General features: G+C 42.9%; 1 protein-coding gene across 1 annotated transcript; it reads left to right on the forward strand.

Annotated features, from left to right (window-relative positions):
• The first annotated feature begins 17,785 nt into the window (after positions 1-17,785).
• Positions 17,786-43,989, forward strand: LOC123403152 (nuclear pore complex protein NUP205). The gene is made up of 44 exons (XM_045097116.1): positions 17,786-18,025; positions 18,122-18,217; positions 18,799-18,873; positions 18,983-19,087; positions 19,176-19,286; positions 20,604-20,763; positions 21,003-21,085; positions 21,200-21,322; positions 21,428-21,655; positions 24,167-24,256; positions 24,434-24,589; positions 25,542-25,658; positions 25,732-25,938; positions 28,139-28,240; positions 28,328-28,459; positions 30,205-30,335; positions 30,418-30,537; positions 30,809-30,926; positions 31,654-31,851; positions 31,937-32,055; positions 32,267-32,417; positions 32,506-32,618; positions 32,690-32,771; positions 32,862-32,948; positions 33,036-33,113; positions 33,687-33,881; positions 36,658-36,750; positions 37,077-37,190; positions 37,265-37,423; positions 37,502-37,557; positions 37,639-37,711; positions 37,813-38,003; positions 38,108-38,318; positions 39,097-39,261; positions 40,112-40,282; positions 40,364-40,498; positions 41,194-41,337; positions 41,412-41,534; positions 41,613-41,705; positions 42,214-42,342; positions 42,561-42,661; positions 43,050-43,169; positions 43,261-43,336; positions 43,621-43,989. Exons 1-44 carry the CDS (start codon positions 17,879-17,881, stop codon positions 43,702-43,704), a joined length of 5,562 nt encoding a protein of 1,853 aa, XP_044953051.1. The 5' UTR covers positions 17,786-17,878; the 3' UTR covers positions 43,705-43,989.
• Positions 43,990-72,089: the final 28,100 nt, after the last annotated feature.

Raw genomic sequence — 72,089 nt, forward strand, 5'->3', positions numbered from 1 at the left:
TTGTTGAAACTCCCTCCATCTATGATTAGGCGAACATAACATTCCTTCACTACTCCCTTTGTATGGAACAAGTTGTGCCTCTAATTTTGCTCAGCCTATGTTACCTGCACACTTAAAACATGTTGAGCAACTAAACTTTTATACCTGTCGGCGTAGTCGGCAGCCATGTAGTGTGTCCCTTGTACAGTCTCATCGACACCTTGTTCTTCACTTGCAATAAGAGTCACAGTCTCCTCATCATAATCACTAATAGAGTCATATGCACCATCCTCAGTAACAATCATGACACGGTTGGACGGGCAGTCTCTCGCATAGTGACCTCCACCCTAGCAACGGCGACACATAACCTCATGTGTTCGCCGTGTTGATGCAATGGATGAAGAAGAGCTATTTGCAGACCCGGAAGTGTGCTCTTGGCGGAGGGTGGGACACGTGCTTGTTTCTTGGTATCTCGGTTGGAGTTGGTGGCTGAAGTAGGTGGTGCTGCAGCAGGACGTGTAGAAGTAGATGAAGTACGTGGCGTCCATGATGAAGTGCGACCTGTAGAAAAAAAAAGTTATGGCCAATGCTTGTTGATCATGCATGGAATAAATGAGTGATAGTGTTATACTCCTTATATTTCCTACTTATAAAGGTTGGAGTTGGTGGTGAGTTTACATGTGGGACCAACAACCTTCACCAATAAACAAATGCACCCCTCTTCACATTGAGAATAGCAACCTTCCATGAACATAGATAAACAAACGTACTTGTACTCACATGTAGGATCAAACACAAATAAATAATACACTACTATTTATGAGAGACTAACACTTAGACACAAATAAAAAAATGCAGAAATGGGACTCCAACTCAATATAATGCAATTGTTTTTGTTTTTCTTTCTTTCCCAGCCAAGTTATTTTAGTTTTATATCACATAACAAGAGAGTGAACAGATTGTAATTCCAAAATGATGATAGACCTTATCCTCCTACCTGATCCATGACCTTGTGCAACCAACTTACCAATGTTTATTCTCATATGTTTCAACAAACAAAATATTGTGTCTGCAAAGGACCATGGTCACTTAAGATTCTCCAATGCCTGACGCATGATATTTTGTGGTATTTTTGTTAACCGCAAGCAAATTCCACATGGCGCCAATGTATTTTGATAATTTCCTAAGCCAGTGACCTAACTCCTTGTATTTTATAGTTTCATAGCAACGCACGGGCATTGTGCTAGTACTCTAAAATAGTCTGAATATCTCTATCTAATCCACCCATAAAACGTGCAAGCATAGATTCATTGTCCTCAACAATACCACATCTAATCATGCCACTTTGTAATTCCTGATGATATTCTTCTACGGAATACTTTCCTTGTCTTAAACGTTGCAATTTTTGAAGTAATTCACGTTGATAATATGGAGGAACCCAACGAGTATGCATATCAGTTTCAAAGCAGCCCAAGTAGTTGGAATATTAGCACGATGTATTCTACAATGTTTAGACCACCAAACACAAGCAAAACTAGTGAATGAACAAACAGGAGGAGCAACATGTCTATCCTCGGGAAATTGTAAGCATGTAAAACATTGCTCTGTTTCTAACTCCCAAGTAAGATATATACCAGGAACATATCTACCATAAAATGTAGGAATACTTAATTTAAATTTAGGAAGATGGTCATGATCCCGTACCTGAGGGGGTGGTGCAGCCCTACCATTGCGATTGTATCCATGTGGACGACCCGATGCTTGTGGCGGTGGTTGTTGTCCCTGGTGCTGATTTGGAGCAACTTCTCCCTCATCATCGTAATCGCCATCATAATCCTCATTCTGCTCAGCCACAAAAACCTCAGTAGTAGCAGTAGGAGCAACGTCAGGAGCAACAACACCATAATTCTAGCCTTGGTCGGAAGGTACACGTTGCGCTCATCCCACCAAATTCGGGCCTCATTGTTGTCGTCATTGTTGTTGTTGGAGAGGGACGGAAGGCGCGGCTGGTAGTGGTAGACGGGCAAGCACATCATTGAACTTGGCGTCCATCGTGGTGTCAAATGTTTTCTCCAAACCATCTAGCTTCTCCATGGCCTCTCTGTTGGGGAACGTCGCATGGGAAACAAAAAATTTCCTACGCGCACGAAGACCTATCATGGTGATGTCCATCTACGAGAGGGGATGTGTGATCTACGTACCCTTGTAGACCGTACAGCAGAAGCGTTAGTGAACACGGTTGATGTAGTGGAACGTCCTCACGTCCCTCGATCCGCCCCGTGAACCGTCCCGCGATCAGTCCCACGATCTAGTGCCGAACGGACGGCACCTCCACGTTCAGCACACGTACAGCTCGATGATGATCTCGGCCTTCTTGATCCAGCAAGAGATACGGAGAGGTAGAAGAGTTCTCCGGCAGCGTGACGGCGCTCCGGAGGTTGGTGATGATCTTGTCTCGGCAGGGCTCCGCCCGAGCTCCGCAGAAACGCGATCTAGAGGCAAAACCGTGGAGATATGTGGTCGGGCTGCCGTGGCAAAGTTGTGTCAAATCAGCCCTAAAACCTCCGTATATATAGGGGGAAGAGGGGGAGCCTTGCCTTGGGGTCCAAGGACCCCTAAGGACTTCGGCCGAGCCAAGGGGGGGAGTTCTCCCCTTCCAAACCGAGTCCAACTAGGTTTGGAAGGAGGAGTCCTTCCCCCTTTTCCCACCTCCTCTTTTTTCCCTCTTTTCTCTTTGATTTTTCTTCCTATGGCGCATAGGGCTCTTTTGGGTTGTCCCACCAGGCCACTAAGGGCTGGTGTGCCACCCCCAATGCCTATGGGCTTCCCCGGGGTGGGTTGCCCCCCCCGGTGAATTCCCGGAACCCATTCGTCATTCCGGGTACATTCCCGGTAACTCCGAAAACCTTCCGGTAATCAAATGAGGTCATCCTATGTATCAATCTTCGTTTCCGGACCATTCCGGAAACCCTCGTAATGTCTGTGATCTCATCCGGGAGTCCGAACAACATTCGGTAACCAACCATATAACTCACATACGCATAAAACAACGTCGAACCTTAAGTGTGCAGACCGTGCTGGTTCGAGAACTATGTAGACATGACCCAAGAGACTCCTCGGTCAATATCCAATAGCGGGACCTGGATGCCCATATTGGATCCTACATATTCTACGAAGATCTTATCGTTTGAACCTCAGTGCCAAGGATTCATATAATCCCGTATGTCATTCCCTTTGTCCTTCGGTATGTTACTTGCCCGAGATTTGATCGTCGGTATCCGTATACCTATTTCAATCTCGTTTACCGGCAAGTCTCTTTACTCGTTCCGTAATACAAGATCCCGCAACTTGCACTAAGTCACATTGCTTGCAAGGCTTGTGTGTGATGTTGTATTACCGAGTGGGCCCCGAGATACCTCTCCGTCACACGGAGTGACAAATCCTAGTCTCGATCCATACTAACTTAACGAACACCTTCGGAGATACCTGTAGAGCATCTTTATAGTCACCCAGTTACGTTGCGACGTTTGATACACACAAAGTATTCCTCTGGTGTTAGTAAGTTATATGATCTCATGGTCATAGGAACAAATACTTGACACGCAGAAAACAGTAGCAATAAAATGACACGATCAGCATGCTACGTCTATTAGTTTGGGTCTAGTCCATCACGTGATTCTCCTAATGACGTGATCCAGTTATCAAGGAACGACACTTTGTTCATAATCAGAAGACACTGACTATCTTTGACCAACTGGCTAGCCAACTAGAGGCTTGCTAGGGACAGTGTTTTGTCTATGTATTCATACATGTATATAAGTCTTCATTCAATACAATTATAACATGGATAATAAACGATTATCTTGATACAGGAATTATAATAATAACTATATTTATTATTGCCTCTAGGGCATAATTCCAACAGTCTCCCACTTGCACTAGAGTCAATAATCTAGCCCTCACATCATCATGCGAATTACATTGTAATAAATCTAACACCCATACAGTTCTGGTGTTGATCATGCTTTGTCGGTGGAAGAGGTTTAGTCAGCGGGTCTGCTACATTCAGATCCGTGTGCACTTTGCATATATTTACGTCCTCCCCTTCGACGTAGTCGCGAATGAGGTTGAAGCGTCGTTTGATGTGTGTGGACTTCTTGTGAAACCGTGGTTCCTTTGCTAGGGCAATGGCACCCGTGTTGTCACGGAACAAGGTTATTGGATTCAGTGCGCTTGGCACCACTCCAAGATCCGTCATGAACTGCTTCATCCAGACACCCTCCTTAGCCGCCTCCGAGGCAGCCATGTACTCTGCTTCACATGTAGAATCTGCTACGACGCTCTGCTTGGAACTGCACCAGCTTACCGCACCCCCATTAAGAATAAATACGTATCCGGTTTGCGACTTAGAGCCGTCCGGATCTGTGTCAAAGCTTGCATCGACGTAACCTTTTACGGCGAGCTCTTCGTCACCTCCATACACGAGAAACATCTCCTTAGTCCTTTTCAGGTACTTCAGGATATTCTTGACCGCCGTCCGGTGATCCACTCCTGGATTACTCTGGAACCTGCCTGCCATACTTATGGCCAGGCTAACGTCCGGTCTAGTGCACAACATTGCATACATGATAGATCCTATGGCTGAAGCATAGGGGATGGTGCTCATATGCTCTCTATCTTTATCAGTTGCTGGGCACTGAGTCTTACTCAATCTCGTACCTTGTAAAACCGGCAAGAACCCTTTCTTGGACTGTTCCATTTTGAACCTCTTCAAAACTTTATCAAGGTATGTGCTTTGTGAAAGTCCTATCAAGCGTTTCGATCTATCCCTGTAGATCTTAATGCCTACAATGTAAGCAGCTTCTCCTAGGTCCTTCATAGTGAAACTTTTATTCAAGTAATCCTTTATGCTCTCCAAAAACTCTACGTTTTTTCCAATCAGCAATATGTCATCCACATATAATATTAGAAACGCCACAGAGCTCCCACTCACTTTCTTGTAAATACAAGATTCTCCAACCACTTGTATAAACCCAAATGCTTTGATCACGTCATCAAAGCGTTTGTTCCAACTCCGAGATGCTTGCACCAGTCCATAAATGGATCGCTCGAGCTTGCACACCTTGTTAGCATTCTTAGGATTGACAAAACCTTCGGGTTGCATCATATACAACTCTTCCTTAAGGAAACCGTTAAGGAACGCCGTTTTGACATCCATCTGCCAGATTTCACAATCGTAAAATGCAGCTATTGCTAACATGATTCTGACGGACTTAAGCATCGCTACGGGTGAGAATGTCTCATCGTAGTCAACTCCTTGAACTTGTGAAAAAACCCTTTGCCACAAGTCGAGCTTTATAAACGGTCACATCATCGTCAGCGGCCGTCTTCCTCTTAAAGATCCATTTGTTCTGAATAGCCTTGCGGCCCTCAGGCAGTACTTCCAAAGTCCACACTTTGTTCTCATACATGGATCCTATCTCGGACTTCATGGCTTCTAGCCATTTGTTGGAATCTGGGCCCACCATTGCCTCTTCATGATTTGCAGGTTCATTGTTGTCTAACAACATGATTGATAAGACGGGATTACCGTACCACTCTGGAGCAGCACGTGGTCTCGTCGACCTGCGTGGTTCGACAGAAACTTGAACCGGAGTTTCATGATCATCATCATTAACTTCCTCCTCAACCGGCGTCGCAACGACAGAGGTTTCCCCTTGCCCTGCGCCACCATCGAGAGGGATGAGAGGTTCGACAACCTCGTCAAGTTCTATCTTCCTCCCACTCAATTCTCTCGAGAGAAACTCCTTCTCGAGAAAAGCTCCGTTTTTAGCAACAAACACTTTGCCCTCGGATTTGAGATAGAAGGTGTACCCAACTGTCTCTTTTGGGTAACCTATGAAGATGCACTTTTCCGCTTTGGGTTCTAGCTTTCCAGGCTGAAGCTTTTTGACATAAGCATCACATCCCCAAACTTTAAGAAACGACAACTTTGGCCTTTTGCCATACCACAGTTCGTATGGTGTCGTCTCAACGGATTTTGATGGTGCCCTATTTAAAGTGAATGCAGCTGTTTCTAATGCATAACCCCAAAATGATAATGGCAAATCGGTAAGAGACATCATAGATCGCACCATCTCTAATAAAGTACGATTACGACGTTCGGACACACCATTACGTTGTGGTGTTCCAGGCGGTGTCAACTGTGAAACAATTCCACATTGTCTTAAGTGAGCACCAAACTCGAAACTCAGATATTCACCCCCACGATCAGACCGTAGGAACTTGAACTTCTTGTTACGATGATTTTCAACTTCACTCTGAAATTGCTTGAACTTTTCAAATGTTTCAGACTTATGCTTCATTAAGTAGACATAACCATATCTACTCAAATCGTCAGTGAAGGTGAGAAAATAACGATATCCGCCGCGTGCCTCTACGCTCATCGGACCACACACATCGGTATGTATGATTTCCAGCAAGTCACTTGCACGCTCCATTGTTCCGGAGAACGGAGTTTTAGTCATCTTGCCCATGAGGCATGGTTCGCACGTGTCAAGTGAATCAAAGTCAAGTGACTCCAAAAGTCCATCGGCATGGAGTTTCTTCATGCGCTTTACACCAATATGACCTAAGCGGCAGTGCCACAAAAATATGGCGCTATCATTGTTAACTCTAACTCTTTTGGTCTCAATGTTATGTATGTGTGTATCACTATCAAGATTCAATATGAACAATCCTCGCACATTGGGTGCATGACCATAAAAGATGTTACTCATAGAAATAGAACAATCATTATTCTCTGACTTAAAAGAGTAACCGTCTCGCAATAAACAAAATCCAGATATAATGTTCATGCTCAACGCAGGCACTAAATAACAATGATTCAAGTTCATAACTAATCCTGATGGTAACTGAAGTGAAACTGTGCCGACGGCGATTGCATCAACCTTGGAACCATTTCCTACGCGCATCGTCACTTCATCTTTCGCCAGCCTTCGTCTATTCCGCAGTTCCTGTTTCGAGTTGCAAATATGAGCAACAGAACCGGTATCGAATACCCACGCACTACTACGAGAGCCGGTTAAGTACACATCAATAACATGTATATCAAATATACCTGATTTTTCTTTGGCTGCCTTCTTATCAGCCAGATACTTGGGGCAATTGCGCTTCCAGTGACCCATACCCTTGCAATAGTAACACTCTGTTTCAGGCTTAGGTCCAGCTTTGGGTTTCTTCGTCGGATTGGCAACACGCTTGCCGCTCTTCTTTGAATTACCCTTCTTGCCTTTGCCGTTTCTCTTGAAACCAGTGGTCTTATTCACCATCAACACTTGATGCTCTTTACGGAGTTCAGACTCTGCGACTTTCAGCATCGCAAACAACTCGCCGGGAGACTTGTTCATCCCTTGCATGTTGTAGTTCAACACAAAGCCTTTATAGCTTGACGGCAGTGATTGAAGGATTCTGTCAGTGATAGCTTCTTGCGGGAGTTCAATCCCCAGCTCAGCTAGACGGTTTGAGTACCCATACATTTTGAGCACATGTTCACTGACAGACGAGTTCTCCTCCATCTTGCAAGCATAGAATTTATCGGAGGTCTCATACCTCTCGATCCGGGCGTTCTTCTGAAAGATAAACTTCAATTCCTGGAACATCTCAAATGCTCCATGACGCTCAAAGCGACGTTGAAGTCCCGGTTCTAAGCCATACAAGACTGCACATTGAACTACTGAGTAGTCCTCCTTACGTGCTAACCAAGCGTTCTTAACATCCTGATCAGCCGTAGCGGGTGGTTCATCTCTTAGCGCATCATTAAGGACATAATCCTTCTTCCCAGCTTGTAAGATTAGCTTAAGATTACGAGCCCATTCTACAAAGTTGCTTCCATCATCTTTCAACTTAGCTTTCTCTAGGAACGTATTAAAATTCAGGGTGACTGTCGCGTGAGCCATGATCTACAACACAAATATATTCAAAGTGGACTTAGACTATGTTCAAGATAATTAGAGTTTAACTTAATCAAATTATTCGCTAAACTCCCACTCAAAAAGTACATCTCTCTAGTCATTTGAGTGGTTCATGATCCACTTACACTAGCTCAAGTCCGATCATCACGTGAGTTGAGCATAGTTTCAGTGGTAAGCATCCCCATGCTAATCATATCATCTATATGATTCATGATCGACCTTTCGGTCTCATGTGTTCCGAGGCCATGTCTGCACATGCTAGGCTCGTCAAGCTTAACCCGAGTGTTCCATGTGCGCAACTATTTTGCACCCGTTGTATATGAACGTTGAGTCTATCACACCCGATCATCACGTGGTGTCTCGAAACAACGAACTGTAGCAACGGTGCACAGTTGGGGAGAACACAATTTCGTCTTGAAATTTTAGTGAGAGATCACCTCATAATGCTACCGTCGTTCTAATCAAAATAAGGTGCATAAAAGGATTAACATCACATGCAATTCATAAGTGACATGATATGGCCATCATCATGTGCTCCTTGATCTCCATCACCAAAGCACCGGCACGATCTTCTTGTCACCGGCGCCACACCATGATCTCCATCAACGTGTCACCATCGGGGCTGTCGTGCTACTCATGCTATTACTACTAAAGCTACATCCTAGCAAAATAGTAAACACATCTACGAGCACAAACGTTAGTTATAAAGACAACCCTATGGCTCGTGCCGGTTGCCGTACCATCGACGTGCAAGTCGATGTTATCTATTACAACATGATCATCTCATACATCCAATATATCACATCACATCGTTGGCCATATCACATCACAAGCATACCCTGCAAAAACAAGTTAGATGTCCTCTAATTTTGTTGTTGCATGTTTTACGTGGTGACCATGGGTATCTAGTAGGATCGCATCTTACTTACGCAAACACCACAACGGAGATATATGATTTGCTATTTAACCTCATTCAAGGACCTAATCGGTCAAATCCGATTCAACTAAAGTTGGAGAAACTGACACCCGACAGTCATCTTTGAGCAACAGAGTTACTCGTAGCGATGAAACCAGTCTCTCGTAAGCGTACGAGTAATGTCGGTCCGAGCCGCTTTGATCCAACAATACCGCGGAATCAAGAAAAGACTAAGGAGGGCAGCAAAATGCACATCACCGCCCACAAAAACTTTTGTGTTATACTCGAGAAGACATCTACGCATGAACCTAGCTCATGATGCCACTGTTGGGGAACGTCGCATGGGAAACCAAAAATTTCCTACGCGCACGAAGACCTATCATGGTGATGTCCATCTACGAGAGGGGATGTGTGATCTACGTACCCTTGTAGACCGTACAGCAGAAGCGTTAGTGAACGCGGTTGATGTAGTGGAACGTCCTCACGTCCCTCGATCCACCCCGCGAACCGTACCGCGATCAGTCCCACGATCTAGTGCCGAACGGACGACACCTCCGCGTTCAGCACACGTACAGCTCGACGATGATCTCGGCCTTCTTGATCCAGCAAGAGGGACGGAGAGGTAGAAGAGTTCTCCGGCAGCGTGATGGCGCTCCGGAGGTTGGTGATGATCTTGTCCCGAGCTCCGCAGAAACGCGATCTAGAGGCAAAACCGTGGAGATATGTGGTCGGGCTGCCGTGGCAAAGTTGTGTCAAATCAGCCCTAAAACCTCTGTATATATAGGGGGAAGAGGGGGAGCCTTGCCTTGGGGTCCAAGGACCCCTAAGGACTTCGGCCGAGCCAAGGGGGGGGGGAGTTCTCCCCTTCCAAACCGAGTCCAACTAGGTTTGGAAGGAGGAGTCCTTCCCCTTTTCCCACCTCCTCTTTTTTCCCTCTTTTCTCTTTGATTTTTCTTCCTATGGCGCATAGGGCTCTTTTGGGTTGTCCCACCAGGCCACTAAGGGCTGGTGCGCCACCCCCAATGCCTATGGGCTTCCCCGGGGTGGGTTGCCCCCCCGGTGAACTCCCGGAACCCATTCGTCATTCCGGGTACATTCCCGGTAACTCTGAAAACCTTCCGGTAATCAAATGAGGTCATCCTATGTATCAATCTTCGTTTCCGGACCATTCCGGAAACCCTCATAACGTCTGTGATCTCATTCGGGAGTCCGAACAACATTCGGTAACCAACCATATAACTCAAATACGCATAAAACAACGTCGAACCTTAAGTGTGCAGACCCTGCGGGTTCGAGAACTATGTAGACATGACCCGAGAGACTCCTCGGTCAATATCGAATAGCGGGACCTGGATGCCCATATTGGATCCTACATATTCTACGAAGATCTTATCGTTTGAACCTCAGTGCCAAGGATTCATATAATCCCGTATGTCATTCCCTTTGTCCTTCGGTATGTTACTTGCCCGAGATTCGATCGTCGGTATCCGTATACCTATTTCAATCTCGTTTACCGGCAAGTCTCTTTACTCGTTCCGTAATACAAGATCCCGCAACTTACACTAAGTCACATTGCTTGCAAGGCTTGTGTGTGATGTTGTATTACCGAGTGGGCCCCGAGATACCTCTCCGTCACACGGAGTGACAAATCCCAGTCTCGATCCATACTAACTTAACGAACACCTTCGGAGATACCTGTAGAGCATCTTTATAGTCACCCAGTTACGTTGCGACGTTTGATACACACAAAGTATTCCTCCGGTGTTAGTAAGTTATATGATCTCATGGTCATAGGAACAAATACTTGACACGCAGAAAACAGTAGCAATAAAATGACACGATCAGCATGCTACGTCTATTAGTTTGGGTCTAGTCCATCACGTGATTCTCCTAATGACGTGATCCATTTATCAAGCAACAACACCTTGTTCATAATCAGAAGACACTGACTAACTTTGACCAACTGGCTAGCCAACTAGAGGCTTGCTAGGGACAGTGTTTTGTCTATGTATCCACACATGTATATAAGTCTTCATTCAATACAATTATAGCATGGATAATAAACGATTATCTTGATACAGGAATTATAATAATAACTATATTTATTATTGCTTCTAGGGCATAATTCCAACACTCTCCAAGCCTGATCATAAAGTCTTGTACCTGGTCAGCCATCATTTGCTGAAATTTATCATGGAGCTCCTGGTTGGTCAGGCTCTCCGAGTCGATCTCGTTGGCTTGTGATCCTGGCATGGTTAACAACAATAGGAACACAGAAGAATATGAACCTACAGACTACTAGGATGTGGCGGTGGTGGTCGTGGTGGTGTGTCACAAATTCGTCAAGCAAATCTCAAATTCTTACCAGTTCTTACCCAACAACAGGTGGTGATCGGTAACCGGTGTAGTCAAAACTCTCAAAGCTTGGATAGAGCGGTTGCTAGGTGGTGACAAACACACGATGTAGATGTACGTGGAGCTGGGAAGGCTTATACTATGCTAGCAAAAAAGGGTCAACAATAATCAGTTCAGAGATGCAAAGTTGAAAGGACGCTCAATGACAGTACCGTCCGTGCTGGTCCTAGGCTAGACCGTACTAGAGACGCGAGCCTACAACACCAACAAAATCACGACACTACACGTAATAAAGGGAAGAGCCACTCTGATTGCTTTCTGCTCTTTTTCTTGATTTCTTTGCGCTTTTTTTCTTCAGAAAATCACTATAACGACGATGTTAGAGCATATATCTCCATATGTGGTTTTGCTAATTGATGACAATTCCTATGGACTAATGGTTGCCTTAAGTTACATTTATAGGATTTGTCCATAGGCACTTCTTGAAGTCCATGTGTTGGGTTCAAGGAGTTTATATGATGACCAAGATGGTATTCAAGGTATTATCCAAAGAATGGTCATAGAGACAGATGGTTGATCAAGATCTCAGACAAAGAGTAAATCAAGATGATCAACACACAAAGCGTACAAGATGTACCGAGAGGGATCAAGTGATCCCATGGTATGGTAAGCATTGTCCATTACGTGTTTGTGTACTAACCCATGGTCTTTGTGAGAGTTCTATGTGGGGGTTAGGTGTCTTTCCATGGGCTTGCGTCTAGAGGAAGATCTCATACAACCCATGAAGGATGAAGTCAAGTGGTGATCGTCATCAAGATGGCGGTGTGCAAGTTCAAGTGGATCAACACGAAGATATCTTGCTTGAAGCTTGCTGTTCATTGTGGTGGCAATGGACTTGTGAAGATATGTTGAAGAGTGGCTCACCCATAGTGAGTATGGGGGAGCAATCAACTAGTCTTCGTCAAGCCAACGCAATCAAGAAAGGTGGTCCATCTTGAGGAAGCCAAGATCATCATCATCTAGTTCAAGAGGACGAGGTGCAAGGTATAGGTTTGCCCTTGATAGGTTTTCTGTTTAGGATAGATTGTTGTACTATCAAGGGGGCTCTCAAGTGAGTAGCTTGATCGTATCATTCGTTGAGAGCTCAAACCATTTGCATCCTTGCATCATACTTCTTGGTTCTTGTTTGGTGTTTCTCTTTGTGAGTTTTAGAGCTTATGGTCATCTTAGTGACAAGCTCGAGTTCATCGAAAACGGAGTCCATATGCATCTACTATGATGTTTTCGATGTTGGAGTTTTTGCCGGTTCTTCATTCATAGAGGACTCATATATCTATATCTCTGTTTGGATAGCCCTTGTCGTCCTGAATCCAAAAAGCTTGGGTTTACTCGATTCGGAGCTCGTATGCGAAAGTTATGGCTGTTTCAGTGGCGAGCGGTAGTACCGTTGGACCTAGCGGTAGTACCGCTAGAGTTGGCGGTAGTACCGCTGGCCCTAGCGGTAGTACCGCTGGTTGGCGGTAGTACCGCCCCTGGTCAGAGGTAGTACCGCTCCAGGAGCTTAGTACCGCCTGCCTAGCGGTTGTTCGTGGACGGACCTTTTTGCGAAGACTTTCTTGGCAGTAGTAGTGTCGTTGCACTACCAGGGGCCCAGCGGTAGTACCGCTGCAGCCAACGGTAGTACCGCTATCTGGCGGTAGTACTGCTAGAGTGCCAGCGGTAGTACCGCTGGAGCTCGGGCAGAAAGTGGGGGTAACGGTCTGATTCCTTCCCCCACTATATAAAGGGGGTCTTCTTCCCCCTTGATATTATCCATCCGTTGAGCTCTTGTTCTATCTCCATTGTTGACATTCTTAGAGCTTGATTACTCTCTATCCCTCCAATGATTCTTGCTTGTTCTTGAGGGAAAAGAGAGAGGAGATCTAGATCCACATCTCCACCAATCACTTTCTCCTCTATGTGAGGGGAACCCCTTGGATCTTGATCTTGGAGTTCTTTGTGAGCTCCTTGTTCTTCCTCTCATATTTCTCCATAGCTTTTGTTGTTGTGGAGGGATTTGAGTGTGAGGGACTTGACCACTTCGTGTGTTCTTGCCATTGCATTAGTTGCATCGGTTTGAGTTCTCCACGGTGATACATGGAAGTGAGAAGTTGAGAAGCTTACTACCTTTGGTACTTAGTACCCTTGATATTGTTCTTCGTGGATGCTTTGGCGTCCTAGAAGCTTGGTGGTGTCTCGGAGCTCAATCATTGTGGTGTGAAGCTCCGGGAAGCGTCGGGGTCTCCAATTAGGTTGTGGAGATTGCCCCGAGCAATTTGTACGGGTACCGGTAACCGCCCCCAAGGGTTGCCACGTGTACGGGTTCGGTGACCGCCCCCAAGGGTTGCCATTTGTACGGGTTCGGTGACCGCCCTCAAGGGTCCCTTAGTGGAATCACAGCATCTTGCATTGTGCGAGGGCGTGAGGAGATTACGGTGGCCTTAGTGGCATCTTGGGGAGCATTGTGCCTCCACACCGCTCTAACGGAGATTAGCATCCGCAAGGGTGTGAACTTCGGGATACATCATCGTCTCCCCGTGCCTCGGTTATCTCTTACCCGAACCCTTTACTTATGCACTTTACTTTGTGATAGACATATTGTTTATTGTAATATATCTTGCTATCACTTAGTTGTTTATCTTGCTTAGCATAAGTTGTTGGTGCACATAGGTGAGCCTAGTTGTTTGTAGGTTTTGTGCTTGACATATTAAACGATAGTTTTATTCCACATTTGTTCAAGCCTAAACCTTAATTATTTAAAAGCGCCTATTCACCCCCCCTCTAGGCGATATCCACGTCTTTTTCAAACGAGTGTCTCAAAACTCTTCCAAAGGACTAAAAGCAGGATAGGCACGATTTTTTTGGGACTATTTTTTTCGGGAGTGATTCGAGGCTGCTACGACCAAAAATTGAGACAAAAAAATCGCTATGATGACGAGTGTCTCAAAATGCTCTGAAAAACCTAAAAACAGGATGGGGAAAAATATTTTCACCCCTTGAAATTTTGGCATAAAGACTGCTCTGAAAACTGTGTGAGTCTTTTTTTCCTGAAACCAACTCAGGCAAGGAAATGTGAAACCGAAAACAAAGGAATCTCGAAACTACACCTAATATGTAAAGGACTCAGATTGGTGGCGGGTATGTGGTGGGATATTGGTGGCGGGTATGTGGTGGGATATATGGTAATGATGACGATAATAATGGGTGATGCTATATGGGAGCGGTGATGATTGTGCTGGGTAGCAACGAAATCGAATATGGGGCGGCGGCGGCGTGACAACTTGTGAATAGAACTCAAAACTCTAAAGGACTAGACTCTAAGACCAACAACTCGACACGATGATGCAACCGCAAGTTCAACAAAGAAAAATACCGAACGGAAAATTGCAAAAGGCTCAGATTGGTTTGGATAGGATGAACTAACCCTATTCTATTTTTTGGCTTTTTCGTGGACTATAGGTATGGAGAACAAATGCGATCTAAACTACGAAAAACTAGTAAAATCTCATCGAGCAACCTGGAAATCTGATACCACTTGATAGATGCGAAGTTATCCCTGTATTTCGATGAGATGGTGGCTATAGTTTTTGGTGGAGTAGACTTCAACGATCCAACTACGAACGTGCGAAGACGTCGCGCCTTAGCAATCGCTATACCAACTCCGGGAGGTTATTGACCACGCCGGAGCACGATCAACCTGATCATGAGGGTCTGTTTCCTGCTCGCAAACGGAGAACAAGCAAGAAACTGAAATTGCAATCCGGATATTGCGAATATAAGAGGAAAGCTTTATTGATGAAAGTGGGGTTCTGTGATGTCTCGGTCTGGTCATAGAACACAAACAAAGAACACGAAGTTGCAGCTATGGCTAACTTGTAATCTAAACAAAACCCAAGTCTAAACGGTGTCCTGAGGGTTGTATATATGAGGGAATAGAGAGGGATTTTTGTGACCCTTGGAGGAGGGGTCCGAAAACGACCCTAAACTCGGTTTCCTCACACATACGGGCTCTAAAAACAACCTATGGGGTAGTATTTCGAAATTACATGGGCCTGGCCCAAAAATAAGGTGGACAACACCTATAATAGCTTATGGGCGAAATTTATGAAGTGACATCTTGTATATTTCGTCCAAGCCTTCATGCTTTCCTTATGGTGGTTTCAAAGTCCAAAAACCAGCACTCAAAGCTCCCTTGTTCTTTCCCGCGTGTGCACCTTCCCCTCCATGCTTGATCCCGCTCCAATGGCCATCCTCCTTGTCCATGCTAAGTCCTTCATTCATAAGCAAAACGAAAGTATCTAATTTAGGCGTCATCATATGTTCATGAACATTAGAAGGATTTCCAAGAAACGAAAGTAACTCGTAATTCAATTGGCGCGCGCGAGCTCTAGTAACTGGTCCAGTAGGTATAACAATGGTATCGGTGTCCTCATCAAGAAGTCGAAGGGAGAAAGCTTCAACATGAGGGAGGACGAGTTGTTCTGCGATGCGTGGTTGGCCACTAGCATCTGTCCTATCCATGGCACGGAGCAAAAGGACTCAACATTTTGGGCCAACATTCACACTTGGTTCTGTGAGCACAAGCATTTTGAACCCTACGTCGATGAACTCATCCGCGACCGTGGGGTGAAGTCTCTCAATTGTCGATGCTACTTCATCCAAGAGGTCGTGTCCAACTATTGCGACCACTTGAAGCAACTCATCAAATGGTGGCCAAGTGGTGCACAAGTATCCGAGCAAGTTGTTATACATGTTGATCATTTGGTCGGATATGCTCTATGTGTTGGTCATTTGGCCGGATCGAATATGCAACTTGTTGGCAATGTTTTACTTTGTAGCCTCCCCGTGCATGCAATTTGTTCTTGAAGTTGGGGAAGAAGAACTTCGCCGTCATGCATTCTTGGTACAAGTTGTATGGGCAACCCAAGTGGAATGTATTTATTGCCAACTCCGTCAAGAGCGCCGGTATGGGCACCGATGAAGAAACAGGTGATCCAACAAACCTAACAAAATAGCCGCACACGAAGATTAGAAGAGGGTTCTAGAGAAAGAAGTGGAAGGAGGAGAAGGCGAAGCAATAAAGGGCGGCAACCAAGATGACAAAGAGATTCGAGGACATCTTGACGAAGGAGGAGGATGCATGTGTCAAGTGCTCTGACATCTAGGAGGCATGTAAGGTCAAGGGATTTAACATGCTGATGGCGGTGACCGAGAGGAAGCTCAAGATTGAAGAGAAGAAGACCATGCTCAAAGAGCAGAAGGTTGATATCACAACCGCTTCGAAGGAGGCAAAAATTTGACGTCGAAGATGAAGGATTTGGATGGCGATGCAAGGATAATCGTGCGAGTGTTCGTCTTAAGATGTTGAAGTGCATGGAGAATCACGTGGAGAGGCAGCGAGGGAGGTGACCGAGAAGAAGGCGACGACATAGTGAGTGTGGAGGCTCGTATTGCTCGTCCAACACGGCATAAAACCCATTTTTTGCACGAACTACCGGACTGGTATATTTTTGTGACCAAACATGTAAGAAAATATGCATACTTGTCATTTTTTCAGTGATTGGGCGCATTTAAACTTCAAATTAATCGGATCTGAACAGACATTTAAAAGATAATTTTGATGACTCATTACTGCATCACTATTTATGAGTTGGTCCTTACCAAATCACCTTAAACGAATACGGATGGAGGGTCGAAGTTGGAGATGTTTTAAAAAGCAACGACACGACGATGCGCGCCTACCCCCTCTAGTAGGGCCTCCTTTGATTTGTAGGGTAGAAAAATCATAGAAATGAGAGAGTCATAGAAAATGAGATGACATGTATTTTAAATCAAATCTTATGAATACAAATAGAAAAAGAGATGCCCTTTAATTTACACCATATATTTTTCTCATTGGATCTAAGGCTCTGTTTGGAATCACAATAGATTATAATAATTTGGATTATGAAGATATATTATATAATCTGGTTTATAAAAATAATCTAGGTGGACATGTTTCAAGGTCAGATTATATAAACTGTAATTCAGATTTTACATTGCATAATAACCTGCTTGTCCTTTGTTTTTTGAAGAAAAAAGAGGGTGGTGGTGAGAGAAATGTAATTATCTCCAACTTTACAAGGATAATGGGTCATTAGCAATCCATAATCTGATTTTAGCTGGGGTAGAGTAGATTGTGAGTTTTTAATAATCTGTCCATCAAAATTTATAATCTACACCATAATCTGTTTTGTTTAGAGACATAATAGATTATAAAAATCGGATTATATAATCTGATTGATTCTAAACAGGGCCTAACATGATTTTATTTTCCTATGAAATGTGAAGGATATGAAAATTTCCTTCATAAAAATAAGATTTCATTCCTGCAAATTAAATGACTCTAAATGATTTTTTCTATAAAAACCCTATCTTATGAAAATCCTACTACAAAATTTCTCCAAACAAAGAGAGTTTTTTTTTCAGTTGTCGGAGATGCTCTAATAAGCAGCCCGAAACTCCCGACTCCAAAACCCAGAAGCCCGCCTCGAGCTCGCCTAGGGTTTAATCTGTCACCTCCCATTCCGGCGGCCACCGCCGACTTATAGGGTTACGACGGGAGAGCTCACCGGCCATGGCGCCGCCACCGCCGCGCGAGCTCCTGGCCGTCGTCGAGGCGGCGCTGCTCGGTCCCGCCCCGGCATCGCCGGCGCAGCGCGTGGAGCTCCTCCACGCCGTCCGCGATGCCGCCTCCGCATTCCGCGCGCTCCTCTCTTACCCGGTTCGTTCCGTGCCCTCCTCGTTGTATAATTAGGTTGGTGTGAGCTCGGTTTGATTCGGCTTGGTTTTGGTGTCTCTGCCGTCTGCCCGCGTGCAGGTGCCAAAGGCGTCCGATCGAACTCAGGTGGAGGCCAAGGAGGTTCGGCTCTCGGACATGCCACCAATCACGCTCGATGACACCGACGTGCACACTGTAAGTTTTCCCCCTCAGTCCCGATATATTGGTTTGAGACACGTTAGGAACGCTTGCAAATTGCATAATATGGTATATATGCTCCTTAAGTTGATCACTGTGTGACATGTTGTGCTGTTAATTGAAGCTCAAGAATAGAGATGACACCTTACCATAGGTAGCTCTTGATTACTGGAGTAAACTTGTAACTTTGATTGGTCTGCGTTTGCAAATGAACGAACTTTGTTGGGATTTTGTAAGGATGGGCTGGATTGATGTTTTCTCGGGTGGTGATTGTGGTGCTAAGTAGCTTATTCAACAATGTTGCATGAACAAACGGGTCTACTTTTGGTAGGCCATGCACAATTTTTTAAACCTATGAGTTCCGAATTTGGCCTATGGCACTCAATTGAGATCGTGTACAATAATCTCAGGCAGCTCAAGGTGCCTATTGAACCATGGAAAACTGTTGTTCACGTGTCCTGTAATTTCATACCTTCTGGTTAAACTTATGATTCTTTACAATCAGTTTGTAGTATGGCTCCTGGCATCCTTTTTGGTAGCTTCGTTGATGCTAAGATTTGCATCTATGATTTTTTCAGGCCCTTAAGCTGAGTGATGAACTCAATCTTAATGAAATTGAGTGTGTTCGCTTGCTAGTTTCTGCCAACAGAGAGGTATAATTTACAGAACTAAAGTTTGCTTTATGTCCACATGTTATCTACTCCGTATGTTCGAATTTGCATTTGACCATTTACCTTACATGCACGCCTTGTGATTTTGTAGTGGGTTCTATATGGTCGGGAGCCACTGGAAATATATAGGCTTGCAGCTGGCCTTTGGTACATGGAGAGGAGAGATCTGATAACTTCTCTGTACATTTTGTTGCGGGTAGTCTACCAATCAAGTTTATCCTAGCTACATCCGAATTTGAGATTAAAGGGCGCTTTCATTGGTTTTCTTTATTTATCTTCTGTAGTCTGCTGTACTCGACCAAGGGCTTGATGCTGATCTGATGTATGAAATCCAAAATCAAATGGAGGCTCTTTTTAGCGATGGTCTCCGACAGAGGATAATCACCCTTGTAAAGGTTGGACTTTATGGAACTTGAATATGCCACATGCTGCATCCTTCACATTTTCATTTACCGAGCAATATTGACATATATTATATTACAATCATGGGAGTTAAGAGTGACGATTTGGCTCGTAAGTCTTTGCCCTGAGTTAAAAAAAATGCAATATTAGATTTTAGAAAATTCTGAAAGAAAACACACATACAAATGCTTGAGTACTTGATGCATAGCAACTGAATTCGGTCGCAAAGTTGCTAGCTTTTCTGCCTTTTTATGCACAGGGCACACAAATTTTTTCATGAAAATTTTAGACAACATAAAGTACACACACATCTACAGTTTTTTTCGTTTTTGAAACACACTTATGTTTCCAGTGGCAACAAGTGAACACAGCCTCCATCTATTGATTTTGAGTACCTCCCCCCTCCTCCTCGTATAAGGAGTTGGAGTTTGCTCTCTCTGAGCTCAAGCTTCAAGATTAATTTAAAATCAACTAAAATAGTGGACAATAAGAGAGGGCTTATGCATCAACTTCACCATAACCTTGGCCCCGTTGTTGTTGTTGGCATTGCCCCTTCAAATTATATTTGTAGTTGTTCCTAGTCAGACCATAAAAGTCATGTCTTAGTGTCTACTCTGTAAGGAATATATATTATACATTCAAAAATCTGTAGCCAATTTTCTCATACCATGACCAAAAATAAAGAGCCATCTAATTTGACACTGTGGACTAGTGCCATTTAATTTACCATCAGAAGTACTTCAATACTATAGATATTTACATCATTTTGTCAATACATTACTATTACAGAAAGTGATAGTCTTAATATATCATGGACTGCCATATTCAAAGTGTTAAGCTTCATGCACTAGCCAACGCAACCAAAAGTCCGAACTGATGGAAAGGGCTAGGCAATCCACATATACACTTCAACACCCCCTCTCATGTGTGACGCGGAAAGTCGACACGTGGACAGACTCAGAGGTATGGTTCGGCCTATACGTGGACACATAGGGGGCGGCAGCAATTTTTGAATAAACTGCAAAAGCCAGGACTTGAACTCAAGAACTTAGGCTCTGATACCATGTTAAGCTTCATGCACTAGCCTACGTAACCAAAAGTCCGAACTGATGGAAAGGGCTAGGCAATCCACAAATACACTTCAACACATATATCTTTGAAGTTTGAATAATAGGGGTAGCATATTCGAACAATTCATTCCAGGATGATGCATTAGTACAGGTGTCATTTCTTTTTAATTTCTATGATGCATCTCTCTTCCACTCTATTGAAAAATGACCACTGACATTTCTATCTATTTCCTCATACAGGAGCTTAACCGGGAAGAACCATCTGGTATTGGCCGACCAAGCTCTGAGCGCTATGTGCTTGATTTCAGAGGAGCTCTTGTCGAGAGGCGCGCCATTGTCTCCCGAGAGAGATTAAGTTTGAGTCACTGCCTTGCTCTTTCTGCACTTATCAAACTAATGGGTGAGTTAAATGCAATATGAATTTGAATTTGCCATATCACCTGCTATATGAATTTGAATTTGCCATATCACCTGCTATGATCTTCTGATATGCTTGCTAGATGACTTAAGTTGTTATTTTTTATGAGGGAAATGAATCATTTTTATTCATTAGCCTTCCTGGACTGGAAATGTAGGTGTATCCTTCTGTTCACTTCAAGTTAAAGCGAACCACCACTAATGATCTGCAACTTCATGTAGGTCCCAAGGAGGTTAAGGATACATTTTCAATATTAAAAGACTGCGCAGCTGAAGTAAATGAAAATTCTACTGTCGAGCTTCAGGTTTGAAGTTTGAATTAGTTACTTTGACATTCGTAGACATGGTATTTGTGCAATTTTGAATTGTCCGTGTTCTCAACTTGTGATGCAATGCATAACTATCATTTACCTTTGCAGATCACCTATGGCGTTCTATTCTCTCTTGTAATAACTTTTGTTTCTGACGCCCTAAGTAATTCCCATGAGAAAACATCTTTGCCATCGTCTGATTCCTCGTTCAGACATGAATTCCATGAACTAGTAAGCTTTTAAAAAATGTGCTTAAATTTACATATTGAACTAATATGTGTTGGAACATGTAGCAAAATTTATGCTCATTGCAAGCTGGGATTGTTGTAATGCCAGGTGATGAAGACATGTAACGATACCACCGCTGAAGGATTTGTTGGTGTTGTGCGGCTTGCATGGGCTGTTCTTTTGATGTTAACACAAGATCGAAATAGTGGAAGAGACTCAGTCATTAATGCTTCCTCCAGAGCTTTGACTGATATTTGGTCATGTCTGGATACTATCTGTCGCCTGAATGCTTTTAAATTTTTACGGGAGCGAGTTATGCAAGCAGCTGCTTACCAGGTATGGCAACTCTGCACTCTGAGACCATCTGGTATTCTGATTTGGTAATGGTATACCCAATTAACCATGACGACCACCACTGGTTGAGCACTGCCAGCTTGTTTTGTACATAAGAATATAAATGTTTCTCATTCAGTATTTTTATTTGTACAACCGTGTCACTTAGGGTCATTTAGAATGTTAGACATGTGAAACACATGACTTAGAAAACACATGGCCTGTTCGGATCCTCTCTGGCTCTGCGCTTAGCCAAATCTGCGCGGTGGAGCTGGCCCGAACGCTGCAGCTCTGCGAAGCCCATGCCTCCTGCAGTGTAATTTTGCGGAGCTGCGTTTGCCCAGCTTTGTCAAAAGAGGAAGCATGGAGTTGCTCGAAATTACATGTGAATGCTCTCCTGAAGTTGTACGTATCATCTCATCTTGCTAGAAGGTACCCTCGACCTCGCCCAGTCAGACTGATGCCAACGCCTCTCCTCTTGCGCTAACCCTAGGCAGCGGCCACCCCCATTGCCGGCCGTCGCTCTCCTCTCCCCCAAGCTCACCTGAAGTCGTTGTCCTAGGCTGTCCGAATCCCAGTCTCCTTCCTCTACTATGGGAAGAGGAGTGCTGTAGAGCATGCCGCCGACACACATTTGGAGGAACCATAGAAGCCCCATGTCAGTGAACGGGGGTGGAAGAAGATGTAGTAGCCGCTGCATATGGCGAGGTGGACGCATCACAACCATCCACGCCTTCCACCCCAAATTGGGCCTGTAGCCCATGTCACCACCTGCCTTCCCTAACTGGCTATCTGCCTGCAGCCTATCCACAGCCCATGCAGCGTGGGGAGAAGCTGACCACATCCTCCTGAACGGACGCAGCTCCTCGCGGGAAGCTGGAAGTTGGCGCATGAAGCCGAAGTCTTGGATTTGATGAAGCTAAGAGACATCCGAATGGGGCCTTAGTGTCATGCTGTCCAGTTCATTTGTACTGTTCTGCAGAAACCGGCATTAAAGAAAATATGAAAATATTCAAAATATGTGTTTGATACACCACTAAAAATGCAGAAATTTTGAAGAATATGTGATGGAAGTAGAGATAGAGAGGAGAGAGATTTTGCACTTGCCCTTACAAGTTACACCCCATATGTACACTGGAATTGAGCTGAGGATTTGGCAACTGGAGTTGTATGACAGCAATATCTGCTGTTTGGATGGGCAGGTCCAGGACCGATTTCGAGCCCAGTTTGACATGCTTTGCTGAACAACTAGGACCAATAGCGAGCTTGGCACTCAGTATCGTTTGGAAACAGCCACCCCTCATTTCCTTCAATAACTCATGTGGACCCGCCACCACTGCTGCCAAGCTCCTGTGACACACCGCCGCCACTAGATCCTCTTCCTCCCCATTGCTGGCCCACAACCTCTTCTTTCTCATTGTTGGTGCTCCCTCTTCTTCCACGTCACAGGTGCCACCTCATCCTCTTTTCTTTGCCGATTAAGCAGATGGGTGCAGAGTCTGTCATAATCTGAATCTGAGTCTCCTGCGTGTTATCTTGTGAGCTCAATATCTGCACCTCCCCGTCTCCATCTCTTGAGTTTACATCTGGAGGAAGAAGTTCTCAATCTCTATTGTGTGCAGGGTGAGTTTACCGGAGTTCTGTCATGTTGCTAGAGTCGCAACTCAGGATGCTAGGGAAGCAATGGGCCATGGATGGAATTAGGAAGAGCGATAGGGGGAAGATGATAAGAGGAAGAGTGGCATGAGTTAGCGGTTTCTAGGCGTATATATGGATAGCCAGCAACAAAACAACCAGGCTGTGATTTCATTTCCATGATAATATTCCTGAACCATAATAAAATAATATCAAAGCATGGGATGCTCCCATTTTCACATGAATCGAACTGGTACTCTGGTTTCACTAGACCAATTCAATTTCAACATCCAAACGGACACTTACGGTTTTCACCTGCGCACACAGAGCCACGGCATGATGAGAAAGAGCTCAACACCATGGTAGTTAAGGGCGCATTGCTACCTTGATCTCGATGACAGTCATTCTCTCTAACCCTCCTGCACTCGAGTCCCCTTAGCTAGTTGGCCACCTAGGTGTGCTGGGCGCTAGTTAACCCTCTGCTGCCCGACCAGCACCTAGCACCATTTAGAACTTTGAGCTGATTAGGCACTGCTCTGTCGCATAGAGCCTTGGTGAACAAATTATCTATATTATTTGCTGCTATATTGTTCATGAATACTTATAATATGGACAGCTGAGGTTATCATTAGATGCCAAGTAATGGTTAATATTTTGTCGATACAATGCTACTACCATTTTCATATCAAAATTTGGCCAAATCTGACCACAACACATGCGGAAGTACGTAGATTTGGGCCATTGTGCACATCAAATTGAGATCAATATCTCTTTTGTCCCATCTTGATTCTTTTGATGTTATTGGTCAAATTTGTTGTGTAAGAATAGTAGTTTTTGATATGGAGGCAGTATATAACTGTTTCTTCCCATTTGACGCAGAATGATGATGATGACATTGTTTACATGTACACTGGCTATGCGCACAAGTTGATGATGTGCTTTCTCTCCCATCCGACTTCTAGAGATAAGGTTAGAATAGTTTCCTCAAAGTATGTTGACACTTGCCACAACATGATTTCTAATTTCTTTGTTAGAACCAAATGTGATCATTCTTTAGTAACTGTTATACAATGCTTATAACTAAGCACCTTTAGTCACTCTTGTTACAGAAAAAAAAAGAAAACAATAATATATATTCTTTAACAGATAAAAGAAATCAAGGAAAAAGCAATGAATGCTCTCAGCCCATACTCTCTACCACGAGATCATAGAGAAGATCCTAATATAAGTGGGGAACAGATTGGTCAGCCTACTAACCAGCCTTTTGTATCCCTACTTGAACTAGTTGGAGAAATCTATCAGGTATTGCTTCATTTATTTATATGTTCTTCCAGTCAAATGTATGGACCTGAAAATGTACATGAGATAGCATGATGTCATGGTGTTTAACTTTCTTCTTGGTTTTATGATAATTTGTATAATTACCTATAGTACTTTAGTGTTTCGTAAAGACACAGGAGTCATTAACTATCCTGTGCACCATACGATATGATGTGTGATTTTGGTTTCTTTGCTAAAGCTACGAAACTATTTATGTATGATGTGCGTGTTTTTGGGATTTTTTTGCACAGATTTGACATACTATTTAAATCACAGATAATGGTTCTGTCAATATTTCCATCCACTCTAGCAATACTGACTCAAACCACAGTTTGCTTTCCTAGTTAGATGCAACCTTTATTTTTATTGGTTAGGAAACTGTATCTACAAATATGAAGTGTTTGGTGCACCTAGATTCCTAGGCATCCAATTCAATACCTGCTGGTGTATATTGATGTCTGCAATGGTCAAAGATCTGCAATTTGTTTTTTTTATTGCCAATTGCAGTAATTTGATCAGGATTTAGTGTGGTTAAGCTAGTTTACACACTGCTTGTAGTGACTGAATTAATCAATGTTTCTCTAAGTTGAGTTTAGGTTTAGGCTTCAGCAAACCTCTTCTTGACCAGTTTCATCTAGCAACTGCCACCAGCCATTGCCTTTGTGACAATCGAATGAATGTTTTTGTATCAATTTTCTGTAACTAAGACAATTGCTTGGCCTTAACATAGAATTCCTGTTTTACATTAAAGAAACTTTAATGCCTTTGTCATCTCTTTCTATGTACTTTTTAATTGTTGTCAATAAAAGGACCTCCAAGTATCCTCATATTTATGCTATTTTTTTTGCTCACATGATAATTTTTGTTGCTTTATTAAGCTGTAGTTTTGATAACTTGTTTCTATGATTACTCTATCCCTTTGTGTTCTCATCAGAAAGAGCCTGAGCTAGTGCATGGAAACGAGGAACTGTGGACCTTTGTGGTATATGCAGGTGAAGATCACACCAATACACAAACCCTCGTGGCCTTCCTTGGACTTCTAAGTACTTTGGTATGCACAAGATGTTTACTGATCTGTTGAATATTCCATCTTTTGCTCCGACTGAAGTATTTGGACTTGTCAGGCTTCCAGTGATGTTGGTGCTGCCAAGGTATACGAATTGCTCCAGGGAAAAATTTATCGCTCAGTTGGATGGAACACTTTGTTTGATTGCTTATCTATTTACGAAGAGAAGTTTAAGAAATCCCTTCAATCTCCCACAAGCATGTTGCCTGATTTTCCAGAGGCAGATGCACAGGCACTTGTTGCATATTTAGCTGTCCTTCAGAAGGTTTGCAATTTCATCTGCTCTTATTCTTGTGCCTTCTATCTGTTAGGAAAGCAACTTATCTGTATTGAAGGCCCAAGGGGCATATATATATTACACATGACTTGAGGTGCAAGGAAAGTAAACATAGACTAATAAGGACTCCTAGACTAATACTAACAGACTAATAAGGACTCCTAGACTAATACTAATACTTCCTAACACCCCCCCTCAAATGCAAAGCGTATGCAATAGCATTGCATTTGAAGAAGTGTAATACTAAAAAAAAATTGATAATCCAAATCTGCGTCTTGAGAGTGTCGTCGTAGCATGAAGAGTCTTCAAAACTTGTCGAGTCGCCGAAGGAGAGAACGAAGAGATGGCACATCAGAGGTAGACACCACATCACTTGAAGATACAACATAAGTATCAAGAGAAGATGGGTTGTCAAAAGAAGATGGCACATCAGAGAATAAAGCATTGTGCAGAAAATCATAGTCCACGACAACCGTCGGTGAAAGAAGCTCGGCGGATAAGGCACGATGGACGTAGATCGACAATGCAAAAAAAAAAGTCCAGAAAGTCCTATAGAAAACAACAAGGGCAAATAGGCCACAAAAGTTGCATAGAAAGGATCAGGACCGGAGAAAAGGCCGACGGACAAAGGTATGGTGGACTCGCATGGCATGAGAAAACACAAAATATGAACGGATTTTGTGGACGCAGCGGAAAACAAAGAAAACTAAAAAACTAGGAACAACGGGGACATAAGCACCACGTAGTAGCAGGAAACATCACCACGTATAGGAGGAAGCAGCTAGCAGCAGCACGTATAGGAGGAAGCAGCTAGCAGCAGCATGCCAGTAGCAGCAGAACGCAGCAGGAGAGTAACAGTGAGCAGCCACAGTAGGCTGGAGGTGCAGGAGCTGTCTGGGCCAGCAGCAGGGAGGTTGAGCAGCGTGGAGGTGGATGGCAGGCACGGCCATGTTAGGAAAGCAACAACACCCGTACTAGATGCTTGTCCGTTGCCTATAATCCTGTTGGAGACGAGACACTGCGATCTGCTGCAAGATCCGGCTGGAAGCGGTGGAACACGGCGGCCGGCGACGGAATCCGACTGAAGATCACGAGAGACGGCGGCCGGCGACGGGATCCGTCTGGAGGACAGCAGATCGAGCCCAACGGCCAGATCGCGAGCACGGCTGACGGGACGCCTGCGAATCTGAACAAAGCAGCCAGGGAGTCAACGGAGCAAAAGCACGGCTGACGGGAAGGAGCCTGCCGCGATCTGGAGCAGGAAGACGGGATCCAATCGGGGCGATGGATTCAGCAGGGCGAGATGGGATCCAACGAAGGGAACGGGATCCAGCGGGGGGCTGAGACGGGATCCAGCGACGGGAACGGAAAAAAAAATTGGATCGTGAGGACGAGTTGCGCCGTCCGGAGACCTAAACCTAGGCTCTAATACCATGTTAGGAAAGCAACTTATCTGTATTGAAGGCCCAAGGGGCATATATATATTACACATGACTTGAGGTGCAAGGAAAGTAAACATAGACTAATAAGGACTCCTAGACTAATACTAACAGACTAATAAGGACTCCTAGACTAATACTAATACTTCCTAACACTATCATCTTTCATAGTTCAAAATTTTCAAATTTATATGTTTTCAGTATTAGCTCCCCCTGACATATCATACATGCATCTCTAGTTCTGGACAAATGTCGTCAAGTGTATATTTTTCTAGTAAAGTTGAGAAATGGTAGCAAGATTATATGTTAGCAAATTCAATCTGTTCTTACCTTTTAACTACTTTCCTTGTTTATGTTATTACCGGCATTCCAAAACAGTAGGAGTTTCAACAAGGCTAATAACTTTTGTCTTAGTTCTAAGTTATCTCACCGGTCCCTGCTGCCTATCATGGTCCAAGTTGTCCCTCACCTGATGTTCCTCTCTGTATATGTTGTATTTAAGCTAGACTGTCTTTTCTATAGGCTTGTTTATTTTTGCCAATGATGTATTAATATTGAAATTCATGCTGCTTTTGTTACTTGTGCACCTGCATCTGTTTCTCAATTAATCTGTTTCTGTTCTCAGTTTGCTTCTTAGATATGTTCTTTCTGAAGCAAGGAGCTATTTGTGGCTTGCCTGAAAAAAATGTTTTTTGGTCACGAAGGAATACTCACTTACGTTTTGTTTGCAAATTATCAACATACTGTAGGTAGTGGAAAATGGAAATCCATCTGAAAGAAGGAAATGGTTCCCTGACATTGAACCTTTGTTTAAGCTTCTAAGCTATGAAAATGTGCCTCCGTATTTGAAGGTACATGTTTTTTTATGCCTACATGTATACTTTTGGTATCTTTTTTTTTTGTCTTGCTTTTCATAATTTGTGTTAATTCATTTCCAGGGGGCTTTGCGGAATTCAATCACTGCATTTGTCAAAGTTTCACCCCAGTTGAAAGATGCTGTTTGGAGTTATCTTGAACAATATGATCTTCCAGTGGTTACGGTGCCACCTGGGCAGCATGCGGCAACACAGGTACCCCCAAAGTTCACTTCGACATTACTCATGTTTACCTCACATGGGTTATATTTGCTACTCAGCGACTTGAGTTCTAACTTGTCGTAAAGCAATACAAAGTGAAGGAAAATATTTTTTTCCTATTCGCTGTCCTGTATGTTAAGAACATAAGATATACTATACTTAAATGGACTGTAGTTCTTGGTAATTACTCCCTCCGTCCGGAATTACTTGTTGCAAAAATGGATAGAAATGGATGTATCTAGAACTAAAATACATCTAGATACATCCATTCCTTGGACAAGTATTTCCAGACGGAGGGAGTACATTTTTGCTTGTTCATATTGCTGTTGTTTAGCGTGCTAGTGCATATTTTTGGTTCTTTTGAGGTATATTTGCGTCCTTTGACTACCCTTGCTACTTGTAAGTGGGCAATGCAATCACTGTTAGTGGAGGTGATCAATTTGTTTCTTCCTCAAAAGGAAGGAATTAAGGAAGTCCTACCTCACTTTGCCAAAAGCAAAGATTACAAGTCGTAAAGTCAAGTGGAGTGGTCGGGGTACCGACTTGTGGATTAGTCGAGTCTTGCTAAGCTTAATCATGACTGATCGTTTACTAGTCGTTGACTACTATATCCTACAAATACCATACATAACAACTATAGATACGGAAAATAGGAAGAAGATGACCCTTAGTTGTTGGGCCAGCCCAGCTAGTGCCATTTCATCTCCCATTGTCATGAGCCACTGGATGCTACAACTATAATCTCCACCGTCAATTCAATTCAAGCCCCTATCTTTCTCTGCTCTAACTCCATGAGAAACTGTGAGTCTGTGACCAAGCCGCCACTGCTCAGTCCTCATTTCCACACGATGGACCTCTTCACGTCTCAACTCCCCTGCAGCAGCTCTCTTGCCACCGCCCCCCCCCCCCCCCTCTTGCTGCTGCAGCGGGGGATGCGGCAGGGGCGCAGCAGCATGATGGCGTGGGTTCCTCCAGATTCAACTCCGCCCTAAGTGGGACAATCAGGAATGTCCGCTTAATCGCGCATAATCGATGGTTAGTCACCCAATTGCGTGACCAGGACCACAAGCGGAGTCGAGGCTGCTTTTCTGACCGGTGGATCACTCAACGATTAGTCGTCTAATTTTTTCCTTTTGCCAAAAGTAAAGGTCGGCAAAGGAACCACACATGTATCCGTTACCTCCATTGGCTCTTGTTGTGGCCGTGAGCATGCTCACCTCCTTCTGTACATATGCGCCGGGGGGGGGGGGGATAATGGCCTATGTGTACCCCCTTTCTTCCCCTCCCCCCTTGCATTTCATCTTTCTTCATTTCATTTCACTCCCCCTCACCTTCCTCTCTTCTCCAAGCCAAGTCGACAACTTGGAGTTAAACTTGCTCAGCTAGCTAATCTAGCCAAGTCGTTGAGTCTACCACGCCGGTCTGATACAGAAAGTGAGGTGGCACTTCTCTGGTCACTGGCGAGCCCAAATTGGTGAATATAAGAGGTACACTGAAGGAGAGGAGCTCAGCAAATACCAGTTGTGTGGCTACCAACATGGCAATGACCAGCTACGAGTGATTTTGCAGCAGTTTTGACAAGTCTTAGGGTGTCGAACGCCTGGTTTCTGTTCTGGATTGTTGGGCATGAATTGAGAACTTGAGGGGATCAAATGGACTTCTTCCTAATTTCCTATATAATACTAGGTGTAAGTAGCTTGGTTAATGTTTTTCATTGTTGACGGAAGTATTTTTCATAGGTCTATGACATGAGGTTTGAGTTGAATGAAGTTGAAGCAAGGAGGGAGAGTTATCCATCAACCATATCATTTCTCAACTTGGTCAATGCTCTGATTGCAGAAGAAAGAAACATAAGTGACAAAGGCCGGAGGTAGTTATCATCATCATCATCATCTATTCTGTACTTATGCTCAATATTAAACATTTTGAATAGTAATATCTTTTCCTTCTAGGTTCATGGGTATCTTTAAATTTGTATATGAGGATGTCTTTGGGCCTTTTCCCCAAAGAGCCTATGCTGACCCTCGGGAAAAGTGGGAATTAGCACTGGCCTGCTTGGAGCACTTCCATATGTGAGTATAATAATTTATCTCTCTCTCTTTATCTATAATTTGTTTACCTGCGAACAGTCGGGAGAGGCGTATTTATATTGTATTGGAAGACCAACTATATGCAAGCAGGAAATAACTCCTCTATGTTATCCTAGCCAGTGGGAAAAATCTTCCTTAGTGAGAGAATTCAGCAGTTTCATTGTTGATGGAAGTTTCTATTATACTGAAGTTATTCTGCTACACAATGCAATTATTATGCTCTTCAAATAAGTTGGCTATTGTTCGGATCCAGGGTTTTGCGCATGTATGACATAAAGGATGATGATATTTATGCTGCTTTTAACACGTCTGGGCCTTCAACATCAAATGCCTCAGTCGAGAAACAGCTCCCGGTGCTAGAACTTGTGAAGGTATGTCCATTTTTTTGCCATAATTTACATGTCAGTATTTTACCTGGGAGTTCATCACAACTTTTCCGCCATTTGGATCCCTTGTGAACGGTACATAACTTTCGTCCTTACCCATTGTCCAATGCATTGATCCACAGTAGTATGTCCTATTATATTTCTGTAGTAGCCTTTCGCTTTATTTTGGACAAGGGTCATCTGGCACTATGCTGTATATGTTTGTTTTAGTTTTCTTGATTATAGTGGCTGATAATTTTCTTGATTTCTTGAGCACCCTACTAAAAGTAAAAAAAACAAAGATCTTCCTCTAATGTATTTGGAAATTGAAGGCTGCAAGATATTCTTTGGCACTTGTCATCAGGCGTGCTGTCAGCTTTCTTTCCGTATGTCGTACATTTTAGCAATATAATGAGCCCAGAGAAAACTCTTTTCAGGAATTACTACCTGATTTAATTTGTTAATTCTCATGCTTATCAATGTCAAGTACAGTGTACAGACTTATTTTCTTGACTGCATATTTCTCAACGAAACAAAAGTTTAAAGCAGATGAATATATATCCTGTGCTCTTGAATTTATATAATATACTCATGTTCTTTGCTCCTGTAGCTGATTGCTTGTTTATGCTTTATGGTGTATTTCCAATGTCATAAATATATGTTTGATCTAGACATTGTTTCAAGATCTGAAGATTTTTCATGAACTTGTACACAACAACCTCCATATGTGCAGGATTTCATGTGTGGGAAGGTTGCATTCCGCAATATTATGAACATCATACTAATGGGTGTTGACACTCTTATTAATGAACGGACTACCCAAACTTACGGAATTCTTCTGGAGAAAGCTGTCCATCTTTCACTTGAAATATTTATTCTCGTAATGGAGAGAGATCTGGTTCTTGCTGATGTTTTCCGTCCAATCTACCAGGTTTTTATTCTTTATTATGCCATTTTCTTGTTTTTGTTTGTCATTCCTCTCTCTATCTGATTATTTTTTCCTTTGAATTATGCAGCCCTTGGAGATTATATTATCTCAAAATCATAGACAAATTATATCTTTGCTAGAGTTTGTTCGATATGATTATCTTCCTCAAATTCAGCAGTGTTCAATAAAAATTATGGGTATCCTGAGGTATGGATTTTCTCTAATATTTTGATAGAAGTATTTTCTGGAAATTTTCACTTGGGAATCCATATATTACTTGCATTTTTTTTTGCTCCCGGCTGCCTGTTTCAGCTTGCTATATGTTGGAGACTACATTTCATTCTCTATCAACATTTGCAATTTACTGAAGAGAAATATGCAAATTGCGAATGTGCTTACTAGTTTCTTTCCATGACAGTTCTAGAATAGTTGGGCTTGTACAGTTGCTTCTGAAAGAAGATGTTGCTAAATCTGTAATTGAGGATTACGCTGCTTGCTTGGAGTTCCGTTTTGACGATTTCCAGGTCATAGAGAACACAAAAGATGACGTCGGTGTTCTAATACTGCAGGTTGCTATTTGTAGCTTTCTTTGAGTTTCTCTTAAGGACTACTTAATATACCTGTCATTTTTAACTCTGCTAGACGTGTTCCATGCAGCTACTTATTGACAATATTTGTCGTCCAGCTCCCAACATTACACATTTACTCCTAAGATTTGATGTCAATGGACCTATAGAACGAACTGTTCTAAAACCAAAATCCCACTACAGGTTAAATTCATGCCGCGTGCTTACATATAGTGATGTATTTTCTTGATGAACTGACTGTCATTGTACTACAGTTGTTTAAAGATAATCCTTGACAATCTCGAAAAGGTGACAAAGCCAGATATAAATGCTTTACTTCACGAGTTCAGTTTTCAGGTTTGTTTTCTGAGCTGACAGAAATCAGATAATCTTATTTTACATATTTTTTCTTTTTGCACAAAAAATCATTTGCCTTGTCTGAATCAGCTGATGTACGAGTCATGTCTTGATCCTTTAACTTGTGGACCTGTCATGGATCTCCTGAGTACAACGAAGTACCAGTTCTTTTCAAAGGTTCCCGTTTCTTGTTTTCTACTGTTGAATCAACATAGCTAAATGCTTAAATTGAAACTCATAGTTTTCTGTGCCTACTGATTCCAGCATGTTGGGACTATCGGTGTTTCACCACTTCCCAAAAGGAACAACAATCAAGCTCTTCGCATCAGCATGCTCCATGAGGTATAAATCTCTATACATCGATCTTTCTTGATATCTTTGTAGAGAAAATCTTTCTCGATCATCAATCTTTAGAAGTCTTTCTTGAATAGTTAAAAAAACTGAGAGCCAATCTAGGTAAAAGTTTGATGTCAATCTATTGAGTGATTAAATCTTCCATTGAATTTTCTTTATATATCGAATTATAGTTTGTCATGAAATGTAGGGAAGCACAACCTGAAACTGTAATTTAGGGACATGCTAGGTAGTCTAATAGCAACCTTCAGGTATTCTCCATTTCAGGTAATTTGTTGCATTTGTGCAACTACTTGGGTACTACCGAATTGCTAATACTTTGCAATAACTGAAAAGTGCTAGCGAGTTGACAGCACAATTCTTTTATCTGATGGGACATGGGAAAACAACTGGATTTTTGGAGATCTTGTTTTGCTACTTAGCAATCATATATGAGATGTGAAACCAAATGGCTGATTTTCAGGATATTATTGGTTTTGGTGGTTGACTGCTATTTTAGTCTTGTTGGTATTTTTGTTCTGTTATTAAACTATAGTTTAAACTAAAGTTTGTTGGTTTCAGAGGGCGTGGTTGCTAAAGATACAAGCATTGGCACTACATGTATCTGATATATCATCATCTGTGTATCGGGAAGCTTGTCTGGCTATTCTTAATGATACTTTTGGTCACTGTGCTGAGAACATGAAGAATGCAAGCATGTTCCAGTCTCCTGGTACTGCCATTTGCACTAGCAATGTGCTGATGAATAGAAATAAGGTAATGCTTGATGTCTGCTATTTCTGACTTGCTTATTTTTTGAATGAAGAAATAGTTCTGTGTGGTAGTGTGTAAATCTGCGATCTAGTGTGTGTTGGATTATTGTCAGTATATTTTCATACTAAATTCAGCTTCTGAGAAGATGATCTGGTTATGAGAGTTGAACTTGATTTCTGCCTCCAAGTGTACGGATTATACACGAACTACAAACTGTTCAGGGAGTTGATGTCACCATTAGCATTCAGTTGGACATGTATACTTACATAAGTATGATGTTATCTCTGTTGTGATGAAATGTTTTTTTGGGCAGGACCTGTTGTTTACCTCACTGTAGCTCGGCCTAATTATTGCGAGCCCTTAGTTTCTCAGTGAAAGAGCCTCGAAATCTGTTGGTACCATTAAGGATGTTAACCTGAACCTCCCTTCTTTCTTTCTTTCTGGACACACACACACACGAATTTTCTTTTTCTGGGCAACAGATGCCCTTGCTCTTTCACTTAGCAACCAATGCTTATTTTTACATCCATGGGGTGCATGTCCTTATATAGGACTTTACTGAAACCAACCTAGATAGACTACTCTTATACAGCTAGCACATGATCAGTATCTTCTACCAAAACAAGAGTACAACTCTGACACCTAAGGTAAATTCCAACTTCGCTTTTACAACTGCTTGCTGCAGCCCTTTCTTACTCACTACCAAGGCAACTAGCTAGCTGTTGCTGGCAGTTTCTGGCGCAAACCCAACTTGGACTTGCCTTCTTTAAAATACGATGGCTACTGTTTTACGTGTTGATCATCGTCCCAGATATAATTCTTGCTGCTGCCTTTAATAGTCCAACTCGATTTAGCTGCTTGCCTGCTTTTTTGCTAGTTCCTTTTAGTAACCATAAGCTACTATCAGACCTAAGGTGCGTTTGGCTGGAGAATGTACTGGATTGTAATGGGTTGGTTCCAGATTTAGGGCCATCCGGCTGTTTGGTTGGAGGAGTGGAATGCAATGAGATGGTTCCACACAGAGGAATATTCCCCTCAGATGCGGAGGTAACGTCAAATCAGCCGGACTGTCTTGTTCTTGCTAGAATCTCATGTTCTGTGCTCTCATGTGACTTCCCAATCTCACCGCTCCATCCTCTCACCCAGTAACCTCTCACATACTCACCTCCTCTCTCTTGTGGGCACACCTTAAGCATCGATCGATGTGCAAATGTTGCGGAAGGGGGAGGCAGGGAGCGAGGGCTGGTTTTGGCCAGCGGTGGCCACACCTGGGTGGCAGCCCGGCAAGGTGAGCACACACAAGATCCATCGGGAAGTCAATGACGGCGCTGTGGAATCTCTGCAGGTGCTCTTGCGCCAGGAGACACACAGGTAGCAGGTGCCACACTGCATCAATGGTGAGCCTGCCTAAGGGCAAGTGTATCAAGCTCACCATCATTGAGTAACAGAGTTAGAGGAATGCGGCTGCCCGCCTCGCAGGCTGCTGCTAAGGCTTGATTCTGATGCGTCAATTTGTTTTGCTATCGAGCCATCTGCAAGGATATAGAACCATGTTCCCAGAACTTCCGTTTCTAAGTTTTGCCTGTTTTTCTTGATTTGTGAACCCGAGGTTGCTAGATGTAATGTGACAGTTTACATTATTTAAGTGCTATATTCGAGGCATCCCTGGTTTTCTTGCATGTTCCAGTGATCAAGTTTCGGCATTCTCTATCGAGATGCTTCGAAAGTTTGGATCATAGGTTCAAAAAAGTGGGCTGGGACATATGATTTTACTTCTCAGGTGCACTAGGAAGTAGCATGGTGTGATCAATTATTTGATGTGCTTGTTTCTAGTAAAGATAGTGTTTTTTTAGTCACATATTAACCTTTGACTTTTTTGTCGTTTCTGAAATCAATAAAACCTTGATCTGTTGTTAATGTTGGCTTGTGTGGTTGTATGCACTGATTATTGGTACCATATGAAGATGGTGACTGAAAAATACAACAACAACAAAGCCTTTAGTCCCAAACAAGTTGGGGTAGGCTAATGGTGTCTGAAAAATGTGTATAATAAATATGTAGTGTGCTGCAAATACAAATGAAGTGAGTTATGATTGTTGAGAACTTGAGATTATACATAGCACAAAATATCAAGACGGAACCGTACCATTATATTTTACTATTGTCGGCCAAACAGAAGAATGGACCTGTTCCATTCCAGTTGGATGGAACCATGACATTCCATTGCACCTGGTTCTCCTACCAAACACACCCCTAGTTGGCCATGTTTTATTTCACTAGCTACCATATACAGGAAATAAAAAATCTATTAGAATTTCTAGCACCTGTGCAACTATATCAGTTTAGAAGATTATGCATGAAGAATATTTTTTGACCAAAAAAGTGAATTATGAAGCAGTCTAGGTGCTCAATACCCAGAACATTGGTTTCAAAATTGAGTGAACCATGGACCACAAAGGATAGCCTCTTTGGACGAGAGACCATATGGTGGCAACATCACTGGCAGGCTGGATTGCCTTTCAAAGTTGGCAATGGATTTGGGATTATTGATGGCCTAGCCACTGAACAGTGAACGACGGAATCAGAGGTTGCTTGAAGCGCAAATGCTTCACTGGCCCTAATAGAACTCATGCCTGCACATGGGGCAGTCAATCGTTCAGGACACCACAAAACTTCAGAAGTATCCGGACATGCTGAACTTTTGTTCACTAACAGTGAGAGTAAGATGTCCTGACAATTTGTCTGCTGGAAAATCTTATGTGCTATTTGTTTCATGTAGGTTTTGGAATTGCTTGAAGTTGTACAGTTCAGATGTCCAGACACTTCAATGAAATACCCTCAGTTACTTTCAAATCTGAGAGTTGAATCGAAGGTGTGCATTTGAACCTGTGAAATCATTACTCCTTCCATTTTTATTTACTTCACATATTAGCTTTGTCTTCAGTCAAACTTTCTAAACTTTGACGAGGTTTGTACAAAAAATTATTAACGTCCACAATACCAAATCAATACCATTTGAATCGCCATTTAATATATTTTCATAATATATATATTTTTTAGTGTGAAAGTTTAGATTGTTTTTCATAAACTTGGTCAAATTTCATAAAGTTTGACTTAGGTCAAAGCTAATATGCGGAGTAAATAAAAATGGAGAGAGTTACTTGTTTTTTGTTATCTCATCAGTTTTTTGATTCTTAGATTGAAGAGATCCTACGGAATTCTGCAACATCTGAATTCGGCGGTGTATATTATTTTTCGGAGAGAGGTGATCGACTGATTGATCTGGATGCGTTCCATCAAAAGCTTATCCAGGTTGCGTGTTCAGTCCTGTTCATATTGGGTTTTGAGATTGTTATGTTCTTCAAGTTGCTTCTTTTGATGTTCAGATGTCACAAGAACTGCACACACAATTGAGTGAGTCTGAGAAAGGAGAGCTAAAAGAATCGTTCCATCATATGCTGAAATGGGCCTGGAGATATAACAAAAATCTTGAAGAACAGGCAGCTCAGCTTCACATGTTAACTAGCTGGTCTCAAATTGTTGAAGTGAGTTGTGTGTGTGCATGACCACTTAATCTTTTCTGTTGGAATTTGATATAGTAATCCGCTTGTTGTTAATTTCAGGTAGCTGTATCAAGAAGGATGTCATTGCTTGAGGATCGTTCACAGTTATTGTTTGAGTGAGTTTAGCATCCCTTCTCGTAGAATGTAAACTCTTGTTCTTGATAAGTGTAACAATCATATTGTTCACAATGCTGCAGATTGCTTGACGCTTCATTAGGTGCCACATCATCTCCAGACTGTTCAGTGAAAATGGCGTATATTTTAACCAATGTAAGTTGTCCTTTAGCTGCTCTGTATCAATTATCATTCTCTTAATCGAGTACCGTACCTTCTGTAGATTACTTAAGTTTGTTCATGTGGTCATTTTCAAGGTAGCATTGACCTGTATGGCTAAACTGCGGGATGAAAGATTCATATGCCCAACTGGTGCAGACTCTGATGCAGTTACGTGCCTTGACATTATTTCGGCAAAACAGTTGTCAAATGCAGCCTGTAACTCATTGTTGTTCAAGCTCATTATGGCAATAATGAGAAATGAATCGTCCGAAACCTTGAGAAGACGGTAATTTCACCATCATTGGTGACTAGAGCACCAATAACCTTTTTTTATCCAACTTGTTCTTTCCTTTTCCAGTATAAATGCTGACTTTGGAATGTCTTTTGCAGCCAATATGCATTACTATTGAGTTACTTCCAATATTGTGGTAGCATTCTCGACTCTGATGTTCCTCCGTCAGTTATCCGTTTCTTGCTACTTGAAGAACAGGAGGGAGATGATGATGAACTCACTCTTCAAAATGTTCTGAAGGAGCAAAGTGAATTAGCACGTGCCAACTTTGCTATCATAAGGAAGGAAGCTCAAGCGGTCATCGATTTGGTTAGGCATTCTTCTGTTAATAAAAAATAATGGATGCTTTGTTTGATGTGTTGCACCAATCAGTTGAATTTTCTTTTAAAACCCTGTCAAGTCTGAAGATGCATATGCGGTAGCTTGGGGCCATAATACTCAAAGGCCAGGTAGCTGAAGTTACAACTGACAGTTATTCAGTTGACACTAGGCTAAGTTTGCCATATGCTAGCCTGACAAAATTGTTTCGATAGATTGTAGATAATTTATGTATTATTTGTCATGCTTTAGATGATGCTCTTGTCAGTGTTGGGTAGCATTCCTTTCCCAAGATTTGGCCTTATGTTCTACTCCCTCCGTCTCATAATATAAGAGCGCTTTTTATACTAGTATAGTGTCAAAAACGCTCTTATATTATGGGACGGAGGGAGTAATTGGATATCTAGGCAAAATTTCTATTGCGATTATGTTGAAGAGAAGCATAAGGTATTGCAAGTTTGCTGTACATCTGTGACATGGATATGTTGCACCACTGAGTCCCAGCAAAGTGGCTGTGTAAAGTTTTTATTGCATATCTCTGCGTGTCATCACCACACCAACATGGTTCTGGTCTTCTGTATGGCGAGATGGTTTTGGATCCTAAATACAACATTCTCCAGTTATAATTACTGAAGTGTGCATTGCTGTATTCTTATGTTGTACATCAACCCTAATATTAGTGAAATTTCATGTCTTATGTAAGTTGACTACATTTACTAAGCACATTGTTGAATGTTATATGGCTCATTTTCATTTTGTTCTATTACAGGTTACTAAGGATGCTATCCATGGGAGTGAAACTGGGAAAGCAATTTCGTTCTATGTTCTTGATTCATTAGTTAGTATTGACCATGAAAAGTATTTCTTAAATCAGCTTCAAAGTCGAGGAATTCTCCGATCATGTCTAACTGATGTTAGTAACTATTTGTCAAAGGTGCAGACTTTGTTTCCAATTGCTGTAATATTTTTTTTTGGAATCTGCTGGTTAGATTTAGGCATTATTTTATCATATGCCACTGACTTATTGCTAACCTCCTTTGAAAATGAATCTGTGCTTGTGTTGTGAAGCTTTCTTTTTTCCTTCTCACTCTCTATGTGGGATAGAGCTACCACTTGGGAGTATATCTAATAATAACTACAAAAGTAGGACAATGAGAAGTAAAAACTAGTCTAGGCCACCATATCAAATTTGGGTAGTGCAAATCAAGCAGGGGTGTCTTCCATTTTACTAAAGGGTACACATGGATAGGAATTTGAAGTTTAAATTGTTATGGATTTTCTGGATAAATGTTGGTTGCTTTATTGGCTGTTTCAAACCATCAAGCCTGGGTCTGACAGCTAGTGTTGTTAAATCTGATTATTTTGTGGCTTTTATATTTATCTGTCTGAACCATGAAGATATGGTCTGACAGCCAATGTTCTTACATCTGATTGTTTTATGGCTTTTATTTTATCTGTCTGAAATGAGGAACTCTAGATATGCCTGTGTTCTTTTTTTCTAGAAGACAGTGATAACATATCTCTATTGTTTTATGAAGCCTGATAACTGCATTGTTTTCCATTATCTTTGTCTTCTTGTACACATGGAGTATTAAAGATGAACAGCCACAATAAGATGGGGTTTCTATGGAGAAGTTTACTGGAATTTCTCTTTGAAAGATTTTCTTTATTGTCAGTGTGCTCGTGGTTTTGTAATTAGCATTAGCAATGAATTTTGCTGCCTGTAGGTCTTTGTCTTGCTTTTCCTTCTGTCCTGTTTCGTCAACTTTCTTCTGTTTTTGTAGGACATGTCATTCTCATCAGAGTTTTCACAGCGGGTTTGCACTATTGATGCTCAGTTTTCATTACTTCTGAGAATCAGTCACCATTATGGCAAACATGGCTCTCAGATTTTGTTATCCATGGGTGCTTTGCAAAATCTTTCATCGTGCAACCTCTTGGGTTATCAGAAAAAGGTATGCTATGAAGCCTGTACCGTTTAGCTGTTAAATGCTTACTGTTTATGCAGATGCACTTACAATATTGTATATTATCAGGGAAGTTCAAGGCTAAACTCCAATGTTGTGAAGGAACGGGCTGGGGAAATTGACAAGAAGTGGTCACTTACTGCACCAGTACTGCGGATAATCACATCCTTCACATCCCTCGTGGACTCAGCTGATTTTCTTGAGGTCAGTATGTCCACATTTTCTTCATGTCATCTGCACCGAGCATTTGAAAACATAATTGTCTATTTACTACTCCCTCTGTACAGAAATATAAGAGCATTTAGCTACTTTAGTGATCTATAAACGCTCTTATATTTCTTTACGGAGAAAGTACTATTCTGGGTATCCACTTTTTTTTCATGCCATATGCTTAGTTACATTTGGGGAAACATTATTTACACGAGAACTAATCAATGCAGATCAAATGACATTTGAACTCTGTGAAATTCAATTTCCTTTTGATAGTTGTATACAGCAGGTGATGGCCCTGGGATTTTTTTTTAAAATAAAATAATGTAAAAAAGAAAATTTAGAAATATAAATTTTGATTAGCTATAAGCTAACATGAAGTACATAGCACTACTTCTAGGTATTTCTAATTATGACCATCGATGGCTAAATATGATTAGCTTGACGATTTTGCTCTAGTCTTGCTATTTTGTCGATTGACCATTACAATGACGTAACTTTAAGGACATTTTACTGTTTAGGTTAAATAACAATTCCTTCTAAGTAGCATTGGGCATAATCAATGGCCTTCATGGGGACCATGGGCTCTTGGTTGTGATGAGTTCGACTTGAGACGCATCCTTTGCTTTGATGTTAGTCTGTGAAATTTCTGTATTTCTGTTCCTCTAGATATTTAAATTTTGATTCAGGTGAAGAACAAAATTGTACGTGAGATAGTGGATTTTGCCAAGCAGCATCAGTCCATTTTCAATAGCATTTTACGAGAGAACATATCTGGAGCTAATGCCTTCAGCTTGGAGCGGCTTAATATGGTGGTTTCTATTCTCAGCAAGGTTTGTTATTTGCTTCTCATTTAATTTTCGTCTTTTAGATTATGGTGGGTTCACCTTCTTTGTATACTTTATAGATATGGGCATACGAGGAAAATGATGAATGCAGTTATGTCCAAGATCTGTTCTCCATGATGCGTTCTCTTTTTAGTCTTGATTTTGGATCTCTGAATTTCATTCAATCACCAAATATGATTGAGGCAAGTCCTAATCTTCTATTTGTTTACTCTTATGCGCTTGGGTCTCTTCTAATACGTGTAAATGTCACTGCCCACCAGAATCAGAAGTCAGAGTTGGTATTATTTGGTATCTGCTTTGGCCTAATCTCTTACTTATATTTTCTGGCTACAAAGAAGAACATGCGGTTTCAAGTAAGTGATGCTGTTTAAACCCCTATTATGTTTTTTGTTCATGGTCGTGTTATCTGTACAGTCAGGTTTATAAGTACAATAAAGGGAAAAAGTATTTTTTTTTGGTGAGCTTGCTATTTGGTTGCAGTCATCCTACTTTTTGATTGGTTAGAACCTTGCTTGTAATAACATGTCCCTAATAGTTGCTTTGGCGGTCTCCAGTATGGAACTTTGATTGTTTATTTTGAAGTAATATGCTGGTAAACACATAAACTTATGATATTGTCAAAATAAATATACAAAATTCTGTAATGTGATTTATGTAGAACCAACCAATATAGGTGGCTGTCTGCAATCCTGCATAACACTTGACATTTACTAGCAAATTAATGCAGGGAGTTATGGAATTGACCCAAGTGAACAATGTACTGTTATATGTGTATTACCATGTAAAAGTCAAATGCAGTGTCCAATTATTTGGTGCTTTATATGTACATTGTTGATAACATTCTGCACCCTGACCTTGCAGATTTCAGACGGTGATAACAACAAACTTGGTCAGCAGCAACCAACACTACAAATGGTTACAAATCTTCTGAACTCTGTAACACTTGCTCTTGAGAGAGCTGGTGAAGAAAAATATTTGTTGTTAAATAAGGTATTCAATTTGCTAAGCTACCCTTCTCACTGAATATGTTACTTAGAGCGGATTCCAAGTAAGGATCATATCTGCTGAATATGTAGCTGGAAGTTGAATACATATCTGGAGTTGATGGAAATGATATGGTGGTTTAGTTCTTTGGATTTGAAAGTAACTATGTGTATGCTCTCAATCTTTGATTCCACATGAGCTAATTTGTCTGCTTCATCCTACAGGTTCGTGATTTGAACGAGTTATCTAGGAAGGAGGTCGATGAGATAATAAAAGTATGCATGAAGCAAGATTGCATCTCGCCCAACGATAACATCCGTAAAAGGTGCCACTCTATTTTGTTTATGGATTCTTACCCACAATCTTGATTCAGATGTACACTATCTTATCATTCAAAAATCTTTGTTAAGGTTGTCTTCAGCAATAATGCGCACATTTCGAAGAGGAAAACATAATAGAGAACTAAACATATATTCCTGGTCACTTGACTAAATGTTCTTTATTCTGCTTGGGATGACAATAGCGAAAATATAAAAGTACATTATTTGATCATGGTTTTTTCTCTTGTGTATTATCATGCTATTACTAGGCACTGTATCATGCATCAGTTGTCCTGCAATGAGCTTAAGTTTATATTGTATCAATGGTTGATGCTATCTACTCATCAACAGCATTTTCAGTAGGTAACCATGAGACTGATTCTCTCTTTGTAGGAGATATATTGCAATGATAGATTTGTGTTGCATGGCTGGCAATCGAGACCAGCTTATAACACTTCTACTCCAAGTCGCTGAATGTGCCATCACTATTCTTCTTGTTCATTTCCACGATGAGTATGAATATTTATTAGTTTTGCATACACTTTGTTTCTTACTGTTTTATTCTTCAAGTCTGAAACACCATTTTACGTTCATATATTTGTAGAGCTTGTGCAGAAGATCTGTCTTTGTTTTCCGATGAACTACTCCCTGTACTGGAGAGGCTAGAGCATTTAAAAGAGGTATGGAACTCATATAAATGTCCCAGTTCATTAGCTCAGCTTTAAATTAATGTATGTATGTAGGCAAAATTGGGCCAAGTGAATATAAAAACTTCTATTGAACTTGCTGAGAAGTTTGGGATCCACTCCCTCTGTCCCACAATATAAGAGCGTTTATAAAGCTATCTATAGCTTTATAAACGCTCTTATATTGTGGGACGGAGGAAGTACTTCTTTCTCATGCTTTGCTTTGTTGGGTTTGATGTGCTCTGAAAATGGAACAATTTCTTTGGCTGCACTTGCAGGACAAAGTTGGACGTAATCTCAAGTTGTTCTACAGATCTGTTAGCACTCTGAAAGAGATGACGGTAAGAAGCATGACCATGTGATGGATACTGGGAAGCAAGTATACAACTGAAATGATTTGTAGGATGTGTAACAGTGTTGTTGTATATGGTGACTTATTGGACACATCGTAATGTCATTGCTCTGGTGAGATGCCAATTTCTGCTCTGATGTGTTTTTGATTGAGGAATTCAGTAGTTTAGTCAAATTGTAAATTGATCTCCATCCTTAAGATCTAGGCTCGACATTCAGAATTTGGAAGATTTCTTGTTAGAGCTGATGGACTATCCTTGTTTTGGCTATTTATACATGAAGGGAATTTATTAGAATCGCCGACCGGTCAAGAGCTCAGGCCGCTTGTGCTGACTCCATGCGTGGTGGGTCCCATGCCTGTCCTTCGGTTTGATCTTGCCGCTTGTTTTCTTTGGCGATCTCATCCTCCCTCTCTCGTTCCAAGCCATGCCCAACTCTACCCCCACCTAAGACATCAAAAGCCTATGGCTCAATATGAATCAGCAGCCGCCCCCTAACCCTAAGCCACCGTTGCCACTTCTCCTGCCTCTGCATCGGCCGCCCTCTTCACCGTCTGATGACCTTGTTGGTGGCAAGAGGAGTGGGGACCTGTCCATCTTGTATTTTTTTCTTAGGTTTTTGTTTTCTCTAGTGACATCGATGAGATGGTGGTGATGATGGCATTTTGGAATAAGGTCACTCCGGTCTCTTCCTACATTGACAACGTTTGATCCGGCGTTGATGGTGAGACTTGGTGTTCCCAGATCGGTTAGTTTCCTTCAGAACTGCCACATCAAATCTTGACAGTTTGTGTCTTTTAAGGAGAGCTTTTGGCTGGCATTTGGTGTGCCCACTTCGACATCTTTTTCTGTGTTGTTTTGTGGCTTAACCTGATTTCTCTAACCCTTTGAACTGATGGTGGTGGATTGCAAGCCTGTTCTGTTGGGGTTGATGCTCCAGCCGATAAAGCTTCAAAGATTTTTAGATCTTGTCTCTAGGGCGAGTGGCCATTGGGGTCTTTAAAGGCTTGTATGGGAAGGGTGTTTGCAGGTGGTGCTTTTATTTGTTGTGGGTTCAATGCATTTTTTAAGCTTTGGCGGGTGACATACATTCAGAGGAAGAAGAAGACTAATATGCTTTTTTAATGTAATTTTATTTTGTATTGATCGCTCTACGTTCAATTGTCTATCCATTGTGGATCTAAGATGCCCTTTAGGTGTCTTCATTAAAAAAAAAACAACTCTACTCCCACTTTGGCTTGTTACGGGTGGAAAGGTGGATGTTTGAGGTGATGGTGTGATGTGGGAGAGGGTTGTGCGTGCATGGTGTTGAAGTTGCAACTAGCGGCAAGGATTGCGACAAGGATTGATACAAGAAGTAACAGTGATGGTGGCAAGCTATACCAGTGTTGGGCGATGCCGACAAGCCACGCCGAAACTCCACTCTCCCACTTTGGCTTATCAGCGGTAGATGGGTGGATGCCTGAGGTGATGATGTGACATGTGAGAGGGTTGTGTGAGCGTGGTGTTGATGTCACAACTAGTGGCAAAGGATTGATTCGAGCAGTGATTGTGATGGTGGCAAGCTATGAACGTGTTGGGCGGTGGCGATAAACATAGATAAGATGATGTTACAATCATGTTGGTGGCGAGCTGGAAATGGCCATTGGGGTGATACGATGGGCACCACCACGAGTTGAAACCAGCCATTGAGGGTGCTACGTACAACGACGACGTAGAGGATGATATGGCAGAACCGGCCATGCCCTGTGCTACAACAGATATCCACTACTGGAATCATGGAATTTGCCATAAGCCAATTCTTTGTCGTCTGTTGGCTGATGGCAAAGGGCCTCTTTGCCGTCAGCTGCCACATAACAGACGGCAAAGGCATGGTTGTTGGCAAAGTATCTATTTGCCATCAACCTACACTTTGCCATATGCCAACGGACGGCAGAGAAGGCCCAGACAAACAACAAAGGGCCCAGGTAGGTCCCCCTCCCACTTTGTCGTCCGTCAGCAGACGACAAAGGATCAAGGCCCCACCCCCTAACGGCCCGAGCCAACCCTAAACCCACCCGCCCTTTGTCGTCCGCCTACAGACGGCAAAGGGGATGACCCCATAACGGTCAGCGCGCCCACCCCACACGCCCCACTCTCTCCCACTCTCTCTCTCTCTCTCTCGCGCCCCTGCCCACCCCGAGCGCCGCCGCCGCACCACCGAAGCCGCGCCGCCCCCACCCCGCCCCGACCACCCACTCCTCCATGCGCCGGCCCTCACCCCGCACCCGACCATCCCTCGCCGGGCCTCCTCCCTGCGCCGCTCCCCCACCCCGCAACCGGCGACCCCTCCTTCCCCGTGCCGGCGCCCCTGCCGCCGCCTCGCGCCCCTGCCGCCGCCCCGCGCCCCTGCCACGCCCGACACCCCCCGCCTTGCCCCCCACTGTCCCTGGCCGCCCACTACCCCCAAGGTCAGCTTTTTTTCCTTTTTTGTTGTAGTTTAGTTGATTAGTTTAGTTTAGTTTGCTGTAGTTTAGTTGATTAGTTTAATTTATTAGTTGGTACTTTAGTTTAGTTGGTCCTTTTTTGATCCTTTTTTTGTTGTTTTCTTTTTTTAGTTTAGTTTAGTTTAGTGGTACGTAGTTTAATTTAGTTGGTAGTTTAGTTTAGTTTAGAAGGAGGAGGGGAAGAAGAAGAAGAGGAGGAGGAGGAGAAGAAGAGGAGAAGAAAGAGGAAAAATAAAAAGAAGGAAGAAGAAGAAGAAAAGAAGAAGAGAAGAAGAAAAGAAGAAGAGGAGAAGGAAAGAAGAAGAAGAAGAAGGAGAAGAAGGAGAAGGAGGAGGAGGAGGAGGAGGAGGAGAAGAAGAATAAGAATAAGAAGAAGAAGAAGAGGAAAAAGGAAAAGAAGAAGGAGAAGGAGGAGGAGAAGAAGAAGAAGAAGAAGAAGAAGAAGAGAAGAAGAAGAAGAAGAAGAAGAAGAGAAGAAGAAGAAGAAGAAGAAGAAAAGGAAGGAAGAAGAGAAAGAAGAAGAGGAAAAAAAGAAGAGGAGGAAGAATAAACCGACACCCTGACACCCCGACACGATGGCCGACACGACTCGATGGAACCCTAAATGATATCTATATAGGTTAGGGGTGCCTCGACGTCGATGGAACCTTGAATGACATATATTTCGGGTAAGGGTGCCTCCGTGTGGACGAAACGAGCAGTGCGAGTTGTTTTTTTAGAACTTGGCGGTGGCGTCCCGTTGTAAAATATTTAGTTAGGTTGACGATAAAAACAATAATGATATGCTACTCATCCTTGGATTTAAATGTGCAGTTGTTTTCGTCGCTGCGAGGGTCTGGTGTTCGACGAGCTCCGCCCCTGTGTTCGAATAGGCAAGATGAGTGATTGTGCGCGGATGTACACCGGTCACCCTAATCAGAAAGAGATGACCAAAGAATGGTTGCTAAAAACCAAGGAGTTTGTGAAAGCCGCATTTGCAAATGGCCAGGAAACGAACTGGTGCCCCTGTCCTAGGTGCGACAACTATAAACAGAGGATATAGGCTGAAATGATTAAACACCTCCAGAGGAGGGGTTTTAAGCCTAATTATATGGTGTGGACATTTCATGGTGAGTCTATACAACGCACCAGAGCTGAGGTGGTTTGTCGTTGCACCGACGAGCATGGTATTGAGATCGAAGACATGGTGCAAGACTTTGATGATGCTCGGAATTCAGACGATGAGATGGAGGAATCTACAAAGGCCTTTTATGAAATGTTGGAGTATTCAAAACGTCCTCTCCACGAGCACACTGAGCTTTGTCAGCTCGATGTCATTGCACAAATTATGGCTCTGAAGGCTCAGTTCAATTTGGGAAGAGAATGCTACAACGTGATGATCACACTATTTAGACGCTTTCTACGCAAAGGCCATGTCATGCCTGCAAACCTGTACTAGCCGGACAAAATACTTCATGTACTTAAGATGGCCTATGAGAAGATACATGCCTGTGAGAAAGGATGTGCCTTATTTAGGAAGCAATATGCCCACTTGGACTATTGTCCCATTTGCAAGTCTTGCAAGTATCTTGTGGTAGACAACCGTATGGGTGAGAAGAGGCAGACCGAAATCCCAGTTAATGTTCTTTGATATATGCCAATCATACCAAGGCTTCAACGTCTTTTCATGGTCGAAGAGACAGCCAGACAGATGACATGGTACAAATTGGGAAAAAGAACCGAACTAGATGCGGATGGGAATAAGATGGCGGTACACACATCAGATGGGGAAGCATGGAAAGATTTCGATGGATTACATTAGGATAAAGCGGCAGATCCAAGGCATCCTCGAGTCCGCGTCGCCATAGATGGGTTCAATCCCTTCGGTATGATGACAACCCAATATAGTTGTTGGCCTGTATTTTTCATTCCACTCAATCTCCCGCCGGGTAGATTATGCAAAGAAAGAACATATTCCCGACGTTGATAATTCCAAGGCCCAACTATCCTGAGAAGAATATGAACGTGTACATGCATCCGCTTAAGGATGAATTGCAAGAAACTTGGGATAATGGGGCAAGACATACGATGCCGCTAGAAAAAGAAAACTTCAAAATGCATGTGGGGTACATGTACTTTGTCACGCCCAAGATGCGACCCTATCCTCAATTTGGCACGAGGGCCTCGTCAGGGATAGAAGCGCATCTCGTCGTGTCGCAAGAATGGATATCGTTACAAGTACATGTACTGAAAAGGAGAGATATATAAAGAGGGTTGGCTTACACTCGTCACAAGCTACATCAGAGTCACATCAGTAATTTACATAATCATCAAGAGTAAGAGCAGGGTCCGACTACGGACGAAAACAAACGACAAAAGAAGAACGACGTCCATCCTTGCTATCCCAGGCTGCCGGCCTGGAACCCATCCTAGATCGAAGAAGAAGAAGAAGAAGAAGAAGAAGCAACTCCAAATGAACAATCAACGCGCTCACGTCAAATACCCTTTACCTGTACCTGCAACTGGTGTTGTAGTAAACTGTGAGCCACAGGGGACTCAGCAATCTCATTTCCAAAGGTATCAAGACTAGCAAAGCTTAGTGGGTGAGGCATGGTTAAATGGTGAGGTTGCAGCAGCGACTAAGCATATATTTGGTGGCTAACTTACGAGTACCAGAAATAAGAGGGGGAAGATCTACGCATAGCGGACGTGAACTACTGATGATCAAATGAATGATCCTGAACACCTACCTACGTCAGACATAACCCCACCGTGTCCTCGATCAGAGAAGGAACTCACGAACGAGACAGTCACGGTTACGCACACAGTTGGCAAGTTTATTTAAGTTAACTTCAAGTTATCTAGAACCAGTGTTAAACAAAGCTTCCACGTTGCCACATAACCGCGGGCACGGCTTTCCGAAAGATTTAACCCTGCAGGGGTGCTCCAACTAGTCCATCACAAATTACCACAAGCCGCATAGAAATCCTCAATCACGAAGCTCGCGATCTCGTCGGATTCCCTAGTGGAAAACCTCAACTCTGAGATTACCCAAAGCATCACCGGAATCCCGATGCACAAGATATCTCGTCAAAGGTAAAACTAATCCAGCAAGGCCGCCCGACGTGTCGATGATCCCGATAGGAGTCGCGTACCTCGTTCTCAGGACACGACGGATGAGCTAGACGTCGGGATCGCTAAACCTCCGGGTGACCAGAGGGGCGCTGGACATCGCTCAGGTGGGGCCAACACTCATGAGGAGCACTGGCCCGGGGGTTGATTAAATTATCCTCGGGGTCCGGAAAGTCCCTATGCAATTTTATTAGGTGTTTAGGCAAATGTAGTACCAAAGTTGGGCCTTGCCAGACCAGCTTTAATCTAAAACGAATTATCAAGGGGGTCCCCATAACAACCCCGATCGTGTTAGGAGCGCTCATTTATGGAACATAACACCGGTAGCCGAAACTAAGGGGGCAAAGGTGGAACAAAACACCAGGCTAGAAAGGCCGAGCCTTCCACCTTTTACCAGGTATATAGGTGCATTAAATTAAACAACATTTAAATAAGGTGATATAACAAGGAACCCATGCTTTCACATGGAAGCAATGCACCTGCAACTAGCAACGCTATCAACAGGATTAAGCAAGCGGTAACATAGCCAATCAGTGGTTTGCTAGGTCGAACAGGTTGAAGGTAATCATGGCATTGTTGAGAGGCTGATATTTAACAGGTGGTAGGCAACGTGACATAAACGATAGAAGCGATAAAACTAGCATGGCAATGATAGTAGTGGTATCTGGGGAAATGACCATCTTGCCTGAGATCCCGCTTGGAAGAAGAATGCCTCCGTGAAGCAGACGAACCGACGTAGTCGAACGGGTCCTCACAATCCGGCACGCTGCGGAACTCTATCGAGACGAAGCAAACCGGAAACACAAATCATCACACGGAATTCACCACAAGATGCACGACACATATGATGCATGAGCAGCTGAAAACATGCAAGTCACGGCATGACAAATCACACAATCAAACACTACACATTAAGTGAAGTTCAATATGCAACGAGTTGCATATTGACGAAACTTCACGTTAATTATTTAGTTTACTCCCGGTTATCTACACGGCAATAGTAAAGTTGTCAAACATGCAAGAGGTGAAGCGAGAATTAAACTACCTATCTAGACATTTTAAATGAGGTCGGAAATGACATATAGCACCTCCGAGACGACCTCACAAGTTAATTTATAATTCTGTCCCGATCTGAACTAATGCATTTAATTGGTTGTTAAACAGCAAAACAAATAGGTTCACGTGATTCTACACGTCATGGCAAGCAACCTACACGTAAAGAACATCTCCAACGGAGCTACGGATCAAAAGTTACAAGCACCGCAAGATATGATGACATGAATGCCAAATGTGTGCAACGGCAGCTACGAGCACTTCAACACATACAAACAGCAAGAGAAAATGAAACTAGACAAGATTCTAAGAAAGTTTCATGTAGGACACGATCAAAACGGAGCTACGGTTCGAAAACTACGAGCAAAACGAGAAAACACTACAATCTGCCAAAAACAGCCACATAGCACTTTCTACGCCTCTCAACTTCGGCTACACAACTCCGATTAGCTCAAGCAAGGCATGACACGGAAGAGGGCAAATAGCACAACTACAATCAACTAACAACATCTAGCATGGCAGCACGGAGCACTAGGAAAAGAAGACACAAAATGACATCTCACGCACTATTTCAGACTTAGTGAAAATAACACCTTCTGAAAGTGCACTTTTCAGCCTGAAGCAATATCGACAGCAGCAAAACCTATAGCTACAGGACTCCAAATGGCATGAAACTTCACAGCATGCTAAAGAAACATAAGGGGTACAAATAACTCCATTGGACCAACCCCAAAAGAGCTACATATCACAAGATGCAAGCAAGACAAGACAGCAACAAAATATAACAGATCTCAGACTTAGAAATATTTCAGCTCCTCTAAAACAGCACTATTCAAGCAACTTGAGGGCCATCAAACAACACCTAAACATGCATTTCTATTGCAACCAAAAATACCAGAGGCTATACAAAACATCCGAGATCAACTCTCTAGTTGACAACTAATTCAAACGAGGCACGGAATAAAATCTACGAATTAAACAAAAGGGCATCACGGCAAAATATCTTGCGAACTAACTTCCTCAAAAGCTAAAACTAATTGCACAGAAAAATCCATGGGATTTTTCTACCCCGGAAACATATAAAATATGTGGGGTTTGCAACACAAAATAAAGCCACACATTAAAGCGAGAAAATACCTCTATACGGGAAAATAAACTACCGGCAAAACTCTACACGGAAAAATACGAGTGACCGCTCTAAAATACGTAGAAATATGGTCCCTAAAACATGGACATTAATTCTATGGCATACGGGCAGTCCGGATACGCACGAAAATTAACTACGGAATGGATCCTAGCTAATCAACACGTAAAACGAGGCATTAGGCACTCTAAACAGCGTTAAACAAATATGCATGTTGGATAATCGTGTTCTACTCGCGAAGCTACCCCAAAACGATATATAACACGTGTCGTTCCGACTTACGGTTTAGAAACTACGAACGTTCTAAGATATACCTAATTTCTGGAATTTACTAATTCCGAAGAACAACTAATATTTAATGGGCCGGATCTACTACTAGGCCCAACACCACCAACACACAACAGAAAAAGAAATAATGAAAGAATAAAAGAAAAAAACACAGGTGCAGGGGGCGCTCACCCTGGCCACTTGGGCCTGGCCGGCTCGAGGCGCTCGGACCTGGCCCGGTCGGTGTGCGGCACGGGAGAGGCCACGCGGAGATGGGCCGGCTGGATGGGCGTGGCCCACAGCGGCGAGCGGGACAGGCCTGCCTGGAGCGTCTCCCGTCGTCTCCCTCCTGGAGCACGGGCAGGACGGGGTTCCAGCGGCGTCGGGCAGTCAACGGCGGCCGGCGACAAGGCTCCGGCGAGGGGGACGGCCGGATCTGGCGGCGGCGTGTGGATCCGGCCCCCTGGGCCCCATTCCCGGCGACGCACTCGACAAGGAGCGGGGAAGGTGGAGTGGCCGGCGAAGCTCCTCGCGGCGGCATGGCTCCTGGCTCGCGAACGGCAGGGAGGAGCAGGGAGGCAGGGCAGGCGTAGCAGACCGCGACCGGCGGGGAAGGCACGGGCTTTGGGAAGCCTCAGGCGGCGCGGGCAGGCCGGCGGCCGGCGGCGCTGGAGACGCGGAGAGATCCGCGGCAGATCGGGGCGGCGGCGGCTCGGGCCCAGATGGGCTCTGGCGGGCCTGCCTCGGGCTCGCGGGCCCGGCGGCGCCGGCAGGGGAGAGAGAGGCTATGGGGGCGGCTAGGGTTTGGTAGGTGGGGCGCGGAAAACGAGGCAGAGAAGAGGGGCTGTCCCAAAATAATAGAAGGGTCTATATATAGACAAACGGGGGGCTCGGTTAACCGGAATCGCGATCCGGATCCAACCGCGGGGTCGGATTCGGACGATTCCGAACGCGGGTAAGGGTACGCGGCCGTGTAGAGGGAATATCCGGAGACGAGAGGGAGAACGGGCGGCGCGGCACGAATTTATAAACACCGACAGACGTCCGACGGTAGACCGAATGCGGTGCCGCTACGGGCGACCGTTCAGGTACCAGGCGGTCTCCGATCGCGACGAAATTCGACAGGCGGCCTAGCTATATCTAATCGCGACCGCGTGCCAAGTTTCACCTCGATCAGAAAGAGTTTTAAACGCGTTTTAAAAACAGGGTTTCGACGGTGCCGCGGGCGCGTGCGTGTGCGGTCGGACTCGGAACGAACAACGACGAACGCGAAGAGAAGCGGCAACTAACAACGAATGCAAGTTTTGAAAACTGGCGGCAACGGAGATGCCGATGCAATGCTGATGATGCGCATGATGCGATGATGACACGACAATTAAAATAAGCCACACGACGAAAACGGAAAGAGAGGGGAAGCTTCTAGAACGTCGGCATCGGGCTGTCACATACTTGATGCATGACTTGCCGGTGTATGCGCTATTCTCTGGATGGTGTGTGCATGGAAGGTTCCCGTGCTGCACGTGCAAGGCAGCTCTTCAGTTTCATTGGTTGCAGGCGGGTGGGAATTATTCTTGCTTTGACTTGCATAGACAGTTCCTGGATCCTGACCATCAGTTCAAAAAAGACAAGAAGAACTTCACCAAAGGTAAAGTTGTCAAAAGCTTGGCACCACCTGTGTTGACAGGCCAACAGATCCTGGATCAGTTAAATGCCCTCAAGCCTGATCCAGAGCGTCCAGGGTATTTCAAGGGGTATAATTCAGAACACGCCTGGACTCACAAGCCATGCTTGTGGGATCTGCTTTACTTCAAAGACCTCCTTCTTCCACACAACATCGACATGATGCACACTGAAAAGAATATCGGAGAGGCCATTTTTGGTACATTGTTCGACATAGATGGGAATTCAAAGGATAATACTAAGGCTAAAGTCAATCAAGAGACACTATGTCATAGACCGTTACAAAACATGCGAGAATAGAAAAGAAAGCAGAACTGGCCGAAGCCAAAGGCCTGGTTCAATCTTGGAAAACCAGCTATGAGGGAAATTATCTTGTGGGTCAAAATGCACTTGATGTTCCCTGATGGGTATGCGAGTTTTGAAAAAATAAAATTCTTTGGTCTCAAGAGTCATGATTGGCACATATGGCTTGAGGGGGTAATATCGGTGATATTACATGGCTTTATTCCTGAGGATGAATGGCTAGTACTGGCGGAGCTGAGCTATTTCTTCCGTGTTCTACGTGTGAAAGAACCGTCACCTGGCGTGGTAGATGACATGGAGGACTTGGCGCCAGAGTTGCTCTGCAAGTTAGAGACGATCTTTCCGCCGGGCTTCTTTAATCCAATGCAGCATTTGATTTTACATCTACCGACCGAGACAAGATTGGGTGGGCCCGTGCAAAATCGTTGGTGCTTTGTAATTGAGAGGATGCAGAAGACGCTTCGAGCTAAATGTAAAAATAAACGTAAAATTGAAGCATCGATGGCTGAGGCATTCATTACTAAGGAAGTGGCTAACTTTGTGACAACACACTACGAAGCCAAAAATCGTCATTTGCATAATCCGAAGCCTCGGTACAATGATTCTGACCCTAAAAAAGTAGATCCAACCTCAGTCTATTCAAAGGGAAGCTCGCACCAGCCGGTGCTTCGAAACCAATAACATTGGATGTCGAAGAATGGAGAAACATTTTGTTGTATATCTTCAACAACCTAACAGAAGTGCGGCCATACATCGAGTAAGTTCTCGGTACATTTTTCCAGAACTTCTAATTCCTTTGATATGCTCTTATTCCCGGATATTTGATACAGTCGATACGTCACCAAATTCTTGGATGGAGCGCTCATCCAAAATGATTCCGTCGAAGAGTATGAGCTTCTCGCAAAGCATGGAGGCGGCTATCCCAGTTTCATCTCTTGGTTCAAACAAACGGTAATTATCAATAATACACCATTTAATTTCTTGGTCTAACTTGCATCTAATGCAACAATAGTTTCATATTAAACTTGTAGGCTAATTCAGAGTCTATGGACGCCGAATTGAGACAAGTCGCTAATGGTTTTGACTATAAGGTCCGTTCATTTGAGAAATACAACATCACCGGGTATCACTTTCGTACCTTTAGAAAATAGCTATCTATGCCGGACCGGAAATCTACAAATTGTTATGTCTCTGCTATCAGTGAAGGTGGCATCGAGTATTATGGAAAAGTTGAAGCAATTTATGAACTTCTATTCTATGGTGAAAAGCCACCGAACGTCGCAGTCTTCAAATGTTATTGGTTCCAGCTCAAGGAGACTAGAAGGACTCATGAACATATAGGGCTAGTCGAAATCAATCCAAGCACCCATTTAGATATTCCCGATGTCTACATTACGGCTCAACAGGCGACCCAAGTTTTCTATCTACCTGGGCATGCCAAACTGATAAGAATCTGAATGGTTGGTATGTTGTTTATGAAGTGACACCACATGTTAGACCACCTCCCCCAGATGAAGAGGTTGTGAACCTCACATTAACACAGACACATATGATAGAGAATTCTTCCAAGAAACACGTCTTTCCAAGAAATGTTTCAAGAACCGCCCTGCTTCACCCCAGAACATGGAAATAGACAGCGACAATGAATCCGATTTCACCCGTGAGCCGGAACCAGCAGAGCCGGAACTAGAAGAGGTTACTGCTGCGGATGACCTGTCAATGCTTGACCGATTACAGAAAGGCATTGCACAAGTTCATGCCGTTGAACCCGATGAGCACGTCATTCATGAAGACACGTGTGATAGTGATGATGATGATGCATTTATTGATTCAGACTATTATTAATTTGTATGCATCCCAGCTTAAATTATATATGTACATATTATTATTCATGTCAGGTATTCAATTCTTTTATGTTGTACTAATTTTTTTTACTCTTTATCATGGAAAGTGTTAAAAGATGGTGGGCGCGGGTCCAGATCGCTTGGCTGGTTCTTCTTTATCGGCGGTCCGCGCGAGGGGTGGTACTTACATTCCACCCCATCTCTCCATAGAGCCTTGGCGGACAGTCTGACGACACCACCCGCGGGTGCTTCTTCGTCGGCGGCGTTGCCCACTGGGAGAGGAGGTCAGGTAGGGAAGAAGGGGAAAGGTGCAAGACGTGGCCGCGGGAGAGGTAGGCGGACTGCTACACCGTCCTCACCACCACCACCAGCTCATTCACCCGAACACAGGACTACTATGGTGGACCCGTTTGCGGTGGATGCTGCGGGGTCCAGGAGCCTTGGGTCGACGGGAATTCGACCCATGAGACTCCGATCCAGGACCCTCGGGTTGACGGGCATTCGGCCCATGAGACTACGGTTCCTGAGGCTATGTCCCAAGAGATTCCTGTCACAGAGGCTTCGACTAACATGGAGACATCCGGATGGGGTGCCTGGCCGGATCGGACCGAGGGGCCGGGTGACCATTCTATTGGTGGCGGGGATGAGTCTACGTATAGTGAGGGCGATGTGGTGGACGGGGTCACCGTGTACAAGCGTGGTAGTACACGTCTCCCGGTCGTACCGGCGACCCGCGAGGAGAGGCCGGTGATTAAGCCTGAAGGGGAGAGGTAAGTGCATTTACTTTTTTTTTACCTTTTGCCTTCAAGTTTCTTCTAATATGTAATGCCTTGACCTTGTCATACTGCAGGGGTTGGAAACACCCGCTTGGAGTCTGCAAGCCGAACACCATCCTTGGTGTGCTTTGCCGGACAAATTTCCCGGGATTTGTCACGTTGCCCAGTGAGGGTCAGGTTCCTACACTAGGATTTACCTGGGAGCACTACGAGGCTGCGCAGGCCCCACCGGAGGAGATTATAGATGGTGTCTTGTGCCACACGAGGGCCGAGATGGTGATCAACACCTTTTGTGTAAATTCTCCTTTTACACAATCTAAAATTAACAATATAGCTAATTGTTATACTAATCGATGTTGTCTCATTTGATTGCAGACCTTCTACAAGTGTGAGGAGGGATATGAGGAGGCGGCGACCAATGTTCTCGAGGCCGAGTGCAGACGGCTATTACAGAATTTGCGCCACGAGGCTCGGCCGCATGCTATTCGAGACTACTATGCCACACGTGGTGTTAAGAAGTAGAAGAAGGAGTGCCGCAAAAAGTATCTGAAGAAGGAGCAGTACATGAAGGTAATTACCTATTCTTAAGGCCTTGTACGTAGTTTTCTTGATTTGATTCGTAGGCGTAGCGCTCAAAATTCATTTTACTAACTTATACCTTATTGTTGTGCTCTTCACGTGATTCTGGAGGAGAGGGACCGGACCACGGCTCGGTTGTTGGAGGATGAGAGGGCCCGAAATGATTCGGGTCATCTGGCCATGTACGAACTTATTGTGGTAAGTTTCTTTTTCACATTAGCCAAATCATGCGTGTAACTAATACAACTGACTCTTCAAAACCAAATGTGCAGTCTATGTGCGAGAAGACCGGTCAGCCCCTCCGCCGATGCCGATCTTTTCTGCGATTGGCACGGTGAGTTTCATTTCAATGGTCATTATAAACTAGTATTAACATTTGAGTGTCATCATGCTAACGAGACATTGCCAAATATTTTTTCTGCAGAATAACTCCCGAGCGGCATCGCATGACCCTTCTCCATGGCAACCGTCTCCAAACGCACCCGCCCCAAGCAACTCTGGTGCTTCTCCTTGATGACCACGACGGTAAGTTTTCTCTAGTTCATTTATGACATAGGTAGCTTATTTATTTCATTTATGACATAATTAGCTATTTAGTTCATTTATGACATAATTATCTTAGTTAGGTAAAAAATCACAAGAACCTTGGTTAGCTAATAACTTAGTGTATCTTCCTCCTAAATGACATAATAAGCTCAAAATAAGAAAAGTATTGTAATCATCCTCTTCATTTCCTTCTCCTCCTCCTCCTTCTTCTTCTTCTCCTTCTCCTCCTTCTTCTCCTCCTTCTTCTCCTTGTTCTTCTCCATCTTCTTCTTCTTCTTCTTCTTCTTCTTCTTCTTCTTCTTCTTCTTCTTCTTCTTCTTCTTCTTCTTCTTCTTCTTCTTCTTCTTCTTCTTCTTCTTCTTCTTCTTCTTCTTCTTCTTCTTCTTCTTCTTCTTCTTCTTCTTCTTCTTCTTCTTCTTCTTCTTCTTCTTCTTCTTCTCCTCCTCCTCCTCCTCCTCCTCCTCCTCTTTCTTCTCCTCTTTCTTCTTCTCCTTAGCTTATTTTCCCCAAGAAAGACATACTTAGCTAATTATCCTCCAAAATGACATAATTAGGTAATTTAGTTCATTTATGACATAATTAGCTTAGTTAGGTAAAAACATCACAAGAACCTTGGTTAGCTCATAACTTAGCGTATCTTCCTCCTAAATGACATAATAAACTCAAAATAAGATAAGTATTGTAATCATCATCTTCCTCTCCTTCTCCTTCTCCTTATTATTATTATTATTATTATTATTATTCTTGTAATCATCCTATTCTCCTCCTCCTCCTCCTTCTTCTTCTCCTCCTTCTCCTCCTCCTTCTCCTTCTTCTTCTCCTTTTTCTTCTCCTCTTTCTTCTTCTCCTTAGTATATTTTCCCCAAGAAAAACATACTTAGCTAATTATCCTCCAAAATGACATAATTAGCTAATTTAATTCATTTATGACATAATTAGCTTAGTTAGGTAAAAAACATCATAATAACCTTGGTTAGCTCATAATTTAGCGTATCATCCTCCTAAATGACATAATAAGCTCAAAATAAGATAAGTATTGTAATCATCCTATTCCTCTCCTTCTCCTCCTCCTCCTTCTTCTTATTATTCTTGCAATTATCCTCTTCTCCTTCTTCTTCTTCTCCTTCTTCTTCTTCTTCTTCTTCTTCTTATCCTCTTTCTTCTCCTCTTTCTTCTTCTTCTTAGCTTATTTTCCCCAAGAAAGACATACTTAGCTAATTATTCTCCAAAATGACATAATTAGCTAATTTAGTTCATTTATGACATAATTAGCTTAGTTAGGTAAAAAACATCACAAGAACCTTGGTTAGCTCATAACTTAGCGTATCTTCCTCCTAAATGACATAATAAGCTCAAAATAAGAAAAATATTGTAATCATCCTCTTCCTCTCCTTCTCCTTCTTACTATTCTTGTAATCATCTTCTTATCCTTCTTATTCTCCTTCTCCTCCTCCTCCTCCTCCTTCTTCTTCTTCTTATTATTATCCTCCTTCTTCTCCTTCTTATTATCCTCCTTCTTCTCCTTCTCCCCCTTCTTCTTCCTTTTCTCCTCCTCCTCCTCCTCCTTCTTCTTCTAGTTTTATTCCTCTTCTAGTTTTATTATTCTTCTAGTTTTATTCTTCTTATTCTAGTTTTATTCTTCTTCTTCTAACTTTCTTATTCTCATTTTCCAGATATCATTCACTCATGGAAGCGGCCATTCATGGAAACCAACATTGATGGACTACTACTGTTTAATTTTTGTTTTAATTTGTTTTGATGAACATTATGAAACTATGTGTATGTATGGAGATAGGATGTTCGATACATGGCCTATGGCCTATATATACGATATTCTTGCTCTTATATGATGTTTGATACATGGCCTAAGTTGCTTATTTGATGTTTGAAAGTATATGTGGATGTTTGAAACTATATCTGTTACAAACTATATGTATTTTAAAAATGCAGGGAAATAAATAAAAGAAAACAAAACAGTGACAATATGTCCTCTTTGTCGTCTACTGGCTGATGGCAATGACCTTTGCCGTCTGCTAGCAGACGACAAAGGGGATACGTGGCACCCACCTATGCATCCTGGGGCAGCACCGGCTGACCCATGTGGTCACTTTGCCGTCTATGACACACATAGGGAGACGACAAAGCTTCCCACATAGGCTGACGGCAAAGAGCAGCCACCTGGTTGCAGCAAAGCTTCCTATGTTGACGTATGGCAGACGGCAAAGGTCCCTTAAGGCAGACGACAAAGAACAATGAAATACAGCAGAAGACAAATACTCCGTTAGCCATCTAACGGAGTAGTTGCCCGTCGGGTGCCGTCTAAGGGCTTTGCCGTCTTCCTACCGTGGCAAGCTGACGGCAAAGCCCTTTGCCATCCGCTTTCATCAGGCACATGGCAAATAAGGGCCTTTACCGATGAAAGTAGTCGTATAATTTTTGCTGACCGGAGGCTGACGACAAAGCCCTTTGCCGTCCATGAACTACCCCTTTGCCGTCCGTTATGGCAGACGACAAAGAAGTTGATTCCTGTAGTGGTCGTTGTGAGCTGCGACATGTTGCCTTGCTTGAGGTTGTCGTTGCTGGAACTATCCTACCAGAGTGTTGCAACCTTGGGAGCGCAGTACTGAAACTGGCGTCGTTGCGCACGAGAAGTCAAGGATGCTGGACTGATCACACCATATGCTACGAGTGGCAACGCTGTGAGCTACGACAAGGCACTAAGGATGTCGGAATCAGTGATTGTAGATATTACAATCGATAATGAAAGATGTTTCGATGGGGTTGCGACACACTGAGGATGCTGGAACTAGTGATGACCGGTAATACAACCAAGGGTGAGGGATTCTATGATAGGTCACGCGATGTGTTGAGGATGTCGGGACTGGCAACCATGAATGTTACAACCGGTGGCGAGCGATGCTACAACTGACGGTTGTCATTGATGGTAAATGGTAGTGGTAGTGCTGCAACCCCAACATGATAATGCTGAAAACTATGTCCGGTGTTGCTATAAGTTGATTGTGGCTCTTTTGCTCCATCAGAGGCGCGACCATCGTTGGCGGGATATGCATGTGGGGGAGCTAGCAAGAGCCATGACGACCGTAGGTGGTGCGATCATGAGCATGCGGAGCTGCAACCCGATGCGAGCCACACTAGACCCAATGACAGTGAGGCAAGAGCAACATCGATGGCGAGACAACGAGCAACGTCACCGGTGGTCCAAGCGCACAAGTGAGTGGCGATGCGTGCAAGCAAGGGCTCTATTTTTTTCTCCCTTCTCTCTTCACTTCTGGTGGAGAGAGATGCACGTGGTGAGGTAGAAGAATCGAAACATGAGTTCTCTGATCGAACGACTATTGAAAGGTAGATCATGCAATTGGGAAGGACACTAGCGCGAGCCCTGGCTGGTCGCCTCACGCCTAGTAGTGCACTTACATAAAGGAGTGTGCAAGTCATCGGTCCACTGACCAAAGTTAGTAATCAGTTGCCTTGCGAGTAGTCTGATTGGGCTGCTTTGCGCTGTTGGATGTTTATCGTCCTCCATGTAGTGAAAAATCTCCTCCTCTCTCCCATGATCTCGTATGGTGTCACACAACAACCAATGGCAGGCTCTCACCAGCGAAGAGAATGATGTCATGAGATTGCTGAGAACATCGCATGCCCGTGGTAGTGATATGGGAGCATTAGCTCATGCGTGCTGCTCACCGAAGGTGCGACTGCATGTGCAACCTATAGCATGGTGATTCTGGTGGTTAGGTCGCAACAATGTGTGCATGCGCTCAACTTTGGCGAGTGACTACCAAACTTTTGACAACACGTTATCCTTGTAGTAAGGAGGGGCATGATCACAATAGGGGAGTAGAGAATAACCATCCAAGGGAAGGGATTGAGATTGGGAGGTACAATACGATGTTAGAGAGAGGGTGTGGGCGCACTAGCATATAGGACTGACACCTCCGATTGTACATCTAACAGTGGTACCAAGGTCGAGTGCCACTCAGTATAATGAACTGATAACAGAAGCATACATCCATTACAACAAGAATAATTCATACATAGGGATAACTAAGAAGGGTGTAATCTTACATAGATAAGCCATAAAGATAAATACCTATTCAATAGTGAAGTGGAAACATCAATGGTAGCATGCATGAACCCATGTAGCAAGCCATAACCAACATGCAAGCTGAATGGGGAAGCGACATAGTTTGCATCACGTCGTCGAAGAAACATCTTCAAAACATGTATCTACCATTCCTGGCCAAGTTAATAGGAAGATACAAGCCAAGTGAGTACATTTGAATGTATTCGCAAGAAAACCAAGGAATTTAATAGCAAATTAATCATGCAAAACTTAGTACAAAGGAAATGCTTCTATACTAAGTTTAGCAATTTACAAAAAACCCGATTTTCAATGCGCATGCCCTCGTGGTCTGAAGAACCATGATGCCTAAGCACATATATCAACATAAACAGATTAAGTTCAACTCCAACTTAATCATCTCATCATTGATCCTGGGTACCTAGTAATCTTCATTCTTATCATCAAATTTCTCATATTATCAACATCATCATTCTCATCACACAAACTTTGTTTAAGTGTTGTTATCCAAGTTTTCCTTCACCATGAACATCATCTATTCGAATAGTTTTACACCCTATAGAGGTTGCACACGTTACCCACAACATTCGAAGTACTATCCGCATTGACCAACTGCTCGTGATACCTCATGTATCCAAGTGTAGTACTCGAACAAAACCATTCCCAAGGCTAGCCCCAAAGTAGAGTCGCGCCCGATGACCACCTAGCCCTCACATGACCATGAGGGGAACCAACCTAATGACCACACGACCCTAATGTCACCGTGAAGGGACCACCGACGCGAGGATCTACTCTCATGTCACATCATATTTCAAGTCAAGCCCCATTACCGAGGTACCTTGGTTGCATTGTAGGTTGGGTTGACGGTATGATTGTATTCCAATCCTTCTGGTAAACCTTTCATTACATATTCTCACTTAAACCAAGTCACCCATCAGGGTACTCACAAACTCCGAATAAGTTCTTTTTGTGTCCAACCTACAACTTCTACCCTCTTAGCATGGGTAGTCAACTACCATAGCAATAAGTTACCATTGTGTTTCCCAGGTTGTCAAGGACAAGTATTACCAGTATTTGTGGTATTACCTATAAACATGAGAATATGATCACCTAACTAGCAATGCATGACCATAGTTTTCAATGCATGAAAATAATACTATGTGATGAGCAAAATAAATGGGTGATCATCATGGTCAAAGGGCTGCTTGTCTGGCTCAGGAAAGTCCTCAAATCTTCTGGTCCTTTTCCAAATACTCCGTCTACTTCGTCAAGCAACGTCAGAAGAAATCACAATAAGGAACGCAACTAGGTAGAAAATAAAAGTGATCTAAAAATATTGGAAACACTTCTCTAAAATTCTTCTAGTTATAATAACCAAAGTAAACCTATTGGTTTTAGAGCTCTAGTTTTCTTGTTCAACTCACTATAGGTGGATTGAAGAAGCAAATGGCATTGAGAATGACTATACACAAAAGCTTCTATAAAAATGAGTGAAGGCACCCATTAAATAGGTAGTGATTTTAGAAACACTTAGTAACTCGTTTCACCGGATTTGGAACTCAAATGAATATTCTATGACTTTTCAAAATTGACATATATGAAGAAATGGCATATTTAGTAGACTAGATAGGAACTACGCATAAGAAAAATGCTCAGTATAGCCTAATAAATAGATAATGATTTATGAAGCATCCAAGAATTCGAATCAAGTCATTTGGATTCAAAATGCACACTAGAGAAATATTTGAACTCTACTGGAAATGGAAAAGGAGAAATGATTGTACCTAGGGGCCAAAATGGGCCCGATCTAGAGTGCAATGAAATGCACTAGGCACTTTTTAGCGATGAAGTTCATTGGGCCTGACTCGGATGCTGAGCGTGCACATGAACGAGTGATGTTGAAGACGGGTTTTGCGGAGCACGTTGAGGACCCACAATTATAGGGGATCACAACAGTCTTCGAGGTAGTATTTCACCCAAATTCATTGATTTGACACAAGGGGAGCCAAATAATATTTATAAGTCTTAGCAGTTGAGTTGTCAATTCAACCACACGTGAGAATCACTTCCTTTGAACAATTTATTATTAGCACAGTAATATGATAGTAGTGATAGCAAAGTAACAACAGGAGTAGCGAGAGCAGTAGCATGCAGATTTGTAACCAGCAGAGTAATAGTAACTTGAGCAAAGACAATACATTAAAGCATAGACATGGAGTAGCGATGGATATTTAGATGAGATTCAATGTGTAACAATCATAACCTAGAGCGACGCACAGTGGATCCAATTCATCAATCATATGTAGGCATGTATTCCATACATAGTCATACATGGTTTAGTAAGAACTTCATAACATCTCTTGTCCTACCCTCCTCTGGCAGTTGGGCCCTAATGGAAACCAAGGGTAATCAAGGTGCTCATTTTAATAGAAAAAGGAACAAAGTATTAACAGAGTGAATACATGAACTCCTCAAATTAAAGCCATCCCCGTTGATATCCTAATTCTTGTCACCTTTAGGGTCTAAGGTTCAAAACGATAATAGGTGCATACAACTTGCAGGTAATCAACATAGCAAATATAATCATGAAAAAGGATAAGTGTTCAAATCTGAAATCATGGCACTCAGGCCGTAGTGACAAGAACTAACCATAGTAAAGTCATAGCAACATCAATCTCATAACATAGTGGATACTAGGGATCAAGCCCTAGCAAGTTGACTCAATTACATAAGAAATCTCATCCATCTCGATCACCATCTAGTATGCCTACAAAGGAATTTCTCACACAAGGTTGTGAGCATCATGAAATTGTTGATACAAAGAGGTTCGTGATGACGATGACGATGAATCCCTCTCTCCGAAGCCATGAACACACTCCGGATTAGAGCTCCCGACGAAGAATAGGAGGTGATTGCTACTTCTTGAGCTTGCGTTGGTTTTCCCTTGAAGAGGAAATGGTGATGCAACAAAGTAGATAAGTATTTCCCTCAATTTGTTGAGAACCAAGCTATCAATCCACTAGGAGGAACAAGCAAGGCCCCAATCATAGTATCTACATAAACAATCAGATAGTTGCACCCAACGCTAAAAAGGGGTTGTCAATCCCTTCAAAGTTATTTGCAAGCAAGAGATGTGATAGAGATAGATATAAAGGATTTTGGAAACAAAAGTAAATAAATTGCAGCAATATATTTTTGGTATTTTTGGTTTATAGGTGTGAAAGTATAATATGGAAAATAGACCCCGGGTCCATAGGTTTCACTAGAGGCTTCTCTCATAAAGGAAAATAATATGGTGGGTGAACAAATTACTGTCGAGCAATTGGTAGAAAAGCGAATAATTATGAAGATATCCAATGCAATGATTATGCATATAGGCATCACATCCGTGTCAAGTAGACCGAAACGATTCTGCATCTACTACTATTACTCCACACATCGACCGACTCCTCCCTACATCTAGAGTATTAAGTTCATGAAGAACAGAGTAACACATTAAGTAAGATGACATGATGTAGAGGGATAAACTCAAGCAATATGATGAAAACCCCATCTTTTTATCCTTGATGGCAATAATACAATACATGCCTTGCTACCCTTACTATGTCACTGGGTGAGGACACCCCAAGATTGAACCCAAAACTAAGCACTTCTCCCATTGCAAGAATTACCAATCTAGTTGGCGAAACCAAACCAATAACTCGAAGAGACTTGCTAAGATATGAAATCATGCATATAAGAATTCAGAAGAGATTCAAATAATATTCATAGATAATCTGAACATATACTCACAATTCATCGGATCTCGACAAACACACCGCAAAAGAGTATTACATTGGATAGATCTCCACGAAGATCATGAAGAACATGGTATCGAAGATCAAAGAGAGAGAAGAAGCCATCTACATACTAGCTATGGACCCGTAGGTCTGTGGTGAACTACTTACGCATCATCGGAGGGGCAATGGAGTTGATGTATATGCCCTCCGTGATCAATTCCCTCTCCGGCAGATTACCGGAAAAGGCTCCTAGATTGGATCTCACGGGACCAGAGGATCTCGGCGGCGGAAAAGTATTGTTGTGGCTCTTTTTAGCGATGGGGGAATATTTGGGAATTTATAGGCCAAAGAATAGGGTTAGGATACCTATAGTGGACCCACAAGCCAGGCAGCACACCCCTAAGGCGCGCCCTGCAGGCTTGTGGCCTCCCGGCACGTGTCCTGCCCCTCCAAGTCTTCTGGATTTCTTCTGGTCCAAGAAAAATCATTCCAGAGATTTCATTCCGTTTGGACCCCATTTAATATTCCTTATCTTCAATACTCAAAAACATAGAAAAAACAGAAACTGCCACTAGGCTAGATTAATAGGTTAGTCCTAAAAATAATATAAAACATCATATTAATGCATATAAGACATCCACAACAGATAATATAATAGCATGAAACAATCAAAAATTATAGATACATTGGAGACATATCAGTGATGGTGGCTTTGTATCATGAAACGCGATGAAAATTTCTCTATATTTTTAATCTCGGGAAGAAGGAATGTATAACATTGTAATTAGGTCAACAGAAGGTCCAGGGGACCGACAAGTCACCATGGCACGCCTCCTCGCTTGTGGGCCATGGGTGGCCCTCCTCTAGTACTTCTTTGCTCTAATATTTTTTTTCCAAAAAAAATCTTTGTAAAGTTCCATCCAATTCCGAGAATTTTTATTTCTGCACCAAATAAACACCAAGTTAGTTGTGATGAAAACGATATCAGTCCAGGTTAGTTTCATTTAAATCATGCAAATTAGAGGTCAAAACATGAGAAAAAGTGTTTGTAAAAGTAGATACGATGGAGATATTTCAACTCCCTAAGCATTGCTTGTCCTCAAATAATTTAGTTGACAAACTGAAACTAATAGATTTTTTTACAAACTCATTTGCTTTTGTTGTTCTATATAACTTAACTAGTAATCAAATTTTGAGAAAACATCATGAACTAACCACATATATGATAACACTTAGAATCCATATTTACTCATGTGAATGACATAATCAACTAGCGAACAATAATATTATCCTTAGTTGTCAACATTTGTCAAAATAACCATGATACAATATGATAGAGTGGTATCTCGCTAGCCCTTTTCGAGACCGTAAAACATAAATGCAGAGCACATCTAAAGTTCAAGCAACGACTAAATATTGCCATTCAAGGTAAAAGACATACAATCATGCTCACATACCCAACATTAATTATACCAAATGCATGCTAAGAACTAGAATATCCCTCTCGAAGTTGGTGCTTGAAATGAGAAGGTGATGACTCATCAATAAATTAAAGGGACAATTACAATTGAGCCCTTAGTTGTGTCACACACATTTGTTTTGTCCCTAAATTCAAAAAACCCTAAGTCTTGCCCAACCATGTTTGCTGTAGTTATGTTTTTGCCCTTCCGTCATGGCTCCGCCTGGTAAGCGCCGTTCGACCAAAAACAACGGTTGTTTATAGACATTTTTGCCCCTAGCTCCAGCATAAAAAGACTTAGAGAAACTACACCACGTGGTCCGGGGATGGGGCCGTCCCGATGCGGGTAAACTCCGGTGGTGGTTGGCCGAGGCCGTGGCCATAGTGCCGAGGCGACGCCGGGGAGGACAGGAGGCCGACGGGGGCACGACGATGACAGAGGCGGCCAGATCCAGGTGCGGCTCGCCGGATCTGGCCGGGGCGGCGGCGAGTGGAGGGGCAGCAACTGGGACTGACCTGGCAGGCGGCCACTATGAGGGACGACGATGAGGTGGCGGGGCTTGCAAGGCGGTGATGCTCAGGGAGGTGTGACATAGACGAGGGCAGGCTATGCGGGGAGGAGAACGGCGATGGCGGAGCATGCTGGAGACAGGGCAGAGCGGCAACACAGGCTGGCTGACTACACTTGCACGGGTGCATGCTCGCGAGTGGGGATGGGCGCCGGGCATGGGCGGGCAACGCGTGGGACAAAAATCATGCGAGGGGCAAAAATGTCCATAAATGACCACCAGTTATGGTCAAATGACGCTGACCAGGTGGATCCGTGAGGGAAGGGCAAAAACCTAAGTACAACAAACGCGGTTGGGCAAGACTGAGGGTTTTTTGAATTTAGGAGCAAAATAAACAGGTGTGACACAACTAGTGGCATGAATGTAATTGTCCCTAAATTAAAAGATAGGCCCTAAGAAGCAGGGATTTGCATGTGTGCCGGACCTCATTGTTTAAAACAAAGATAATTGTATTTTGGGAGGTGTACTTTTCATTCCAAACTTTACGATAGTGTTTCCAACATCTTCCATGCTAAACACGTTAATGGTGGTTCCCATGGAAAAAAAATACTCCCCCTCCACCATACTAACACAAACCATGGTTAGCCGAATCCATGGGTGCGTGCCAATCAATCAACTATTCAGGAGAGTTTATTTTTAGAAAGTAATGTAGGACTGGGCAGCCCTATTACCAGCCTCCCTCAATATTGACGAGCGAATAAACTCTTGTGACAAGTTAAACATACTTAGCATAAGACATTGGCCACCCGAGTGCTCCATGAGCTTTGGGGCACACAAAACAGATGTTTTTTTGAAGATTTAGAGGTGGCACATGCAAATTTACTTGGAACGCGAGGGTAATACCGCATATAGGTAGATATGATGGACTCTTATGGCATAACTCCTGTTTCAGGATTTTGGATGCACAAGCATAATTTCCTCTTAGTACATGTGAATGCTAGCAATAGATTGGGAAGCGACCCAACTAGAGAGCGACAACAGTCATAATCATGCATTTTGCATAGTTAGTGTTGAACACGACACAGTGAGGATCTAAACACTGTGAATATAAATATCTAAGCGGAAAAATGGGTTTGAACCAATTACATGAGTGAGCATGTGCCAAGTATAGCCACTTGAATTCTTTAGAGGAGGATACCATCCTAACATACTACCTCATGACCATTTTAATACATGTTGACATGCAAGATAACATATTATTCACTTATAGCTACTTAAGCATGGAATGAGCAACTACAAACTCTAATAATTATTATACACCTGTCTACTCATAATAAGCTAAATAAAGACTACTAAATTAAACATATTTATAAGAAATAAACACAAGTAGAGTTCATACAAACTTTTCTTGACCATGTCCACTTCATCAAATCATCGTCATTATTGCCATTCACTTGCATGACCGAATGATGTGGAAAATATAATAGTGCAAGTGTGGTGTGGACTAAGCTGAAATTTGCAAGAACTATATACACATGAGAAGATGAGGAAATATTTGGTATTTCATTAGTTCAACAATAAATCACAGAGCCATTTGGACATTTGATGTCTTCTCCTTTTGAAACCAGACTCGACGAAATGCAGATAAATTTAAAGAAACGACAAAGAGGAAAATAGCAAATAGAAATAACCTAGAATGAGTGAAAAAGAAAACCAGAGAAATATTTGTTTTGTTCTTTTCTGCAATTTTAACAAACAAGAAGAGTTCAAAGAAACACATTGAAATATTTTTGGATTTTTTAGTTTTTCGAAACAAAGCAAAAGAAGAAAGAAAAACTTAAAAAGAAAGGAATTATTTACACTGAAGAACTCCCAACAAACAAACAAGGAAGAGACCAGATTTTTTTTTAAATTTTGTAAACACACAAAGAAAGCAAATCATGGAAATAAAGAGAAAACAATGAACACCGACAAGTGTAATGAATGTCTGATAACATAAATAAAATATCAGTGAGAATACGTACTCCTCCAAGCTTAGACTTTTTTCCCAATTTTGTTGACGCCACTAGAAGAACCCCTTAGGTCGAGTTATGAACTGAGTTGGTTGTGGTACCTATGCATCCCAGGGTTGAATTTCCTCTGCTGCCGCCAACTCGTTCCTATAGTCAATGATATCCTTCGCATAATATTGTATTGCCCTCTAGAAGGTACATCAAACAAACTAGGAGCATGCAAAGTAACGATGTCATGGGTACCCTGCAAGTTTTACTGGTTAATGGCAGTACTCATGTCAATAAAATCATGACCTATCATGCATTCATAATCGAAGTATTTCTGAGGTATCAAACGATCTTGTCCATGTCTAGTAGGCACGTCAAACCGTGTAGGAAGATGAGTAGCATAAATACCATCATAAATAATACCCATAGACATGTTCAAATGTACACAAAATGCAATGATATACCCCAAACTATGGCTTCCCCTCCCAAAGAGCGCAATATGCAAGATAGTAAGGTCGGGGGCACTAAGCGTACCACTTTCCTGTCTAGCAGTCAAACATTTCCAAATAAATAAAGCAATGTAACATACAATAGAAAAATGCAGGCTAGCATCTCTAGTGTGAGAAGCCCCTTGATACGGGGCAAACCCATGGGTGTCAATCTTTTCACACTTGGAGGGGGAAAGGGAGAAACCAAAGAGAAAATGCAAACTCTAAAGAACGATCTCCGATCACACATCCACTATATCCATAAAAACACACAAGATACATTGATCCAAAGTCGACAAGAGGATAAAAGTAATGACTAGTTTTCCACTCCGGAGGAGGGGCCTTGATATCCCGTGGGATCTTCCCTAGATAGGGGCCTTGACATCCACTAAGGGGATCTTCTCACATAGAGGTGTTCAACTCCATGGGAAAAGGAAGTGGAAGGAGCAATGCTCAACTAGTTTATGACCCGACACATCGCTAACCCTTGATGGAAGTGAGGGAAGAGTATATATAGTCTAAGGAGAGAGAGAGGGATACATGGCCCAAGGCCCGAGTGGCTGTGAGGAGACAGGTTTCGGACGTCCGGAAGTTACCAGTTGTCCAGAGGCTCGTGGAGGGTTGAGCGTCCGGAGATGGCCGGATTTCCGAGGATTCGGCTCGGGTATGGTGGAATGAGATTTCCGGAGTGGCTCACACGTCCGGAGGTGCAGTCATCCAAAGGGCTCCGGTCTTTCGTAGATTAGGTTCTGGCTTGGAGAAGCCGAATTTTTGGAGGGGCTCGGGAGTCCGGATGCTGGGAGGTATCGGACATCCGGACATTGTTGGTCAACTGTCCGCTATAGCATCAGGCTGGGTCTTTCGCTTGGCTGAACTCTAGTCAATTGAACGTTAGTAGATGGTCAGTCGTCTAGAGACTATAGCATGTGTGCAGCTCTTTATTGGTCCTTCCAAGCTTGGTGTCGTCATGGTCCTTCATAGTCGTTCCATGATCTTTGTCCGAGTACCTGAGTATGCAAAGTGTTTCCTCTTGAGGTAGTGACCATGTCTCGACTGGATAAAACAATACTTAAGCAAGGAGACATGTCACTTTAGTTTCAATGGCACATGCACATGCTATTGTTGTGGGATCACTTGGAGCTTGAGGTGTTGGTGGCGGCTACATGGAGATGAACATGGGATGCTCCGCATCATCTCCCCCTTGGGAAAGATCCTTCCTCAGATCGAGATCCTCATCTCCATGGAAAAGATAAAGGTTCTTGATATTGAATATGTCTCTCATGTTGTACTCGTCGCATGGCATGTCGATCTTGTAGACATTATTATTATAGTGTGCCAACACCTTGAAAGGTTCATCTGCTCGAGGAAGTAACTTGGACTCACGCTCGATGAGGAAGCGATCTTTGTGGAGGTGTAGCCACACAAGACCACCGGTCTTGAACACCATGGGGTGCTTGTTGATGTTGCGCTTGGAAGTGACTTGTTCCACTTGACGTTTGATCGTGCGCCTTGCATCTTCATGCATCTTCTTGATATAGTTTGCCCTTGCATTTGCATCCATGTTCACACGCTCTTGGAGTGGTAGAGGTAGGATGTCCAATGAGGATAAAGGGTTCAAGCCGTAGACCACATCGAATGGAGATTTGCCAGTGGTGAACTAACATGCGTGGTTGTAGGCGTACTCGATGATGGGGAGGCATTCTTCCCATTCCTTGATGTTCCTCTTGATCAACACACGTAGTAGCGTTGAGAGCGTCCGGTTTGTCGGCTCCGTTTGGCCCTTGGTTTGTGGGTGATAGGACGAAGAGAATAGGAGCTTGATCCCGAGCTTGACGTATAGAGTCTTCCAAAAGTAGCTAAGGAACTTGATGTTTTGGTCCGAGACAATGTTCTTGGGAACTCCATGTAGTCATAAGATGTCCCTACAAAAGATATTTGCAACACGTGAAGCATTGTCGATCTTATGACATGGAATGAAATGAGCTATCTTGGAAAAATGATCCACAACAACAAACACAGAATCATGGCCGTTTGTAGTTCTTGGCAAACCAAGCACAAAGTCCATGCTAATATCTTCACAAGGTTGAAAATGTATAGGAAGAGGCATGTAAATACCATGGGACTAAGCTTTAGACTTAGCTTTGCGGCATGTAGAGCATCGGTTAGTGAAGCGTGCAACATCACGAAACATCTTTGGCCAGAAGTACTTGTTGGATTGTGTGGAATATGTCTTGTCGCGTCCAAAGTGACCCATGAGTCCTCCACCATGAG

This window comes from Hordeum vulgare, chromosome 6H (assembly GCF_904849725.1).
Source record: "Hordeum vulgare subsp. vulgare chromosome 6H, MorexV3_pseudomolecules_assembly, whole genome shotgun sequence".
NCBI classification, from domain to species: Eukaryota; Viridiplantae; Streptophyta; class Magnoliopsida; order Poales; family Poaceae; genus Hordeum; species Hordeum vulgare.

Bases quoted from the DNA above. Each gene is read 5' to 3' on its own strand.
- LOC123403152 (XM_045097116.1), top strand. From the start codon at position 17,879: ATGGCGCCGCCACCGCCGCGCGAGCTCCTGGCCGTCGTCGAGGCGGCG. The intron at 33,882-36,657 runs GTAATGCTTGAT...TGTTTCATGTAG, and splicing joins TGCTGATGAATAGAAATAAG to GTTTTGGAATTGCTTGAAGT. The intron at 40,283-40,363 runs GTATGCTATGAA...GTATATTATCAG, and splicing joins TCTTGGGTTATCAGAAAAAG to GGAAGTTCAAGGCTAAACTC.